The sequence below is a fragment of the Centropristis striata genome, chromosome 8 (genome assembly GCF_030273125.1).
Source record: "Centropristis striata isolate RG_2023a ecotype Rhode Island chromosome 8, C.striata_1.0, whole genome shotgun sequence".
Taxonomy (NCBI): Eukaryota; Metazoa; Chordata; class Actinopteri; order Perciformes; family Serranidae; genus Centropristis; species Centropristis striata.
Window position 1 is genome coordinate 32733384 of NC_081524.1, and position 56761 is coordinate 32790144.

Consider the following 56761-nt stretch of genomic DNA (forward strand, 5'->3'; position numbering starts at 1 on the left):
ATATAGCAGTAAACAGCAATTTTCTATGTAAAGATATAGTGGACTGACATCGTTCTGACCAGAGAATGAAGTTACGCACTGTCTGTGTGTCTAAACTGAGCTTCTCTACTCTTTGCATGTAAATGCATGTGAGAACCCAGGGAGTTAAAAAGTGGCGCCAATGGGCATCCATAAGTGTGTGTATGTGTACAGGACATTTAAGCATCTGTGATTTTTTTTAATGTTTGTAAAAATGTTTTTAACTACAGTGTGTTATACAAGAACTACGTTGTACTATGTACAGTCAAGAGAGAGCGTGTGTGTGATGATCGCTCAGTGGTGCAGTGGTTAGGTCGCCGGTCGGCCTGTAGCTCTTCTGTGTGGAGCATAGACTGTATATAAATAATGGACGTAGTCACCGTGACGTCACCCATTGGTTTCTGGACTGCCCGTTGGAAGCCTCGAGTTCATCGTTATACTCGTCGCCATCTTGTGTCACCATCTTGTTTCCGATACGCGGAGCAGACCATAATTGGACTGTGGCGGAGCGCGAGGGATCTGACGACACTGACTACACGCCTCTCTACACCGGCAACCCGACTGAGAGAAGCCGCTGCTAATTCATGTTAGCATTAATTGGAGCATTAACTGGGATGTTAGTTTTGGCTAGCAAAAAAACTAAAACAAAATGTATCTTTCTTACCTCAAAAAACTGAGCAGCGACTCCTTGGAGCGTCTGTTAGTCCAACCAAACACTGAACAAGACATTTTTACTAAACAAAACGTTCAAATAAACTGTCATTAAGTGAAAATACAGTGAATGGGTCAAAGTTATGAGACCAAATCAGTAAACGTCCTCTTTTCTATCTATATAACGTAATATATAACTTTATTGACACGTTTCCATGGATACGCATTGCTCTGCTTCTCTCCTGGTGACGGCTCGCCTTGTCAGTGACCTGTCAATCAAAGCTAGAAACGCCCCAAATCATACGATTCTTTATCTTCTATTTTCTTTTTACTGAAATGAATGGGCAGATTTCTTTTGCAGCCAAATTTAGCACCCCCTGCTGGAATTTTCGGTGAATTGCAGGCTTTATGCACTTCCTGGTGGCCTCCATGCTCAGGCACGGAGATTGCCGCCTGGTGTGGAGTTTGCATGTTCTCCCCATGTCAGTGTGGTGCTCCAGACCCAACATGACTCTAAATTGCCCGTAGATGTAAATGAGAGCGTGAATGGTTGTCTGTCTCTATGTCTCAGACCAGCGATAGCCTAATGTCAGCTGGTATCGGCTCCAGCCCCCTCAACCCCAGTTTGGATAAACACTTAAAGATAATGGATCGATGGTCCTGTGTCTTACTTGCCACCTGATAACTGAAGGGAAGGGGGTCAGTCTTTAAGTGACTGTTTCATCAATTTTTTTAAAATTATGTGAAAACAGACAACAAGTAAACACTTTCCGCGTTTTGCAGATTGTTACACAGATATAAGGCTGTATTGTGGCTTATTTTCTTGCAACATGTTGAGTATTGCAGATTAGTGTATCATCAAAAGCATTGTTGTCATGGACAGCTTACTCCACACACACACACACACACACACACACACACACACACACACACACACTGCATGAGGTTTCTCTAATGTTTACTTCAGGTTGTTTCTCGTGTCTGACAGCTCTCTGTGGGTTACATGCACCTCCTGTGAAAAATAAGTGTGCCGTTCCTGCAGTCAGTGCAGAGGTGTTGCAGCAGCTGCCCATCAGAGCGAGATGCTTTAATAGGTTACTGTATAGGGTACACAGTAGGCTCTGCAGTCTTCACTCGAAAATGTTAGATGAAGACACACTTTAGACAACAGTGGTACAGCCTGTTAACACACACAGAGCACTCTCTTTGTCTCTTTCTCTTTGCTTTTCTCTTCTCCCATCCATCTTCCTTTCCTTCTCTTTCCTCTGTTGAGCATTACAAGCAGCCATAAAGACATTAGGGTACAACCACAGGAGATAGGAGCCATAAAACCACACACACATACAGAGTCAAATGTGAGCCTAATGTCTATTAAGTAAACAAATCAGCAGGATCCATCTGATATCGAAATGGCCGGAGAGGAGAGCAGATAAGGAAGCCAACCAGTCTCAGTTTTTTACATAATAGTGTAGATGGTAGACACGAAAATCTGTGTTGGTAATTTAATATACCATAAAAGTATCACATTATCATAATTAATTGGCAAGTTAGGATTTATTGAATGCAATTGAGTGGGCACAGCAAACTTCACTTATTTACTCCAACATACAACATCTGACAGATTATATTGACTTGTTAAACAGAACAAACATTAATTTCCTATGCTCAACGATGGCAGAAAAATATGTTGATACTGCAATGAATACATTATATAATATGCAGATATTTTGAGTGTTTGTAAACCTTGGAAGACATTTTCTTCTTTTGATGATGAAAACAATGCCATCGATGGGGATAAACCATGCATCTTCTCTTCATTTTGCACCTTCACAAATCCATGCAGTGTTTCCATCCCTTTAGTTCAGATCATTGATATTTCATCCCAAAAAAGAAGCTAAATGTTGACTTGGTGGTGATAAAGATAAACACAATGAAGCTTCATGAAGCTTTTACTTTTTTTAAATTCCCAGCAGCTAAATGAACAGCACCAGTTTACATTACTGTGAAACATTATGCGCTGTGGGATAATCACAGCATCTTGAAGCCCAGCAACTTTAGTGGCATTTACAAGATGGAGGGTTTGTCTGTTTCAAATTAAGACAAAGACTCTCATAGATACCAGGGTCTTAGCTTAGTTTAGGTTCCAGTTAGGTCATTAGCCACCCCTGCCTTGCATCGCTCTTGGCCAGTAGAAAGCAACGGTTACATTGTTGTCATAATAAACAAGTTGGTAGCACTGATCACGGTGGCATATCCACTCAGATAGTTACGGAGGCCTAAAAGGGATGAATGAAATCAAAAGCCACAACACAACACCAACACAGTCAATGCTGTAGTTGTGACCGAAAGTGGAGTTACTTGAGGTTCATAAAAAAGATTTACATCACACTACATCGTGCAAGTACTCAATACAACACCAAAGAAGAAGAAGTCAACATCTGTTCAATCAACACTTTGGTTGTGTTGGCTTTTTACGTTGTGTCTTGGCTTTTGAATCAGTTTGACCCTTCTCTGCCACTGTAGATAGTATTTTGCTAGTTGTAAGCAAGCAAGCTAAGGAAAAACAGGCAAAAAATTGAAAAGCCAAGCTAAGCTAAGCTACCGACAGGAAGAAAGTCAGCTCAGGGAACAAAGATTTCTTCATGAATCGAATGCCCTGCCGATGTTGACCTTAGTTTTTCTGTGACGTTGGTTAAATTTCGGTTTAGCCAGACAAGCTGCACTACATACAACTCCTTTTTGGCAAAAGAAAGCAATTGATACACATAGAAACTTTATCATGACCTACTGGTGCCCTGATCGGTGGCTGTGGCTCAGTTGGTAGAGCGTGACATAACGATCAGTGGGCGACCGTGGCAGCCTACATGTTGAAGTATCCTTGAACAAGATGCTAAGACCCAAATTGTTCCGGATGCTGCGTCCATCATTCCTGATGGTGACAGGTGGGTGAATGAGTGCTGTCTCTCTTTGAGTGGTCGAAAGACTAGAAAGACGCTATATAGGTGCTGTCCATTTACCACGAGTCATTTGGCATGGTCACCATTATATCCTGGGATTTGGGAGATATCCATCCCTCTCTTTCTTTATTTCATGATAATCTAGCAGACAACATGTCAGGAAGTAGCTATAAAGAGTATAAGACGTCTTACACTTTGTCTTATGCTATCTTCTTCAGTGCAGCAGACTGATGTGCAGCACCTATGCTGTATTTGAATCTAGTGTTTAGTGTCCTGTTGTCGAGTCAGACTTGTTTTCATTACCTGCTATCATGGTGACATGATGCACCCTGGCAGCCCTGCCGTCACACCCGCACAGTCATAGCACAGACAATGGAGACCCATTTAGAGAGAGCTAGGGTTATTACTCAATACAGGAAGTGAAATATCTCAAGACTATTTTACTCTTAAACTCATACATAATTACTTATACATTTAGTTTCTTTAAATCCCTTAATTCATGGCTGAAAAAACGTTTTCAGCATCATTGAATTGATGGAACAACATTAAATGTTACCTGTAATGTCTGTAAAACGGTTCCCTCACTTTATACAATACCTTCTTTTTATTTTCAATCATGTAGTCCATACATAGCACTGTATGTAATCAGTGTCTCGAGTCTGGATTCTCCTCACACACACATAAATAAATAAAAGCGACATGTCCGTTTTCATGTCATGTCATCTTGTTCTACATCGCTGTGATGACGCAGGCGATACGAGCAGAGACCGCTAAATATAACCTTGCACTGGAAATGTCATCACTGTCACATTCCTAAATAAAATACCTCGCCGCAGCTTAACTAATACAGCCGTTACATGATGGTGACCAAAGGTAAACTTTTGGACCTGAATCCAACTCATCATCATCATCATCTGCATTACCACTATAATCTGTGTCTCAGTTTGTGAAATAAACTGTTTCATAAGAGTGTGTTTTTAATTAAAAGGTGCAAACCAAAATATGAAAATTTAACTCAAGGGAAGCAGAACAACAGGAAGCACAAGTGTAGGGAGGGTTTTAATGTCCAGGCACTGATTTCCTGTCCTGACACTGGGCCTTTTATTGGTTTTTGAACAATAAACCAATAAAATATTATGACAGAGTTTCCATTTAACATTCAGAATTGATCTCCTGCCAATTACTATCAGAATAAATCATATCAGCTTATGAATAGATTTGAATTACACATTTATCTGTTGTCTCATACCTTCTGTGAGACGTTTTAGAGATGGAGCCACTGAAATGTGCTCCAGTCATGTGTGATTTCAGTTTTTTACTTTATGTTTTTGACTGAGCACTCTTCGTGTTGTATAACATGGGGGTCTTTGAGATGACTTAACAAATTACATGTGTTTCTGCTCAACAGAAAGGTGCAACAGTTCAACAATTTTCAGAGTTTTTTCTGAATATTTAGCTCTATCTGAGTTATAGTCATAGTGAATTAAATCGTTTATCAGGGCTTGGTGGAGTTAGCTTCCTCTGTTGGCATCGGACGCGTTCAAAGAGCACAAACACACAAGAGCTATTTTTTCTCAATTGATTAATCATTCAAACGTGCATTTTCACCTTGTGTTACTTGAGCCAGTTTGACTGCTGGACCATGTTGGGACATTTGTGTTTATTTGCATTACTCCCATGAGAAGCGCCACTGTAGTCTCAATCTTTCTTTAAATCATCAACAGTGGCCGAAACAACCGCTAATAATGCTTTGTGCCTGTTGTGAAATTCCTAGATATGTTGGAAAACCAAACACTGTCATGTCTGGGTTCATAGCATCATCCGCAGCCACGCACAGCTTGGTAAAAAAAAGTTGAAAGTAGTCTGAATGTAGTAAAAATTGCCCATCACAACTTTCATCAAACATCCAAACATATTCACTTAAATTAGACAAATAAAAATCTTCACAACTGCAAACCTGGAGGCAATTATTTTTTCTAAATTTTGCTTGAAAAATGACTTAAAGGTTAACAGATCAAAATAGTTGTTTAGTTAAGTTTTATTCCCATAAGAGATTTTTTGTTTTACAACTAAAGCACACACACACTTAAATTATTACTGTTGACAGAATTAAGTAATGGCATAACTTAAATTAGGTCAATGAAAGATTCATTGTCATTTTCTGTAAGTTTTCACTTTTTCTGTAAGTTTTTTCCAGTGTATTGAAAATACTACTGCCCATCTTGAGTGAGGTAAATAACATCAAAAAACACGTTGAAAATCCTGGTAGTGTCTTTTTATTGACAGACATCAAATACACTGCCTACAAACAGTGGGAGAACAATTTGTCAGATCTTAAGAACTGCTAAAGTGTCCTGTCTCCAATTCAGTCCTGTGTTCTCTGCCTCTTTTTCTGAATTGGGCCGTATTTAACCCCTCTGCAAACCAGAATTTGTGACTGCCTACAGTTTAATGCATGGCGCGCGTGTATTCTGGCTGGATGCTGGCTGTTATGCACCCAGATAATCACAATGGGCCTTTAACTAAAGCAGAAGACCTTTGATTAAAACTAACATAAAATATACCACATGTAACATAAAATATACGACATCAGCCCTGCCTTTTATCAAATGGTAATGGTGATATTGCATAAAAAAGATTTTATGCTTTCTGACATCAAGGAGCCCAGAAACCAAGGCTTACAGCGAAGGTCCCCCGCTGACATGTTATAGTGACTGTTACTTACATTTCCGGCACGTAAAATAAAAAAATGCTAATTTATGTGACTTTATGAAGATGGTACAGCAGCAGGGAGATTAGAGCAGTGAATCAGTAGGTAAATGGGTTCACATTCAGGTCAGTTTATCTGAATTTAAAAAGTGGATGAAAATGATTCTATTTCTTTTCAGTCACATTTAATCATTTTCAGTTGTGCTCCTCTGTAGTGGAGGAGATAAGCTGCAACATGAAACAAATGTTCTTGTGACATCATCTGACAGCCTGGGTTGAAAAAAATGGATATCTGAATGGCAACTAAATATGTAACATCTTTTTAATTTAGAATTTCTTGTTTAGACCCAGACATGACAGTGTCACAAGAAATTCTAAATTAAAAAGACAGTTTGCAGAATCAAACCATTAAATTATAGCCATTTGGATTAAATGTTTAGGAATAATTGGTCAACAAATGTTACATATTTAGTTGCCATTCAGATATCCATTTTTTTCAACCCAGGCTGTCAGATGATGTCACAAGGAAACCAAAATGATTTTACACTGAGAAGGTTGACAGCGTCTGATGTCAGCTAATGTTTATTTTCCCGGCTGAGAGAAATGCAATTTTACTTCATTCGAGATGATTCAATTTGCTGTCTGACACATTCTAATAATCTAATGGAAATATTGTTATAAAAATGTCACAATGAAACCTTAATGAGTGGAGCAGGAGAGGCGGAAGAGCTCACAAATCTTCCATTCAGAGGCCACAGCACTGGGAGACATTAGCTCTCATTTTGTTGTTCCTTCAGGACGTGCTGATAATCACATGAAGGACATTTCAGCTGAAATAAACAACCATGAGGATGGTTATCTTGTGCTCATATTGTCTCAAACAATCACAATATTACAGTGATTACATAAAAGTGGGAGAAATGCTCTCTAAAGACGCAGCAGTATTTTAGATAATGGCTTGTTTCATACTTTAGTAAATGAAAAAGAACTCAGGATCTGTGTCATGGCTTGAAATGCCTGCAGGGGAATATATGCAGTATATTAGTATCTAGTGACCTAATATACAATAATAACTTCACAGAGCAACAGTAACCCAGCTGAAACCAGACTGATTGAAGAGCGAGATCAGATTAGAGGGAAATGCTCAGTGATGCTGCACAGCTATGCCATGGAGGCCATGGATGGAGGTTGCACTAGGGTGCCACTCTTTGCCTCACCCAAACAACTTCACACTTGACACTGCACTTCTGTGCGATGCACCTGCCATGACTTAGTTTCGTCTATGAGCAATGCGCGAGTATATGGGAGTGTCTGTGTTTTCACAGATTTAAAAAATAGCTTGGAAAAAAAGTATTATTATTATTAACAGCTTTTAAATTGTTCAATCCAATCCAATCCAATCCACTTTATTTATATAGCACAATTTATCAACCACAAGGTTTCCAAAGTGCTGCACAAACAATAGATAGATAACAATACAAAGAGATGTAGTAAACAATAGAACAGTAAGATGCAATAAGATAAGATAGATTAAAAATGGGATAAATATAAATAAAATAAAATATAAAATGTACTGCCGGCACAAAATAAAGTATGCATGTATACAAATAAAAACAAAAAATCGTAAAATCAACAAAAATTTAACACTCTACGTCGTTCTCCAACGAGAAGAGGTGGGTTTTAAGAAGAGATTTACAATGAGACAGTGAGGAGGCCTGTCTGATGTGCTGCAGCGATTCATTCCAAAGTTTTTCAGTCCTCCTTTCCAAAATGGCTGCTATTCAAGGAAGCTTGACACCTGGAGACCGTGAAGGAAAGATTTGAGTTGTTCAGATTCAGACTCAGAACTTCTGCTTCCACCAAACAAGTGGTGACAAAATTCAGTGGTGGTGCCTTTACCCTAACCCTAACATAGGGCCTAATTATGATGGGGAGGACATTTTCATAGGTCTGAGGGAGCATAGAAATGACCCCAAGTCCCAAGTATACACTCTTAAACAGACCTGGGCATTAGGCCGCCCGGGGGCCACATCTGGCCCGTTGGCTGTCCCTGTCCGGCCCGTGTGAGGTTACCCCAAAATTAGAAATCAATACAACCACAGTGCTTTTATTTTGAAGGCGATTTATGTATGTGTGTGCATGCATAAGCACCTGCACAGATTTGAGTCATCTCAGCTGGCTGTTAGTTAGCTGTCAATAGAAAGTAGTGCAAATCAATAATAGGATGTTCCATGTGTCTTCACTGTGTCAATTCATAGTTTAAATGTATATATATATATATATATATATATATATAATATATAATGTAAATGAAGGTGATTGGTAGTAGCAGCCAAGTAGCAGCCTCAAAGGGTCTTTCAGTGATGAAGCAGCAGGAGTCCCACTCAGCAGATGACTTGACTTGATGTCTGAAGGGCCCTCATCTTCCAAACACGGTTTAAGCAATTTGAAGTTGAAAGGGCTTGCAGTGAAAATAATGTTTTTGTTTGGAAACAGATCACATGGCTTAGGATTGTATTTGATTCAGTGAGAACACAAACACAATTTGAGCAATAAAAACACACTGCTTCAAAACTCCCACAATACAACTGCTGTCACCTTTAAGGCACTAATGTATTTACATACTGTTTGTGCAGGGCTGGGAGACAATACTTCATTCTGACAGAGACAATTTTATCATGATAAAAAAGTGTCTTATTGTTCAATAAATAAATAAATAAATGTATTTTATAGGTTCAAGTTTGAAATTTGATAGTTCATTATGGTTTAAACCATTCTTTATTGTCAGAATAGGACAAACAATTTCCAACAGTGGAACATTTCACAAATCTGGGGTATATTTATAGTAGAACAATTAGTAATTTACAAATACTTAGGATAAAGCACTCGAGTATCCATTTTCTGCTCCATTGTACTTTTACTACTACCAAATATTTAACTTTTTAATCGACTCCACTTACATTACATGTATTTGAACCACCAGTTGTTGGGTGAAGGGTCATGGCAGGTAATTCCAAATGTGTGTGTGTGTGTGTGTGTGTGTGTGTGTGTGTTCAGTTATTTCTTTCAGTTGGTTGTAATTTGGCAGCTACAGTTAATTGCTGGATAATCCATGGGCTGATGTGCATTAAAGATGCTTCATACCGACGTTATCCAATTAAATAATTGGTATTGCGCTGCAGGATAATAAATGGCTGCCCAAGGGGAAATCAACTTCTTGTGAAAATGTGTCCCTTTTTTTTAGCTGGAAGAATTCTGCAGGAAACTTACAGAAAGAGACACATAAAAGATGTATGTGCACACTATAACAGTATAAATATGAATGAGATGGAGGCATGAGATCTCATTATACTTATTATTATTATGTCTGGATATGCATAGTGAATGGAAGTGGGTCGTGGTTGCTTAAGGAAGCATAATTATCTCCACCAACGTAAGCCTGGAGGGGATCGTGTGTGTGTCTGTCACACACACAATCCCCTCCAGATACACCAGCCTAGTTTTCACTGTATGCTCAAGGACCTCTTGTGCTAATTTACATCTTTGAAAAACTTATTTTATTGACTGATTTATACCATAATGGACTGCTTACTCTTCACCTGTGTTTACCTGTTGGTAGGTGCAGCAAGGGATCAACAACTGCTTAAGGATGTTGTTTTCCCCGAGAGACTTTCTGTTTGAAATTGACCATTTACATCTCTGGTGTTTGGGAATTGTTCCTGTTCACGTTTGCATGCCAAGATACAGAGCTGGCCCAAGCCTCCATGGGGGCCTAAGCAGAATTCAATTTTTGGGGCCCTCTATTTCTGCCAGTAATATTGATTGTTGATCATTCACACACCTACTATAAACTCATTGCAGCTCTGGCAGTGTTGTTTACATTATCCTTTTTCCAGCCTGATATGTCTTTACACATTTATGACGGTGGCCCAGTTAATAACATAAATAATACTAATGCAATAATAATACAAATAATACCAATGAATGAATGATGTCCAGGGTGTCACATATGGTTTTTAATCTCAAAATGTAGCATATTCAACTAGATGAGCGAGCTAGGGTTGATTTACACATCGCTCCAAATGGTAAAACATTATATATATAAAAAAAACTATATGATATATATTTTAGTAAAAGTGGCATCTGGTTTATTATTTTTGGCTTCAAAAAACTTCAACAGCAATGTGCAAAAATAAATTCTAGTGCAAGAACAACAATAAAGTGCAACAACAAATAAAATCACTTAGAAATATCTATATATCTATATATGCCTTTTGGGGAATGAAAAGTTCTCCTTTATATGCAGTGGCCCTCTGATCACCTGCTCAGTCTTGTCTAAATCTGAGAGGAATAATAAATATTTTTTTGAATTGCTCTTGGGGGGCCCCTAGTGGCCACGGGGCCCTAAGCAGTCGCTTAGTTCGCTTATGCCTCGGGCCGGCTCTGCCAAGATAAGACAATTCTGGTTTGTATTCATCCAATCAAACATTACAGCAGTGGTCGTTTAAAAGTTTCAAAAATGTCAGCCGGCCTTTTTTGTCAGTTAACTCATCACTTCCTGTGGTGAAACACTGGGCAACATGACAGGGCAATGTGCTTGCAAAAAGAAAATAACATACAATGAGTGTCTTTGTAACTTTTGCACAAAATCTCACAGCAAAAAAACATTTCCTCCACTAAAAACAAGCGTTACCTAGTAAGTTGCAGGCATGGATTTATTGTAAGAACTGGATACTGGCCCCAAAGATGGCGCCTATTCAGTCCAATGAGAAGTGGCTCAGTTTTCTGGCTTCAGGGTTTACTTCTATGTTGTGAGGCTCTCTGAATATTCACAGACTTGTTTCCCTGCTGGCCCAACCTGCGAGTTCCTACTTGGTCTGTAGATTTAACATTGTGATGTTGTCACAGATTTATATTCTTTTATTGCTTCTCACAGCTTAAGGAAAGCTTTACAAGATAAAACCTTCATGGATCTAAAATTCATAATAACCTTGTTTTCAGATTGAGGTGTTTTACCAACAGTATTACAGATGCATAAAATGTCTCTTTTATAACTGTGGTCTTGGTTTTTTCATTGCAATACCCCAAATTTAGGCTGCAAAGCTGAGTATCCAGTTTGGTAATACAATCACAGTTGCAGGGCACATTTTGGCCTTTATCATGGCTCCACAACTAACATCCATAGAAAAGTTTGGTCTCTCTTTGAACTGCAGCATCTGCAGATTCATTCCTAACCTGACATGTTAAGGTAAATTAGATAACATTAATCAATCCCTGTTTTTGTTATCTCTGCCAACATCTTGACTGTCAGGGAGATGGGAGTGCAATTTAACTCTGAGTTGTCTGAGAGGGAGGAGGGAGATACTTTTTGAGTGCACTTTTCTAGTTGACACTGTAATCCAGCACAATAAAAGTACCTTAAAAGTGAATGCATGTTATGTAGAAACTGACTGATTTGAAGTATGGAATTGTCAAAATCCTGAACTATCTCTAACTTTTTGCTTTGACATCACAGAGTCAGATGCTGCATTTAGTGAGTCAGACTGAAAGTACCCAAAGTCACTGATAAACATTTAGTCAGGCTGTGCAGAGATTACCATGTCTCTGTGGTTTCTTTAGCAGCGGCAGGGAGGGAAATACTGCTTGAGGACATAAGTACTCAACATTTGTGTCAGTATATCTTCAAAATAATGACATTCTGGCTTGTATTACTGAATTTGGCTCACATAGAGTAAATATATTAAACATAACAAGTGAATAAAAATGTGTGACCTTGATGAAGTTAACATTTTAAATCCAGTTTAACAGTTTAAATTTAATGGTCCAAGCTGAAAACGATCATTCTACCATTCCTTAAACAGAATATAAATAAAAGAAAAAAATGCACAGCAAAGTTACATCTCATATAATCTATCGAATGCTGACATTGAGTTTATCCGCACTCTGTTGTGTGAGTAAACAATACATTTGCACTGAATCATAAGTATCTCTCAGAGAAACACTGTGTATCTCACAGATTTATGACTTCCGGTTGTCCAGAGAACATATGTTTCATATGTTTACACTGGACTAGAAAACCTTCTAATGACTGCACTTTAAACCCTACAGTCTAAGTGTGTGCGGGTGGTGTCTGTACACACACGTGATGTGTGTGTGTGTGGGTCAAAGAGAAAGACAGAATCAATGAGAGAATCGATCAAGTGAATCTCCAAAGGCAGAACTTGATTCATAGTTGTGATCCTCCGTTAGAGGACAGACATCAGTCAGAAGAAGAAAAAAAATTGGTGTGGAATTAATTCATCCATATATGTGAAAACTGGTCAAATTGAAAGCTTGTTCAGTGACTTTAGAGGTGGTTAATTAAGACAAAAGAACCTTGTGTACCCAGTCACGGATGGCAACTCTCTCTCTACAACCTCTAGTCATGTTTTTCATTGCTCTTGCAAACTCTTGTAAATTAGGTTATAAACAATTTATTAGCTATTCACTAGCTTCTCAAAACCGCTGGTTAGCCTGTCAGAGACCATCCAAAGCATAACTGTAGTGACATTCAAGTCAGGCTGCATTAACGCTTCAAACATGATAAAAGTGGCATTCATTTGTGAAGATTATCCTGCTGAACAAAACATGTAAGCATCACAAACGTGTCTTTGCCACAGAGCTTATTTTCTGCAATGATCCAAAATCCAATGCAAAAATCCCATTGTCGAATTCTGAATAGACCCCATGACAATGCTACTTCTGGGTTGGCCTGCAAAAATACATCATTTCATTTGCTCTCTATAGGGAAAGGCTCCTAAATGCTACATTACTTGCTCTAGCGTTTATCTTCTTTGGTAAACATGAATGTTTAGCAAGCAACAACAGTGAAATGATAAATGTTATAAAGTATCGGACAAAGTAGAATTTTACCACTAATTCTTAATTTCCATGTGTTCAACTTGACTTCACTCACCATTTTGCACATAGGAACCCCTGTAGATAGGATTTTCAATGAACTTGATATCCAAAAGATGTACGAAGATATCAAAGAGCACGTATGCAGTAGATATTCAGTCGTTACAAAATGGCATCATGTGAGTCAATTATACAAGCTGAAAAGCTCTCATTTTGTTCACTGTGTTAAAGATCATTGCTTAAAGGACACAGGCTCTGCTTCACCTCTTGAGGACTTGATCACACATCCTGTTGCTGAAGTGGACTTTTTTACGAGCTGCTGTTAATTACTCCGTGCCTAAGGGTCTCTTGAGTGATGACGGCCTTGAGACATGCACAGCAGCTAAAGTAGAAGAGCCCAGTGGAGATCCAGTCTTACTTTTTACATTTCTTGGAGCATATGTGTGTTAAGGTGCGGAGTTCTTTTCCCTTGAAGGAATGGTAAATGGACCTGCACTTATATATCACTTTTCTAGTCGCTTTGTACTCGCTTTACACTACCAACTGCGCTCATTCACCCTTTCACACACACATTCATACTGGTGGCAGAGGTTACTCTAAACGGTCCCACCTGCCACCATTGGGAATTCATTCACACACCGATGAACGCAGCATCGGAAGCAATTTGGGGTTCAGTATCTTGCTCAAGGATACTTCGACATGTAGGCTGCGACGGTCAGGGATCGAACCGCCAACCCTTCGGTTGGGGGCCAACCAACTCTACCAACTGAGCCACAGCCGGCAATTCATGTCTTCTGTAACAGTTGTTTGTTGCTATATTTTCTTTATGACAATTTTCAGTGACAATGATCTGAATGCTGCATGGTCTGAGTGCAGCTTTAATATTAGTCTGCTGCATCCTTGTTGCTCCATCTGACCACCTTCCTGCGCAGATGACAAGATTTAACAGACTGCTCAAATATTAATCTGCACACACAAACAACATTACTTGACAAGCTGACCTAGACATGCCAGGGGAAAAAGTTTCCTCTCCTCTATCATCTCATTCTTCCTGCCTTTTCTTTACTTTCCCGTCCTGACTGACTCAACTCTGCAGAATGTTTTAATTTCCCCTGTGGGACCACACACACCTGCTAGTCCTCCACTTCGCATCAAAAACCATTTCATAAGCATCCAGTGCTGCGTCTATCCATCTGTCCCCTCTCTTCACTTTCATCTCCATCTCATTCAGACAAGAGTGATGTTGCTTTACATCATCTGAGTTACCTCTCTATTATCTCTCGCTCTGTCTCTCTGCTTATGGTTGGAAATTGATTAACTAAGAAATAGGACGTAATTTCTATTCTTTGATACTTAATTTAAATGTACAGTCAGATTTTCTGTCTCCGTATGGTTCGCCACAGCAGTAAGATACACAAGCATCCTTCCTTTTGTGAACCACTTTGTAACCTTGGTTTTAAAAGGTGCTGTATGAATAAAATCTTACTTCTCACTTACAAGTTAATAACAACAAATTGTGTGCATATTTTCAATACATAACTGCAAAAGAAAGAAATATTTATTTGCACACTAAACACAAGTTTATAATTGAAGCGAGAGAGAGAGAGAGAGAGAGAGTGGTAGTGCACTTGGTGTGGTGTGTCTGATCGTCTTCACTGAGATGCCCTGTAGGAAAGACAAGATGGAGGAGAAGTCTGAGATAAAGATCTGCTGAGCTTCACTGTGAGGCCAGGAGGAGCACATATGGGTTTGCTAGACCAACACTGGGCACATTTCTTAAGCTTCCAGGGCTGCTTTGCTGTCTTTTCCAGGCTTAGAGTTGGCTGTGGTTTGTGTTTACACCAGCTGTCGGTCCAGTTCTCTGAGACACACTGCCTCCCTGTGGAGTAAAGCTGAAACTGAAATGACTCGAGCTATAAAAGTTACTTGATTCACTTTAGTCCCTTTGTTAATCATATAGGAAACAATAAAAACATTGATATATGTATGAATTGATGGGTCCAGTTGTAAATGTTGGTCTTGGACCTGTCTCTATAAATGCATGTTGTTCTTTGGACACACAGTAAAGGGTATTTGTATTACAGGAAACATTTTTACTTCAGGGAATGTTCACTTGGACTCACAGATGAACTGATTAAAATTGTTGGTCAAAGGTTGATGGTCAAGATTATTTCACTAGGCCAAATCTTTCCCATTGAAAGTTGCTCCAAAAACAGCTAAAAGTTGCCAAAGATGTCATACTCTCATTTGCATATTGGTACTTCAATATGCATCAGCTTAGTGAATGTGTTAGTTGACAGCCTGTCTGTACACAGTGTAAGGGGAGAGGATGAGACCACATGCTGTTGGCAGAGGAGCTGTGGACTGTGATTACTCTGAGCAGCATGCATACAATTAATTAATATAATATATCTCATTTTTTCCCCTCAAGGTCTGAATAAGTTGATACATTTTCTTACTAGTCGCTTTTTAGAAATAAAATCACTAATTAAGTCTGAAAAGCAGAAAAAGTCACCAAGTGCAAGGCAACAATATATATGTTTCCTGCCATAACTCATCTGCTACTTAAACAACATTTCACACATATCTAATGGGCTGAAATGATGTTTTAGACCCAAAAGGTCAAAAGTCACCTTCATTGTGACATCATGATGTTCTGCAGTTACAATCTTATTCAACTCAGGAACAGAAGGGGAGATTGTGTTCAATTCAGTCAAATACTGAATTGGTGACACTAACTTTGGGTGACCATCTTGAAACTGTGGTGATTGTGAGGTTGAAGACTTGTGTGAAGCCTCCATGTTTTAGAATTTGTAGTTTTTTTGCAGCAACATCGATATATTAAACATTGTCTACTGTCATGGCTACATAAGAGTCTGGACAGACATGGTGGTGACTGTGTGGCTGTAATTCTAGTTTCAGCTGTCAGGTATTATTAATATGTACTCACTGGTGGCATGGGAGGGCACCTGTGTACCAGTTTGAGCTTTGACATCTTCTTTGATAGATGTTTTTACTTATCTGTATCCAAAAGAAGAATGAGGCAGCAGAGGCAAAGGCGTGTCAGAGTGTAAAGTTTGATGATAGCTTGGAGGTATAAAGGAGTTGTTTGCTTAACTGAACTGCATAAGTGAACACAACTTCTAACAGGATGCCTGTGTTGTGAAGTCCAGAGGTGTGGGGAAACTTTGCGAGGTTGAATTCAATATCATTTATCACCTCGGAGTGGGATTTTATGCATTTGTCACATTGTGGCATATATCAGGAAATGCATCTTATTACTGTGATACTGTTTTCCACTACATCACCCAGCCATATTACTTGAAGTGATGTATGGGTACCTGATGGCCAATCAGAGGTGACAACTTGTTCCCAGACCTCTACAGCAAAAGGCGTATGACTAACATCCTTAGACCAGAGGTATAAAATCAGCAAAACTTTCACATCCTGTCAAAGTTAAGTTGGACTCACAGTCAATAACTGCATCATCCTATGCTGAATGAAGCAAAACAGTCAGTTTTTTTGTATTTCATTTTATTGACGCCACAGTCTGTTCTGTAGAATAGAACACTTCAGTCCCTGAACAGAAATCTTTCTTTCCCGCTTTGCTGAAAATAAACAACTTAATTCCCTGTATTTTTGTTCTATTGTTACAGTTTGTTTAAAAAAAAAGTTAGCATGACTATATGTGTTGCATACATTTACAATGTAATAATAGTTTCCCTTCATAGGTTAACACAAACTGAAGATAAATCAACATACTGTACACAAATATATGGCCCTACAGCAGGATTACTGTTTGTAATAACTTACATTCAGATGATTCAGTTGACACACAGAAAAACACACACACAAACACACACCGACTTATTTTGCATCAGTCGTAGCACTTGGTATCATTCTTAAATACTGTTAATTGTTTTTTCCCCCCAAATGTGAAACGGTTTTAAAGTAATGAGCAGCATCAATGTGCTAGACAGCTAACTGTACCCATTGTTTTAAACGGAAATGTTTCGATGACGCTACTTTACCAGCGCTAGAGAAATGTTTATTAATTAATAACATAAATTGTCCAATGAAAAAGGATTCAAAATAACAGTGCGACCATTAAAAATATAAATACAATCTGCAAAAGTTCTTCACTTTAACATGTACAGTGGACATTCGGTTATAAGCGTGCTTCTAATAATCCATGTATTTTAATAAATATATTTAATGATTATTAATCTCCCACTCAATAACATTGCTAGTTTAACCCCTTAATCATTAAGGATTTCAGCAGATCACTGCCAGCATCAGAGCCAGCCATTTTATTCATTCATTCAGTCAGACAAACAGTCAGCGGCCCAGTCCCAATGTCCAACTGCAGACTTTAACGGACACAGCATGGCGGTGCAAGGCATCAAGTGTGTAGAGTGTAGGATTTAGGGGGATCTATTGGCAGAAATTAATATAATATTCAGAATTATGTTTTCAATAGTGTAAAATCAGTTAGTTGCAATCTGCAACCGCATTGTTAGATGCCACTAAATCCTACACACTCGACCTTTAATGGGTGATATTTCAAATTTGGGTTAATAAACTTAGTGTTGCTCCCTTTTCAAAATAGCCTCGTAAGATTTAGGAAAGTGTACAGGATGTCTGGCTGTTCCCGAGGGAGGACACTGGAGCTGGGTCACTGACTCCAAAAACTTCCCTTCAGTAACAAGTTCCTTCCCTCTCTTGCTCTTTAAAACCACCATTTGGATATTTCAAGTCACTCCATTTACATTCATAAACATACACATTTTATAATGCTTAATATTGCCATTTTTATCACCCGCACGCTTGTTTGATTTTTACATAGTAAATTATGTTTTGTCAGTATGTATGTGAAACAGGTATGATCCAGGTTTACACAGGCAATATGGAAAAAAGTGAATCTGACAAAGCAAGTTTTGTGTTTTATGCATGCCTGCCTCTTGCTTTCTGTAGACAGTGTTTTTAACAGGTGTCTGTAAAGCTGGACCTGTTCTGTATCACAGTTTATGTGCTATATGTCCCTGTGGATTATTAATAAACGGAAAATTGGTGATGAAAACAATGTACCATAAACAAATACAAATGAGCATGTGTGGGGACCCTCTGCAGGTTCAATGCAAATCCATTAATCTGCACAATTATTCTCATTTACTCTCTAATAAAGTAATCAAATAATGCAAAAGCAAATCCATACTCCAATGAGATACAGTATGTTAGAAGTTTTAGGCACATAAGAAAAGTGAGTCACAGCGAGAGCATATTAAAGTCCCAATCTGGAGAGTACATACATACAGAGATGGTAAAAAAAAAAAGTAGAAAAAAAAGGGTTGTTGCTGGAAAAAAATCTCAAATGCCACATATCGGACATTATAAATGGGGATTAAATATCCCATAGTGGCCCAGAAATAGTATGACAATGTTTTGCACTTTGAATGAAACAAGGTAGGAAAATTATCATATTTGCACTTTTACAAATATCAAATATTTAATTCAAAAGCACAAAACTACAGACGTGTCATTTATGATGGTAATAAATTATTTCTGGGGTTTCAGGACCATGGCAGAAGCTTGCTAGCCAAAATTAAGGCTACAAACAACCCTTGACACAGCAGAATAGCATCTGTTGAGTGGATCCACAACTGTGTAGATAATCTGAATTAAAAACAATGTTTTCTTTGAGCCAGGACAGTATCCATCTTGTGTAAAACTCTCATATGAATTAGGCATGAAGAGTGAGATTCCTTCGGGTCAGACAATCAGAGGTAGAGTCACTCAGATAACAACAATGTGACATAATATTTAGACAAGACGGATCCTTTCTAGCTATAACTCTCATTCAGGCTGAGAAGGAAAACAAGATTGAAAAAGGTTTAAGGAAAGCTCTGCAGTACTTCCACCAGATTGGGCCTTTAACATTATACTTTATACGACATAGTATATTGCATATACAATATACAGTTACAATGGACACTGAGGAAGGCAACATATTCCATCATCATTAGTCTGATCTGACAGTATATGAGTATAACACAGTGTAACAGTGTAGCACTACTGGTTTATTCACCACCATGTCATTCAGTTTACTGATGACTGTTGAAACGAATCAGTTGAGTCTGGACTGGTTAGGAGACATGACTTACTGTTGAGGCTGTAGGTGGACTATACTGTTCATCACTGTTGCTGTTTGGTCTAAAGGGATTATCTATAACTGAAGGATGTCGATATAGTAATGGAGGATATTTGGTTTTGTAAATAAATCTTTACATGTGTCATGTTGTATAATGTACTCTAAAGTGTTGCAGTGTGTGGTTATGAGCTAATATACTGAATATCTCCCATTATGTTTCATCATCGTCATCATCACTGCTTGTTAAAAGCCACAGTCCGTCTTTTGGCCTTGTGTGTCTCTGTTTTACCGTCTGTGTTGTGATCGTCTCCAGTTCATGTAGTGTCTGTGGTATGTGTATGGCCAGAGTGTGATTCCTTTGCATTGTGTCCTTTTCCTGCTTGTGTACTGGGTGTTGTTGGGTTTGCATCGTATGTGGTATGACTATCTCTGCACTGGGGGGGCCACCTGGGTCTTTCATGGCCATACTGGCCCCTACCATGGCAGGATAGCTGCGATTCCTCCTCAGCCCTGCATTCAAACCTGGAAGCCCCCCACCCAGTGCACTGTTCGCCAGTCCAGTTGAGCCAAAGGGGGCTAAAAGAGTACTCCCAGATGAAACGGAGCCAGCATGAGGGGAGAGGGTGCGGAAACGTTTCAATTTGTCCACAAGTCGCAGGTTCAGCTTTTCTGTTTGGCTGTCATCATCGGTTTGCCCTCCTCGCTCCTTCTCCGCCTCCCCCAGCACTTCCCTCAGAATGGTACGAGCTGGTTTCGAGGCGAGGAAGGTGTCATAAAACGGTGGATCATCAGTGGAAGGGCTGAACTGAAAAACTGGGCGGGTGCTAGTAAAAGAGGCAGATTTGGACCGGGGGGAGTTGGGCGGGGTGGATGGCTGGAGGACAAGGGTGTCTGGGCGTTTCACCAATCGTCTGTGTTCAGTCTCCTCAGGTACGATGCTCCTCTGCACGTGCGCTACTCCCACGGGTGTTGAAGCTCCGCTGGCGTCCAACCCTCGGTCCCAGCTGCGGGGATCATACACTGAGGCAGAAATCCCATGCTCCAGCAGGAGACGCACCAGGCCTAGGGAAGTGCTGGTTGTCTTGGTGGAGTCCCTTAGGTTGGTGGAGGACTCGGCTAGTGAGAGGGAGAGGGAGAGGCGGCGTGGAGTGCAGCAGGGGGTGTAGGAAGGTGTAGGTGGGGAAGAGAAGGGTATCGGAGAGGAGGCGGGGGTCGGGGTGCAGACACTGCTCTGGCAAGAGGCTAGAGCTGAGCTGGAGATGGAAGAGTAATTGGAGAGAAGGAGTAAAGAGAGGGAGGAAGGAGGAAAGAGTGGAGGGACAGGAGGCAATGTGCATGGAGCATGAGAAACAGTGATGGGACAGAAACAAGTGGACATGAGTCATTAAGTCTTAATACTTGTCTTTCAGTGACAATCAATCATATCATGTGCATTAAAATCACATGGACACAACCTAAAACATAATCATGCAGGAATTAAATCTCCTTTTTGTGCAACTGAGGTGTGAAGATAAGTTTAGGCCTCATCTAAGTCGGCATAAAATCACTGAGTTATTGTCACAAACAGCCCATAAATACCAGATGATAACCACAGTCAGGAGTAGAATTTTACACACAGACTATTTACCACACAGTAAGTCAATTATTAGAGAAGCTACAAAATTAAATGAAAAGAAGCACAAATATACACTTCATCCAGCAAGTGGAGCTGACTCAGGTGCCATCACTTGATCTTTATCTGGTTCTTGGGTGTTTGAAGTGGTCCTGTACAAAGAGGATATCATAACCCCTGTCTTCATTCAAGAGTTGTGATTAAAGAAATAGCAGAATGATAATGGGTGCACCCAGACAATTTTCTAGTTCTGACACAGCACTATATAGATACAGTGTGCTATGCCAGTAGTTATCAACTGACCAAAAAACCCAGATTACAGTCAGTGATGACACCTAAGCCTGTTCCTTTTGCTGAAAGAAGTTGCTAGATCTGGTTTAAATCTCTGAAAGGTAGAAAGTGGACTTTTGATTAGGTTATTTCTATTTACTGCTACAAAAGGGCAATAATGAGCATCCATTGTGAAGTCCTCACAGAGTTTGATCAGTGACTGGAGTCATAGCATTGGGTCAGTAGCAGGGTTGTTAGTTGACAGCGGACATTAGAGACAAACTACATGTAGACCTGCAGTCATGTGACTGACTGAGAAGTTAGGACAAATTGCTGATGTTATTGTGGTTTACACACATCCACAGTCTTTAGGAATGCACTCCATGCATTGCCTCACCCATGTGCACCTCAGTGGGTGCACTCAATGGGTCTGCTCTACTCCAGCCAAGACAACCATATGATACAACTCCACTTCATCTTCCTCATCACATGACCTGCTGAGGCCAATCAGACAGCAGGGACAAAGAGAGTATGAAATCAGCCAAGTGCTGAGGCATTTAAGTAGCCCTGCCTCAAGCCCCCCTTGCTCCTTTGCTGAGAAGCTGCTATTTGAATTCATGTACGTAGTGCAGATTTTCACTCAAGTAACACTATCAGATACACTATCATTGATACAACAGGTCTTCATTCATTTTCTATGTAAGGCTCCCTGTTAACAGCAGATTTAGCAGCAGCACTCATATTAATATACCATTCAGTAAATGTTTAATGCAAAAATGGAATTCAAGTAGAAAAATGACTCTGTCTGCCATCATGTGTTCAAAATAGCACACTACACTCAATATTACACATCATGGACTGAACAATATTGCAGGCAGACATTAAAAAGGTATTGAAGATGACTACCTTGGGGACACAGAAGTCAGCTGATCAGAGGGGTGGAGAATCCTGCAGGTGGTGAAGGTGTACGTAGAGCTTGTATGGGACATACACTTCCCTGGGAAATTAACTAGAGGAGAGGAGAGCGAGGGAAGAGAATAGAAGAGAGCAGACAGCCGTTAGTACAGAGACAATGGGAACCAAGCAACACTGCCAGAACACAAAGTGAAGAAAAAAATAGGCCATGATTATAGTATAGGACCCAAGCAAAAGCACCAGCATACATTAGCTCCCTGATTTTTAAGTCAGTGAAGTGATGATGGGGTATGCATTGTGGGCACCCAGATTAAGCTCAGTTGTCAACAGCATTTTTTTAAAAATTATATCTTGTTGCTTAAAGCTACTGCTGTGATCATCCCTCCCGGCACATTATATTACAAGCACATGAGTATGGGATCTTTATATGGTCAGTGTGAACAGGAGGATTGATTACAGCAAGAGAAAAAATTGTGTGTTTTTACATACGTCTGCCCATTGTACAAACACAGACTTTCACTTTTAATGTTTAATGTTATTCTTGCTCAAGGTAAAGTCACTTAGGACTGTTGTCTAAAAATGTTGACCACATTCTTTAGAGTTTAGCCAAAGACAAAAGTTCATGTCTGAATCACTATCACTGGAGGAGAAAGCCAGATATAATAAACATTGTATGGGCTATTACACTCAGATGCATCTTGCATGATGCATCTTGCATAATGTCCAATATAATGTGTAATGTACTGAGTACATAGATTGAATGATGATTCATAAGCAAGAAATATTGAAAAAATGCAGATGCACAAAAATAAAAAAGCCCACCACAGTAAGATAAAGCAGCATAGCCATGAAACTGAAGGAAACTGTCAGTTATCTTTCACACATTTTTGACAGATTGAACTATTGCCCTTTATTTTCTTCACTAAATGTGGCATGATTATTTAATTTGTAGTGATGCAATTTTGGCTTTCAGGGTTTTATTGTTTTATTGTTGTATGTTTAGTCTTGAAACATCTTGGAATCATGTAGTAAATAAGTGTCCTAAATTTAGCATCTTATCCCTTGATTTTTAAAAAAATATATCATATCATGTGTTTAGGAAGGTGACCATACATTGTAGCTAAGTCAACTTTATGTGACTTGACAGCTGCACTAATAACACCTGATATACACGAACATGCTCACATACTGGACCCAAGCCATGATATTTCTTTGTTCATGTGTTTGTGTGGTACACTGGTGTTTTAGTACTGACTGCTAGAAGAAAAACATTAAATACTATGAGTGCCAAAATATTTTTGGATCAAATTTCTATAAATTATGCCAAAACCTGAGAAACTGTATGTTTCTGGTGTGATACCAGTATGACTATCATAACATTATTTTCACTATCTATTGTTGCTGAGAACTGCTAGCACCACAGAGAGAAAATGCCCCAAATCTCTAAATGAGATCCTAGCCTGTGGCCTGGACATTAGGATATGGTTTTGCTCGAGAGGATAGGTATGATGAAAGATTAAAAAATGTGATTGGTTGAAATAAAGCAAAGTGTGTCAGCGAAAGCAGGTGTGAACGGAGAAGGAAGACTTTGAAGATGTAAACTGAAGTGAATTAATGAACAAAAAAACATGTACTCTGTCTTGATGGTGTTCGATGGCTGCACACACACAAGGACTGCCGGTGGGATGGGTGGGTGTGCAGGTGTGTGCACGTGAGCGTGAGGGAAGGGACGTCACATGGGGGCTGTGAGATGTCCAGTGAATGCCTCCCCCAATCCCTCACCCTCCCACCCCTCTTCTTCACCCCCCTCCCCTTTATCCCCATGCTCCAGGGTTACATGGACGGGTGGATGCAGTGCAGTGACCTCAGCTAAATGCTCCCTCACCAGACAAACGGTCCACTCTGGAGGCCTGTAAGGCCTGGAACTCCTTGAGGTCCAAATGCCCGTTCATCTCAGAAGAAGCGGGGAGGGGTGAAGAAGGGGAGTTGCAAGAGAAAAGGGGCATGTTTGCAACATGTCCATCTTTCGCTTCTCTAGCCCTGCAAATTTCTCCTTGCAGTGTTTCTGATATGCCATTGTCATCTATGTCTCCATTTTTGTTGCAGCAGACAGAGGGAGAAGAGGTAGAGTGATGCAGATCCATGGGAGCAGAGATCTCTCCTGACAAGCCAGTGAATGAGTCGCATGAAGCTTCGTCCTCCTCCGGTTGGTCCAGATGCCAGCCATCTTCCTGTTCCTGTTCCTGCTCATGTTCTAAAGTGCGGAAGCCCTTTGTGACCACACCAGGCCGATGATCCAGCAGAGCACCCATGTGGGGTTGAGCCAACTGCTGCCATGCATGGAGAGTAGCAGAGCCTTGGGAAAAAAGGTCAGAGAAAAACTTGTGTTATTAAATACACTCTTACTAGCCATTAGCTTTAACTCTTTTAAACTGTTTACAGGTTAAATTAATCTAAAATGTGTCATATTGTTGTCGGTAAAAAATACGTCACCCCACCAACTCGACTGGCTTCTGCAATGTTCAACTTTTTGGGTTAAATGCCTGACTCATGGGGGCTTCACTGAACTTTAAACTGCTATCCAACACAAATCATATTAGCTTCACATGATGATGTCTCAGCTTACTGGCATAATCTTTATGTCTATATCTTTTTTATTACAGTATCACATACTGTATCCAGAGAAAAGAGCACAATACTGTAGGTAGACATATTGACATATCTGCTCAGTAAATGTCATTTCTATGTTTAAATGCATAAAAATAGACCAAATACTCTTCAGCTGTTATATAGCTGTTACTATATATAAATACATACAATGCAAGCAGACAGCAGACACATGTACACACACATATATATGTATATATATATATATATATATATATATACTCCAGTGACAGAGTGGCAGTGTCTGTGTTTATTAATCTCCCTGCACCTAGTAAATTTGTGTCATTTCAAGTCCAATGAATGGTTGTTTTCCTTTGAAAGATGTCAGTACACAACTCATAAGACTAACACAAAAAGAATGAGAGAAAAGGGAAGGTGAGAAAATTAGTGAGATTTTATTCAAGAAGTCATCAACAAAGAAAACAGACATGTTGAACAGAAAAATAAGTAAAGTGCAGAGACAAGACAAAACCAAAATGGAGAGAAGAAAAGGGGGAACAAAGGAGGAGTGAAAGGGATGAAGAGTACATACATCTCTACAGGAAAGACCCATACAGTAAGAATACTGTCAAAACTCAAAATATTACTTTGACTTTCAGTTCTTTTCTGGACTGTTGACTTTGAAGTGACCAGAATTATTATGGAAAATAAAATAAAAATTTGGGAAAGATTTTAGATTATTTATGACATCTTAACCAACCATCATTAGACTTGGAATTAAACACTTTCACATATTTGTTTTGTCCTTCACTCCTACCATGTGCCAGGTGGTGTTAATGAGTTTGAACACTAGGTGGTGCCACAAAACATGAAATACCTCTGAAGGCAGTTTTTCACAATTTTTATCCTCCTTTAGTGGACATCATTTCTTTAAAAGTGACAAATGCTTAAAAGCTACAAATTGCACATGTAGAATTCAAAGTATGTATCTTTTGTGGCCAACCCAATAATGTTGTATGTATAAATATATCTTGTATATATATCTTAACTACTCAGTCAGTATTAAGGCATCATTGTGTAGATAAATATCTGACAGAAAATATATCAACAATTCAACTCCACAACCAATACAGTATGGAAATGAATAATTCTATGATATTCCATTAGAAAACAAGGCATACGAAAACTGTTTGTTGAATAATACATGAAGTACCATTCAAAGTACCACTCACTGCAAAAAAAAAGTTAAAGTGCTTACCTCTTGTTATGTATTTGGGATAAACGTAATGTCATTTTATCCAATATAAATCTCTTTATGGCATGGCTTATATGTTTCACCTTTTTTCAAAGAAAAGCAAACCTTCAATCTGCTTTGAAAAATGATATACAGCACAATTCTCTATGTAAAATATTCAGGGTGTTGGCTTTTTGATAATATATTCTTCAAACCAGCAGCAAACGGCAGGCTGTATCTCTAGTATTCTATATTTCAAACCAGCAGCGTGGCTGTGTATGTCTGAAGTAAAAGGAGTGCTGGAGATTTAAACTGCCCTCCTGTTGTTCCAGCAGCTGCAGCAGGCCTGAGACTAAAGCCAGCGGAGCTCTGAGGTGAGGCTGTGGGCCTGACAGGCGGCTCAGCTCCGACAGACTGGCGCTCCTCTGCAGGGTCTTAAGATCCTGTGAGGCACTCAGAAAGATTCTGGACTGACTGTGGTGGTGAAAAATCACAAACTGATTCTGCTGCTGTTTCTGAAGGTCCCTGCTTTGGTTCCTTGATTGGGTCTGAGTCATCTGAGTGTAACTTTGGGGAGTGTGTAGAAATCTACTATTTGAATTTTGTTCTGGAGGGTTCTGAATGTGTTCATTGTCACTGTGACTTTGTTTATGTGGAGGATGAGATGACTTGTGTCTCTGAGAGGAATAATCACCTTCTAGTGGCTTTACAATTTGCAGCTTATCCGGAAGGTAGGACCTCGATGTGAATGAGTACCCCGACCAGACGCTTCCCAACGACGGATGCGAGCACAGCGACAACAGGCTCTCCGTCGGTGTCATCGGGCCTCCACTACTCCCCTCACCTCCCTTTTCTTCCTCTTTGGCCAGGTAAGCCAGCTTTCTTTCCCTCTCGTCCTCGAAGAAGCGTTTTTCCGAGAGGTAGTTGTCACGGCGAAGAGACAAACGTCGTAGGGCTGCCTCCAGGTCCCTGCTGCCAGGGGTCCCTGGGGTTCCAGGGGGTCTCTTGTTAGAGTCCTCTGACCTGGAGAGCAAGACATAGTTGTTTGGTTTTGGTGAAGACTTTTAAAAGTGACTTTCTCTCAGTTATGTTATTTAGTAAAGCTCAGATGGTTTCTGTTGTGTTAGTTATAAAAATGCAGGAGCCACTGAAACCGGAAACTTAGCGTAGAGTAACTTGGCAGCCAACAGGAATCCAAACAAACCATAGAAACACTACCAAACATGAGGTTACCAACAGACGCAAATTAAATTAAAACATGATAGAGTGTATGGTATCCCCTTAGTTACTATAATAACAAATTCAATGTCAAATAAATAACTGAACATCAGATACAGAGAGAACAAAACACAATCAGCCCCTACCCATCGTCTGGACTCTCCAGGATACTGCTAGTCCTGTTGTCCAGGATGATCCCACTTCCTGTCTCGCTGCCATACATGGAGCGTGGCGTGCCCACCCTGCTGGAGCGCCCTGAGGTGAGGCATGATGTCTGATTGGAGCCTGGGATGTTGAGGGGGGAGGGGGCTTGTGATAAACGCTGCTGACGCATCAGGTTCAGGTTTTTCACTGTCTGGAACACTCGCTTCGGGTGCAGTCTGGGGAAACACGATCAGAGATATACAATTGAAAGATATAACTCTTGTGCTTCATTTTGCTGTGATAACCTTGGTGGACAAAAATGTTCACTTCAAGAAACTGCCAGAAAATACATTTAAATATTTGTAATTATATTTTCTACTTTAACTAACCTTAGCCTTGATCATAACTACCAAATATATGGATACATTTCTTTCTTTTTTTGAAAGTGTGGCATATGTCAGTGAATAGCAACAACATGGAAATGGGCAAACATGAGAAAATGCCTTAATCTGGTGGGGGAAAAAATATTAACAATTTTTATCCCAGGGATCTAAATTGAAAGCCTGGTATGGTACAATGCATTATTTTACACTGTAATGGCTGTGGGATTTTTAAAAATGATGGTTTTAATAGGGTTCAATGGGACATTTTGTCCTTCAGGGTCTGAATGTCTGTAATTTGGCTCCACAGTTTATTATAGACTTCTTATGGGAGATGAGGGTGAATTAAAAAAAAGTCATTTGGTTGGAAAATTATTTTTTGACATATTAATTAACACAGGCAAAATGATTTAAAAATGAAAAAGCCAAAAATGTTCCATTTTGAGGCACAAGGGTAAATAAATCAACCCCTGACATTTCTCTGTAAGTTCATGAAGAACCCTTTGTGTTTCCATTTTAAGATGAGCCAGGTTTTTAATTGGATATACCTCTGCTCTTCTACATCTGGATCATCCATCTGAAGTTCCTTCCTCATGGTGCCCTCTATTTCTGCTGCCAGAGAGTCCTAGAGAACAAGGCAAAGAAGGTAAAATGATTTTGTAACCTCTGAAACCATGAGAGATGTGGTGATACTGACAGACATATAAATATAGTATAAGCTCACCATTGGGAACAGCCCCAGAGAATGGAAACGCCTCGGTGTGCTGAGTGGTAGAGTTTTATTTCTCAGGTTCTTTAGCTCCTCCTGGGCCTCATGGAGCATCTCCATGCACTCCGCATACTTATCCTGTAACTCTCGCAACTGGAAGAAAAAAGAAAGATGGAGAGGGACGAGACGGGAAGACATTTAGAAAAAATAAACGATGTTTACAAACTGTGCTACAATATGCATTTGTACTTCGGTTGGAAGGATTCAATTAAAAGCACTTTGTAATCTTTTTTTCGGGTGAGAGGATTATAATTCACTTTGTATATTGTAAGTGGGATACATAATGATTATATAAACAGATTAACATTACTTTTGATTCTCAGGCATGCTTTGATTTCAGGATATTGAACCATTATCAATTTTTATCTTTAACTATGTATATGTACAGAATAATTCTTGATTCCAAATCCAAATGTTTTCAGAGTGAAGTAATTCATTGAACTTGACATTTAATTGATATAAACTGAACTAAATTGATATATAATGTTTTGGTTGAGCGGCTTGTCTTGAAGACTGTGGTTCACACATTGGACCATACGACAGTACTTCAAGTTTTACATAAAGCTCTGGAATGTACTGGCAATGCTTTTTTATATCAGATATATCACATGCAGTGTTGTTAGTACCAAGCAGGCTATACGGTTACATTGATGCTGTAGGTAGTCAGCAGATGATGGATTGGCTTACTTCAGCAGTGAGTTGTCGCTGGGCATCTTTGGCTGCACCTAAATGCTGAGTCAGCTCCTCGTTCTCCACGGCATACTACAAACAGCACGGACAAAAAAAGATATGAGAAACATTAATGTATTCAAACTCTGCTTCATCGCATTGCACAACACGTTCTTCAAATCCTAGCAGCTGATATTTAACATTATCAGTATGAGAGATGTTGGGTTTTATACCATCTTGGCCTTCTTCTGCAGGTCTACTATCTGGGAGAGGAGGTGTGTGATCTCCTCCTGCTGTCTGGAGGCGTCCTCAGTCTTCCTGGCCAGCTCTTCACCCAGAGTGGAGATCTGCAGGTTGGCATCACCTGGAAACATCAACAGGTGAGAATCTGCCACAAAAATGCCTCTCTACTACTTCACAGCATTTAGAGAGTGAGAAAGTAGCTGTCAAATATAAAACTGAGCATGATATGACTCCAGTCAGTCAATACTCACGGATTTCTTTGACACAGTCATTGACAAGCTGCAGCTCTTTCTCCTCATAGCAGATAGTTTCTGTCTCCAAATGACTGGCCTGAAACAGCAGACATTACTAATCAATGCTACACAGTGTAGACATTATTAATCACACCAATAAAGAACTTTTCATAAAACATATGAAAAGAAACAGTGATGCTGCCAACAAACTAAATCAAACACTTTCAGACGAGGTAGGCCTGGAACATACAGTGTACCTCAGATCGCAATGATTTGTTTTCTTCCTCCAGATCTTTGAGTTTCTTCTGCAAGGAGTCCAGGGGAAAAGAAATTGGAGTTGACACATTGGTTTCACTGGGACGCACACTGTAAACACACGCACGTGAAGGAGAAACATGTGACTCAGCAGGTCAGTAAATAATTTATTGCATGTCATTTATCATTTATCATCATTACTTTTTGATTTATTTATCATCATTACTTTGCTATAAAATGCTGTTTCACTGAAAAGGGAGAGATGATGAAACATGTGGAGAGCCAGTGAATGAAAGGAGACTTACGGTGTGGAGGTGGTAGACTCCCCCTCACTTTCCTCGGCGGCGCTTGTATAGAACTGTAACAGCTCATCTTTCATGGACAAGTCATGACGCAACTGAGATACCTAAATGTGGGAAGAATTCAAGGACACAAATAGACAGAGGACAGTTTTAGGTAAAAGAAGAGATGTCTACAGCTCTAATGTTGCACTGCTCCAAACTCATGGAGACTATTACAATGTAATGTCCTATTAAAAATGAAAACGGGACATATGTACCTCCTCTCGTATGTGCTCTACTTGCTCCTCCAGCAGTTCGTTCCTCTCACTGAGGGCTTTGTTTTTCTTCAGAAGTGACTGTCCGATGCGAGCTGCTAACTCCAAGTCACGCTCTTTCTGCACCAAAATAAATGTTCAGTTTAGTGTTCTAACAGCAAAACGGTACAAACATTGCAGACATAAAATGAGTAGTTTGACATTTTGGTGAAATATGTGTATTTGCTTTCTTTTCATGTTTTAATAGAAAAGATTTGGAGCCAATGCTAATAGTTTCCCCCCGTTACCAGTCTTTATGCTAAGCTAACTTCCTGCTGGCTCCTGCTTCAGTCTTTTGATCTAATACAATGTATGAGAAGCACACATTGATTTAAAACATATGTAATAATCTGGCAACAAGGTGAGAGAAGAAAAAATAAACACCATAGGGTGTCAGAAACACAACATAATGTCTGCATATTGCTCAGAAAGGACTGTGGTGTCTTTCTAAAACGACACTTAATACCTCAACCTTTCATTGCCCACAACAGCATTAATCTCTTCTAAGTGGAAACCTATTGGACCACCAGGTCACTCCCACCACACACACCCAACTACTGTATAATTAAAAGCTTATTATGAGTCTGTTCACATGACTGCCTGTTTCTCACCATGTCTGGGTGCAATCAATAAAAAAATTAGTCGCCTTGTTTGTGTTTGTGCTACTGAGCAACACAAACACACCTGACAATTACACACCTATTTGAATCATGAGGTTCAGCCTAGTGTAACACAACTCTCCATAGTGAAAATGCATGTATTGGTAAGCAAAGGAAGTAAATTTGTCACAGCAGTGGAGGTCAGTACAATGATCCCTCACAGGGTGAAAGCTGTCTGTTTGTTAATGGTATGACATCTTTGAATACCATGTTTAGTCAATAGTTGGATGGTTGGCTGTCATTGAACAATGACATCATTTTAATCTCACAGCTTTTATCTATGCAGAGACAGCCAGCTGAGCTCCTCTCCAGCAGCCGATGTGGATCACTTGGATTTGAATATCAGCCGCCGGCAGATAGTTTTACCATGTGGTTACATCAAACATGTTGCTCTGTGTGTTGAGGCTTTGTTGAACAGCACTTTGGTCAATCATTGGTTGTTTTAACTGTACTTAAAAATAAACTTTGACTTGACTTTTTTCCAGGAGCCTCAAAAAGCAACCTGTAGTAAGGCAAGGTAAAGCAAGGCAAGTTTATTTGTATAGTACAATTCAACACAAGGTAATTCAAAGTGCTTTACACACATTAAAACAGCAAGTAACACTCGACAGTCTGCATATACTGTAGTGCTTTGTGTTTTTTCCACTTTAACCGATCTTACTCGATATAATCTTACCTCTTCCAGCAGTCGAGTGACAGCATCAATGTCACTGTAGGTCTTCGTCATCTGGCCCACTCTGTCAGCACACAGCACTGCACAAACACAAAGACAAAGACAATCAATACTAAGTTCCCAAAAAAAAGATTACTGAACAGTTGTGAACATATCAGTCAGTCAATGTATCACAGTGGCACAACAGCAACTTCAGCTTTCCTCTGAAATATTTAAGACTGTAAGATTGCAACCCCTTTGTGAACAGCCTGTGTTCTACACTCCAAAATATGTTGAGTTTTTGACTATAGGTGACTAAAAAGATGTTACATGAGCTTACAATGTATGGTGAAATTATATGCAATTTGTAGATGTTGAGTTGAAGTTGTACTAGTTTTTAAAAGCATGAATTGCTGTTAAAAGTTGACTTTGTATCCACATTCACAGTATAACTACGTCATGACATGTGATGTCGGATACACAACAGCAGACTGTGACATCTTTAGATCTTAAGAGAGAACAAAATGACTCTCTTTGCACATTAACCTGCCGAAAAGTATATTCATTTGCATATACACTCCAGTTTCCTAGTTCATAAGTTACACCTACCCTAAACTTTGCAGGCTAATAAAGCAGGCCTGTAATAAATCCTATCTTTATTTAGAGGAGCTATTAATGGCATTCAGATCATATTTATCATTCAAAGTCTGAGCAGGGATTGCCTCCACATTGCTCTCATTCTCTGCTCTCTAAGCTCTATGAGCACACGTTCATTATCAACTCCTTCCGTCTGCATACAAAGCTCTGACTTTAAATTAATCACTCAACAAGCCAGACTGGAAGAATGATTCACCTCAGAGGTAAAAAAATAAAAATAAAACAGTAACTGGTTGTATTGGTTCATTAGAAAATATGTTGCCTCATTGGTTTGAGTTGTTATGGTTCCTTTCCCACGTCAGTGTAGATAACATGACTGGGTGGGGATGTATCAGAGTATGAGGATGTTTATTTTTGAACTGTCTTCTTAGTTACTTTTAACACCATCAGCAGGAGAGAGGTGGTGTGTGATGCCACACTGTCTGCAGGTGTAATGTCCAACAAGGCATGGTGAGTCACACAGTACCAGGAAGCAAATACACATGATTAACACAAAGAACAATGAAACCAGCTCACTTTCCACAGAAACAATATTTTACTACAGTTTAGAGGGACAAGAGTTACATCAGAGGCCTCCCAGAATGCAAAACAGAATTGGCCAATGCAAACATCATATTTCCATACCCTCACACAGTACAGACATTGTACTGTACAGCTGCTGGACACAAGGCCTCAGTTGGCTATGCTTTAGTTAAGGATATTTCCCATTATTATCATCCATTATTAAATAAGTTGCTCCTTTCCAGCCAGTCAAGGTCAAATGACCCTGCATGACACTGAGGCATTTTGTTTGATTAAATAAAAGCACCTCAATGTGTTCCTCATTCCTTTTTACGCAAGGAGATTCCCTCTATAAATCCATCACACCTCAAACAGCAGGGCTGTAAATATCTATCAGGGTAAGAGTCCGGCCGATATTTGGATTGTGCATCGATTTCTCACCACTCTGCAAATGTACCCAGAGAGCTACTTCCTCAAACATAAAACTTTATGAAATTATATTTAACATTGTAATACACTATACAATGTATTACATTGTCAGTCAATTCTATAAATGATAACAGGGAAAATAAAGAATAAATAGGAATATAAAAAATAGTTAAATAAACTTTACACTTTAGTCTGTTTCAGTCAATTGCAGACTACTTAAAAATAAAAAATAAAATAGAAAATTAATAGCTAACACCATTTCTAAATCATGGCAAGCAACATTTTCTGCATTATATATTTAAAAAGGTTTTATAACGGCACATATTGGACAACATATACCAATAGGCTAGTGTCTAATCACCTGTTAAAATGCTAGCAAGTCTGTGATGCTGTATATTATATATATATATATATATATGTGTGTGTGTGTGTGTGTGTGTGTGTGTGTGTGACAATACTTTGAGCTAAGCATTAACTTCATCATGTTGACATGGCACCAGGTATTTGGTCTTGATATGGAAATACATGCACGCACATAAGCTTCTCTCCTGAGTGAGTTGGTAGGGCACGGAGTGTTACCGAGGGAACAAATTAGCATGGTGACAACCAGAAAACACACGTGTATGTGTGCGCAAGCACAAAAATGCATATCTTGCATCTGTGTGCTATGTGGCCTATAATGAGATTGTAGACTTGATAGCACAGGGTGCAGTCTGCTTACCTGTCATACTGGATATAATAGAAGCGTAGGTGCCAACAGAGAGCTTTGATAATGACTCGACATTTCACTTCACTTGTTGCTGTGTACAGATAGATTGCAGATTAAGACTTGCTAAACAAATATGAGTATTTCCTGCTCTTTCAGTGAGACTGGGTATCAGTATCATTATCTTACTGATTAACTTTATTAACGTACTTTGGTTATAAATGGGCCGTAAGGTGTAGACAACTTTAGAGGAGGTAGGAGGACTGTAACCTGGATTACATAAAAGTAAGCGTAACTTAATATTGGAAAGCGATCTTGGCGTTTTATACGGAGGGCAGGTAACTTAAGACAGATGCACTCGTTCTCTCTCCGTCTGTCATTCTTGTGCCAGCAGGAGAAGAAAGGAGAAAAAGGAGAAAAGTCCAATGTTTAGTCTTATTTAACAGTCTAGTACCCATCTAGATCACAACAGGTATACTCTTACAGCTACCTTAACAGACAAACTTGTTGACTCAGAGTTGAAATGTAATTAAAGCTCAGTAAGGAGCTATTAGCAGCAGGTTTTCTGTGTGTCAGCAGGGGGGCTGATGGAGCTACAACTCCAGACGTCTCCCCGACAACACACAAGTTCAAGGACAACAAACAAACACCAGGACAATGGAAAGAAAGGAGCGCTTGTTATTCTAATCAATACCCCCACCGACAACCTGTGTGGAACTACTAAAATGTCATAACATAAATTTATTCCCTTATCGGTCCTGGATTGATATTCATCTTAACTGCCATTATAAAATCATGTGCCACAGTAACCTACGTGTCGATTCACTGACCCAAATACTTCAGACAAAGCGACCAGGTGACGGTGCTTCTCTTCTATTCATGCATATTTTGTAATAAAATATCACTTACTTTAGGGTGGCTCAATTATGGTAAAAATCTGATTTTTTTTGTCAATATCGAGCTCTTGATTACTTAACGCTTTTTACTCATCAACTTTGGAAACATTCAATTTTTTAAACTCTAAAAAAGTATTTTTAACAGTGGACGTTCTTGTACTTTAAATAAAATTAAACTGAAAAACAAAAAAAAGTAAATGAAAATAATAAAAATATTAATTGATTTAAAACTTAAAATAAATCAATAAAATAAAAACATTTTTTTATGTCAGTGCAATTCCAAAATCTCCTGAAAAATATGACATAAATATTCAAAATGAATTGCTGAAGAGTCCTGCATGAGACCACATCTCTCAAAATCCGTCCTTTCGTGTCTCTTTCTTTCTAACCATGTCCGTGAACAATTCAGGATATTAACTCAACCCTGATAAAAATTAAACATAAGCTAAAGACCAGAATATCAAGTAAGAATCACATATTGTTGTTTTTAACCAAACAGCAAAAGGAAGTATGCTGGCACTGATGTGACAGCTGACATAAAGAGCCAAGCCCATATTTGAACATGTCAAATTAGCAGACAACTGAACCATGCTGTGCTGAGACCAACATTAACATTAAGGACTGCAGCTGCAGGGGAAAGCCAGGACCCACAGGAGACAAAATACACTTTAAAAGGGTTACACAGGTATCCAGTGGTCCCCTTCAGAATCCACATAGCTTCAGATCAGGTTAGGACTTGAGACTACAAAAGCCAAGCCAACCAGCACACAGACACAAACACAAGATGATGCCCTCGATTATAAAGAAGACTACCTTCACATAAAATCTTTTGCTCTTCATCCATCTCCTCCTCCTCCTCCTCCTCCTGCTCTGTGCTTCCATCACCGGGAAGACAGACATACTCCTCTTCTTCTTCCTCCAGCTCCGTGCTTTCATGACTGGTTAGACCAACATATTCCTCGTCGTCCTCTGTCAGATTGGAGTACTCCAGCTCGTCCTCAGTGCCAGCAACAGTGAGCTGTGCCATCCTCCTCTCTGGCACTGAGGCTATCCACTAAACCACAGAGCCTGCAGGTGCACCGCCATGGCTCCTGCCTGTGCTGTGTGCATTTCTGGGTGTGTTTGTGTGTGTTTTAATCTAAGAATCAATACCTAATCTAAGTTTGCCTAGATGTGAAAGTACACATCTAACAAAGTGCCTGTTTCAAAGAGGACAGTGGCTGTGTAGGCAGTATGTCTTTCTAAACACTCCATTGTACAAGACTGGCAAAGTCCGTCTGAGTGTATCTGTCAAGTACTAAATAATGTCCTCTGAGTGAGTTTCTAAAAGTGTGTGTATCATTTGTCCCCTGAGGTAACTCTGTGAGACAACCAGATAACCCGACTCCTCCCCGTCTCCTCTGTGACTGGTCAGTGTTTGGACTACACTACTTTACCACAGACAGAGGGGTGCACACAGACACCTACTGTACAGAGGAGGCCGCCCATCAGCTTTTTAAAGTCAAAACCATGTTTAAATTGATTTAATACATCAGATAAGAGCATTTAAAACAACCTCTAATACACCTTTATCTCTGTAATCCTCAACCTGCCAACCTTTTCCACTTTAATGGTTAAAGTGTTTCATGCTGGCACCTATAGGAGCAAATCAGATCTAAGAGAGACACACCTTTTACACAGGTAGGCTCCATTGAAAGCAAGTCCTTCTATAACCCCCCTCTAGTGAAACTTACTTGGTACAGTCTCACTCAGCCACTATGGAGACAATAGGGCAGAGCAAACAATAATAGACCTGCACCTGTTTCCAGGGCGTGCCAGTCACAGTGAAACCTTTATACGTGGATGATTATGCATATTTAACCTCCAACCTGCAATAGCAAGATGAAGTTGTGGAATGACATAACACATCTAACAGAATCATGTTCCTCTTTAAATACTTTTAAGACCAAGCTCAAAAAATCCCTATAGATGTTCTACACCTTTGTATTTGTTTTGTTCAAATTTTGTTTGTATTTGTTTTTTATTTTCATCTAGCTATGTAATTTAAGTAAAGTATAGTTACTTATAGGTTTAAGAGGGAGGGTCGCGTATAAGCCCTTTGGGCTTTTTGATCTTTCCTGCATTGTCTTTTACTGTTTCTTGTACTGTTATTTCCTAACGATTGTATGTTTTTTTAAGTGCAAACAACAATAAATACATTTAAAAAATCAGCTAAAGCATGTTTAATATGCACCAACTGTGAGGTCATGATGACAGACAAGCATTTATGGAATGGACAGAAAGTATTTTCCCTCTTCCTTATCACTCTTAATAAGCATAAAATATGAAGCAGAAATGAAACAATGTTTTCTTTTTCTTTGAATCATAACTTGCCATTAAAATGATAAAAATAAATATAGCACTATTCTGTATAATTGCATTTTCATAAAGTGGTACTCCTGACACACTTTAAAGAATTTAAAAAGATTCAAATCAAAACACAATAAACTTTGCTATGGTGTTTCAGTTTGTTTTCACTCTGCTCTAGTAGGAACCTTCTCTACAAACAGCAGGTGATGCTGTTACAGAGGCAGAGTTCTCTCTCTCGTCTTTATGTAACCACAGCTATACCTGTGTTCTCTGTGAACTGCACATACAGAGTGGAAGCCATGATTCAGCATTGATTCCACGTATCATTTCATTACTTAACCAATGCATTTTATTTTAAAGTTGTTGTTTTTTTCAAACAATCTAGCAGCACTACCCAGATGCAAACATGTGCATGTACAGTCCAGAGAGACGGGATGAGTTTGTAATGAAATCCCAGAGCATCAACAAAACAGAACAGAACTTCTGACACTGCTGCTTCAAAAAGAGTCAACCTTTGTGCAGGTACTGTACATTCAAATAAACTGTTGAAATGTTATGATAATTGTAAAATAGCTATATGTTTTCCAGACTCACATTCACTGAGACAAATACAGAATAACTGTAAATACTGTATGTCAATGTCCCATGTCCATCTGAGCCGAGCTCGTACAAGCTGGAAGACCCAATCCTTCAAAAACGAATATGGGTTGCATCAAAGCAGCCAAATTTTCTGCCCATTAGTCACTTCTCAAGTGTTATAATTACTGTAATTGGTGTAGCTGATGCCAGCTCAGTACCGTCCTGTATGCTTGAGTAACTCTGATCAATGGTCCTATGGATGCTGTGCTACAGGAGACAAAGGAGTCCTGGACAAACAGCGCTCAGTGCTTCAGAGCAGTCCCATTGCTTTTCTGGTCACATTCACTCGTTACACTCCACTTGTTTTTCTGTTTTCCCTTTCCTACACACTCCCGCTTCTCACCTCGTTTGTTTGTCAAGTCTCTGTTGGCGTGCTTTGTACAGCAGTTTGGAAGCAATGACTACATTGGATGAAGAATTTACACAAACAACATTTGAGATGATTACATGTACACGGTTAAAATGATAAATGATAAGATATTCACCTACTAAAACATGTAGGTATGGCTCAAGGCTCCACATCTCTTCTTGTGTCCTTCTGGCCTCTTATTTCATTTCCTATTCACTTTTTTTGGAACAGAAACATTAACAACAGAGCGCCAGCAGCCAGGGAACTACTATCGGTTCTTTTAACTGACATGGGTTGCAAAGGGTGGGAAAGTTTCCAAGGGAAGTTAAGTCAGTTAAGTTCAATAATTAAAAGAAAATCAACTTTTTATAGTTAACTTCTTTGGGGAGAAAAACACATAAGAATGTAGCACTTATGGCATGTTTTAGTTAAAAGTATGCCCATTTTTATCAAATTGTAGCCATGCTTTGCCCTCAGCAGTGCACGCTTCCACCACATGCACATCATGTAAAAAGGATCCTATTAAAAAGGAATTCAGTAAATTACAACCCTCTGCAAGAACATTACATCCTCCCATCACATGTACAGCCCACACTGCTGCCAACACACTGTCTGAGCCAAAGGATGAAATTGACTTTTAATTATATTACTGGAGTGAATACATGTTAGATTGTTTTAATATTTCAGCTAACCAGCAGATAGCCAAGGTAAAGTACAATATATAACTACTATTATTCTACTATACTACTATTCATTAATAACCTATTAACATTCATTCTTCGTTGTAAAACATTTCTGATATAAATGAATTCTAAACCCGTGATTAAAAATTCCCCATAAATCCTGGCTAATTCCCATGAAAAAAGTTTCCACTTTTAATATTGCTGGAATTTTTCATTGCTGTGGCTGACTGCGTTGCATACTAAATTTCTAAAATATAGAAGGTCATTTCCCAGTTAACAAAACTTCCAAGATCAGATAATTTCCAGTGATAAGCTTAGACTCCAAAAGCAAAAGCCAACTCATGAAATCTAGGGAAGACAAGTTACGATTTCAAAGCTGTTACCAGTATAGACTTGAAAACAAACAACTGATTTACAGGGATTATTATTTCTAAAACCAAATTAAATGCTGACACAAAAATGCATGCTTTGTCTGGCAGCTTCATTGTGGTTTCCTATAATTATCCCTCTGCCCTGTCACTTCCTCACTAGAACAATAGTTTGCCCTCTTTTCAGCCCAAGCCCCCTGTCCCAGTTGCCCTCCATCCATTCACTCATTTGTTTTGAAGGCTGCGAAGAATACTTGGCGGGCTGATATCGACAGGGGCTGCTGAGAGCGGGATGCAAATCATTGGGCTAAATATAAGCCAACCTACTTCCACCTCCCTCCCATGCACATCTCAGAATAACACCAAACCAGCTGCTTTCTATTTCTGCCTCAACACTCCATTGGAAGATTTATCAAATAAACTGTATGCTCCCCCTCCCTTGCTTGGTTTTTTGATCATTTCAGCATCAAGCCCAGTTGTAAAATCGATTGTCAGGAAACAGTTGTCTCCAAAAAGTCTGATTTCCAAACCTGCTGTACCAGCAACGGCTAGATAATATTGCAGACATTTAAGCAGCGCAGCTCACATTGGGGAGGTGCTGAGCTGTCTCAAACTGTTATGTAAGACTCTCTACAGAGCATCTCTGCCACACATACATAATATAGTAGACCTAACAAGTAATAGATCGCATTCTCTCCTTAAATGCACCAAACCTTCACATTAAATGGTCAATTCTACCAAAATATACCATCAAATTCACAGAAAGCACCTGCGCTCAGCCAAATTGACAGCTATTGTTGCAGATTATAGCGGTATTGAGTGAAATGGATGACAGAGCACATGAGGACATGGACCATAACAAAGCTGCCTTAAACAAAGAGAGAGACACAGATAATGGCATAAAGGTGTGCACAGTTATAGACTTGGAAGTGCCAACAGGCTGGTAATAAACCAAACACTGCTGTTAGTCACATGTTGCAGTACCAGGGACCATCAGTCTCCCACATGTCCTGACTGCATGTATGTGTGGATCATTATCCACACAGATTGCATACTGCAGCTACTGCAATACAATACAACTGGCTGTTGTAAGAAACTGGGGTACATTACATAAATGCACATCACTGCACCAAATTCTGCCATGAATGGGGGAATTTTACAGATTTGCAGCTTGCATTTTTTTGTTTTGTGTTATCCTCAATCTTCATAAAATGCCCTTTTAATGTTAAGGTTGCTTAAAAAATGTTGTGTGCTCCAATATGGATATTATTTCACTGCTTTCACTTTGTCTCAACAAATCAGGCTTCCTTTCAACCAGCTATTTTGGCACTTTCAAGGTCTAACCGCTGCCTACACCTTAGGTACATATCTCTTCTTAAAATAAGCAGTTTTTGCCACCTGAGTCTCCAGGTCTGCTGATATCTCCCTCTCTTTCAGCAGCCATAATAAGCAGGTAGCTGACATCAGCACAAACAACCCTCTCATAGTGATTCACATTCAACAGAAAGGAAATCACAACCATCTCCAGCCCCACTTCCAACATTTACACCCACAGCTAGTCATATAAGCTACTCTGTGGGCCTATTTTAGCAGCCACACTGACTCAGCTGCCACAGAGCACCTGTTCAACACCTAGTATCCAGCAGCCACATCCTGCTGTAGCTACAGCTTTAATGCTGCTGTGTTTGTCCTTACTGTTACATCTGCCTTGATATTCTCTGAATGCCAGTCCACAAGGTCACATTCTCTGGATTATCTTAGATGGAAACTAGCAGAAAGAAATAACTTAAAGATGACTCCACTAGGGGTTTAGCTGAAAGTATTTAATTGTTTTTTGCACTGAAGTATTTTATAATCCAGTATTATATTCAGGGGTTAAATGTCTATCTATATCTTTTCTTCAAGCTTGTTTTAATATCAACTGATCTTAATCCTCCCTTAACTTTAACCTCAGTCTGTCTTGGCAGAGGGCATGTTATAAAACCTGGCCAGTGCTTACCAAACAACATGCAAATGACATTACCAAATCATGAGTTGCATTGATGAACTTTGATTCCAAAATACCAAACTCAATCAGCAGAATGTAGAACTACTAGTAGTTTCTAGGCAGCTTGTGTCTTCTTTTGGTGCAGTCAGCTACACAAAAGCCATCTCTTATGTTTGCATTTCTATATCTCACACTCTTCTCACAATTGAGTTCAACTATCCAACAGAAAGCTTTGTAGTTTATATAAAATCAACCTCTTACAATGTCTACACAGCCAGTAACATCAGTACTGTGGGTTGAGTCAACTCTCTGCATCATCTTACCATCAGTACACTCCTCATAGTACCAGTCCAGTTCATAGTAGTCTGTCTTGACAAACCTCCGACCTCTGGTCTGGCCTTGCCTGTTCATCCTCACTGCTCTCACACACAGCTGTTTTGTTTCCAATGTCCATGCATACTTAAATGTAACATCTCTGGCAAACCCAATGTCCCAGCATGCTTTGAGACAACCAGTTTCCACTGGGTTTTTACTAGTTACTGATGGAGTCCGTTAGTGTCCAGTTCTGCTATCCCAGCATGCGTAGCAGTTACCAGCTGGCACACAGTCGTTATTGGTGACAGTCTGCCCATTCTCATCATATGTCCTTCCTGTCCCACACTCATTAACAGCAAACTGTCAGCGTATCACGCTCCAGATTTGTTGTGGCGCTGGTGCCATTTCTGCATGTCATGCCACAGAACCGTTACTTGCGTCATCAGTTGTCAGCAGAATAAAAACACTTTATTGTCGCTTTTGTCCATTTTTTTGTCATTCTTCACCGTTTCAGAAAATGTGTCGGTTGGAATTAGCTGTTTGTGCCGCTCTGCGTCCCTTGGTCTCTGTCTGTCTTCTTTCTTTTCTCTCCATTAGTTTTCCTCAGTCACTCCAAAGCTTCAGCAAACGTGCCAGATTCTATCCTCATGTCTCCATCCATTTATAGCTTCCTGTTAATTCATCATCCTCAGCTCCTGACAGTCTGTCCTCTGGCCGAGTCCCTCTGAGGTCATATTAGCACAGTGATCCTCTCTTTTGCAACATTTCTTTCTCAGTGACAGCACGAACTCTGCACATGGACCACCGCATCTCTAACAATGACTCAATAAACACAGAGATTCAGAGAGAGTGAGAGAGCGAGCAGCAGCAGCAGTCACGGGTTTTGCAGCAGAAATGATGATAATCATGACACAGTGAAGTGGGCGGAGTTACATGATGCCTACAGCCAATCAGAGGGAGCAGTATCACTAGCTGGCTCCCGCCCTCCATGTGTATGTAACATTGCCCCCTCCTCTCCTCTACTTTGTCCTTCTGTGAGGTTGCTATAGTAACAGGCTCAGACTCCAAGGCCTGACTATGATCAGCAGTGTGTAAGAGCAGTTAGCAGGAGAGCAGTGCAGTGCTGGCAGAAGTGACGTGGCTAACCCAAAATGAATGAACACAATAGGCGTTCGATGATTGGTTGCTTTAGCTGGGGAGAGACGAAGTGAGCACATGCACAGTGCATGGCCGACAGAACAATGATGTGGCAAAAACCAAATGAAAAATATGAAACATATTAATGACAATGAGCTGAATTCAATGTCAGCCAGCTTGAAAGTGCTAACAGAGAAAGCAAAGATGCACAGGATGGAAGGATTAAGTATATCTCAATACATGTTAATATTTACAAAATGAGGCACAGGAACACAGGGACAGAACCAGTAGCCACAGACTGATGCTTACTGGGAGCATGTTGGCTATAATAATGTGCCTTTATGATGTATAAAAGTGCAACTCTTGCTAATAAAGAGACTTTCAACGCGAACGTGCCAAAGACGACATGTAACAGCTGCACATTTTACTTGTGTAACAGCGAGGCTACATCACCCCCTGATTAGTTATATGAATACATATGGTCACTACTGCATTATAAAGATATACATGTATATACATTCATAAGTAAGTTTAGTAAGAAAATTGTATTTCTTTAGCAGGGTATTGCTACCAGATATAGCTAAAAGCAATTTTTAATTTCCTTGGGAATAGAAATACATGCAATATAAACTAGAAATGTATATATAATTTAATTTAAATGTAAAATAATTGAATGACCACTCTTTGGGTAGGTTTGCAGTTGCTAAACCAAAAAAAGATGAAATAATACGAAAAGACGAAACAATACTATCCATAAAAATGCAGATGTTATTTCTTATATTATTGTCAATACTGATCACCAGCTACATTATTGCAGGGATGGCTATCAGTGATGCAACTCCTCTCCTCTGTTTGGTGAGACATGTGGGTATGATGTCATCACAACATACAGCTGCGCTCTATTGGTCAGTTTCCTTCATGCCATCATCTCTATGGAGCAGGTTTAATACTTAAATAAATCAACTCTGTGGTGTAACACTGTAAATTCATAATGCTGTTAGATAGTTTAACCAATTGGAGCTCCAGGTAGAGATAGACAGGACATACATATTTATTTGACATTAAGTGGCTATATATAGAGATACAATTTCTTATTTTTGAAGTGTTGAGTATCAGGGGAGAGGCCTAGATAAGTATTTTATACTTCAGCCTACTCCCTTTTTTTTCGAACCAAAATGATATAAGGAAATGCTTAGTGAATATTAAGTTAACTGGTTCTTATTTCTATCTTATTACTTAAACGGGGCAGATGCATGTATATGTATAGGGCTATATATACTGTATGTGTGTAAATGTTTATATGTTTATGTACATCTGTTTAATGGTGTCTATGTGAGTATGTGTATGAATATGTATATGCATCGAGCCTACGCTGTTGTAGTCTATGTTGTTTTTGTTTTTTTCGGTTCGAAAAGAAGTATTATTAAAATGAAATGAAATGAAATATAGTTGTCAAAAATAAATCCATGACCTTCTGAGATGGTCATAATAGAGTATTTTATCTGAGAGATTATATCCCAAACACAGCTTCAGCTTTATGACCGGATGAAACCAACATGATCTCTCCTCCTTCATGGCCCCAGGGTGCAGATACCCGGCCATCTGTTTGAGGCAATAATGAGAAGCCACACGCCTCCAGGGTGAGGATAAGTGGGCAAAAAATATGTGGAGAATACAGTTGATAATTAAGCACAAAAACAATGGTGACTGCTTAACAAAACACAGCTTGCAGAATGTCTCTCGCTGTTTCTTATGTAACATGACCTTGTCGTTGCCTCTTAGCCTGGCCAGCTGTGATTAATGTCAAGGCCAAAGTGACCGTGTCAGCATGGGGCAACAAGGTGAAATTACAGTTCTCTGTTGGGCCTATTCATAAGACGCTTGATCTATTTATATACACTGTTTTTACCCTGAGTCACTTTCAAGCAGACGTGAATTACAGCTGAATTATTGATGGTGAACAGAAAAACACTTTACGTTCCCTCGCTTTGTCGTGTGCCGTGTGTGCACGTGTTGTATCAGAGCTTGTGTGTACATTTACTTCCAGTTGTGTGCAAGTGGGTGTGTGTGGTTTACAGCTGGCGTGGCTGTTGACCACAAGGCGGCTCTTACTTTGATAAGACGAGAGCAGACACGTGCATAACTACACAGCGGAGGGCTGAGTGCAAGAGAGAGAGAGAGAGAGAGAGAGAGAGAGAGAGAGAGAGAGAGAGAGAGAGAGAGAGAGAGAGAGAGAGAGCGAGAGAGAGAGCGAGAGAGAGAGAGAGAGAGCGAGAGAGAGAGCGAGAGAGAGAGAGAGAGAGAGAGAGAGAGAGAAAGAGAGAGAGACAGAGAGAGAGTATGTTTGTTGTGGCAACCGTGTTCAGCTGAGGCACCAACACTGATGGGCAGATGACCAGCTCTCTCTGTATAATTCCTACTTGTCCCAGGTCAAAATGAATCTTTTTGGCCTGAGACAATTTTTGGTTTGGGTCTGTATTACAAAATCAAACTCTTAAAAAATCAACATCATATCTAGAAGAAAAAGAAGTTGGACACTGTATTTCAATAGTTTGAATCCACAGTATGTGATGAACTTACAGAAGTATTTGAGGGTCTCCTCTATCTGTTCAGTAGTCAGGTCGAGGGCAGAGTCGGAGTCCACCAGCGGCGTGTGTAGCCAATCATCTTGCTCGTAGCCGAAGATGGTGTCGGCCCTCAGCTTGTAGACGGGCAGCTGTTCCTCCAATAAGCTGATAATCTCAAGCTCCGGCAAATCAGTACTGTTACACACATCTGCACAAAGAGAAGACAGACACTGTACAGTAAATGCTCTTTTTTTCACAATACATTGTTTTAAAGTCATAATAAATATGGAATAAGTAACAACAGCTGACAAAGGTAAGATTTTCTTCAGCAGAGATAAAGATTTATCATAAACGTTTTAAAAATGTCATCTCTGGGTCATAGCTTCTGTCCTTTATAATCCATCCCAAGAAGACATTTCATATCAGTCCGTTACAACTGCAAGCATAGAATGCCCTCTAGTGGTAAAAATAGGAACTAACCCACCAAATAATTTAAATATTTTAACAGCAACAAGGTGACTGATGAGATGTATACCAGACATAAATTATTATTTTTTTTAACATTTATTATAAACTTGTCTATGTGCCAGTTTTTTTTTACTGATTGCTCGTTCACTTTTTATGCTGAGGTTTTACGAGCTTAATGAGCCAAAGACAAATTCCCTTCGTTGCGGGTATTAAAGATATTTTCTAGTCCATTCTACCACTCCTTGTATTTACTGTGCAGCACTCAGACATGGAGATCAACTGAAAGTGAGGTTCATTTGTGCCAATTGGCATCCACGGTTAAATTCATTAAAAGCTTAGATTGGGGCTGTACAGTTTGAATGAAAAAAATGAAAATAGAGTTGAGTGTTGTGTCACAACCTTATCTGTTACTGGCTGCAACGATGCAAACATAGCCCACATTATTTAGACCCATTATTACCTAAAGTCAAATATTCTTAATCAGACAAACAACTTCTGCTACTTTTAGTCAATCCCAATTAGGAAAAACAGTAAAAGACTTACAATCATTTATAAATCACAAGTCCTCTTTGACAGGGCAGCTAAACCAGTCTGAACTCTGTAGCTTCTTAAAGTCAACAGCAGCCTTTTACCGAAACCACTGAGTCAACCAGAGAGCCACATTTGTCTGCTGCTGTGGAAAACTGAATAATCTTACCTAAGCTTTCAGCTATGCGCCTCTCTGTTCACACATCAATTTGCTGTTAAAGGGGGAATCCATTCCAGTCTCTATTAGAGCACACATTCTCTCTGTTCACACACTGAACTGAGGGTTTGATCCCTTTTTCTACAGAAATGTGGACTTTAAAAAATCTTGGATAGACAGAATTAGCATGGACATAGAATGAGAATTAACATACAGTAAAAAATAATGTCCTTTGTCTCTCTGTTCGCCTCTATTTCTGTCCCTGTTGCTCTACTCTCCTGTCTGTCTCTCCATCTGTCTGTCTCTCTCTCTAACAATGCTGTCTCTCACAGTTTGCTAATCCAGACTGAATGACTGACTGTGCTGAAAAAGGGGGAAACACACATACACACACACCCACCCACACACACACACACACACACACAAACAGCTGGGGAATCATTCAGCAAGCACAGCCAATGAGGTTTCACCACAGAAGTAAGTACTGCAATGCAACTCCTGCCAATGCCATTAGAAAAGGAACATTTTATGATCACAGTTTTTACTTATTCATGACATCTTACTGTGGTAGAAAAAGGCAGAAAACTATTCTTATTCTTATGTATTTTTGGTTTGAATCTTCCTTACACATGATCATTCTTTTACTCAACAAAATACACAGTAAAGCAGTAGACTGAGCCTTCTTTTGTGTTTCATCATCATGTATTTGATTTTTGTTCCTTAGTTTTATAACAATGCACGGGATGGGTGCTTTAGTTGTGTTATCCATTATGTGATAACACTACTAAAGTATTAAATCCAAAATATTAACCACTAAAACTAAATCAGTAACATTATTAAGACAATAAGCCGGATCTCTATTGCAATAACTGGTATTGTAAAACCAGGAGCCAAATTAAGTTTAATATAAAGTTTCAAAATATTTCAGCTCATTGACCATAAATGGACCCAAATTATAATCGCCCAAACCTGTTCCTGATGGAGAAGATACTGGTCAGAGTCCCAAACTTTATCCTCTGATATGAAATATGATCAATGCACCTCAGCTCCTAAAATGAGTAGCGATAGGACGTGGATGAGGATAATTATAGCACAAACCCTTCTGTGTGCTGACAAAAGGTCAATGGAGACAGCGTGCTGTGTGTGTGTGTGTGTGTGTGTGTGTGTGTGTTCTTTATTTAGTTTTAATTTAGTTGGGATGTTTTCATTGCTATCAAAGGAAACTTTGTCACTAAATAAGTTGTAAAGAGTGTAAAAAGAGTAAACCAGGACCTGTAACCTGTCAGAGACTGACTGTAGTGTAAGTGTTGTTGATCTGTGTGTTTCCCTGGAGACAATTAACTCTATCACATGATGTCTGTTACCAAACACCAATTATGTGAAACACACTACTGTACATCCAGCAGAGAGTAGCAAAGTAATACATTATCTACTTGTATTTAATTAATAAAGCAAGCTCTCTAAGAACACAGTGTTAACTTGACTAAATTCCATAATATGGAAACACTGAACAAAGCTGATATTTGACCAAAAGATGTTCAAGTCCAATATCCTAATGTAAATACAGACACAACCGGCAGGGTCATGGTTACATTAGCAGCAAAGCAAAACCACCAGAGCAAAGTTCAAGTTCAAGTGTAATAATAGGCTACCGTCACACTGAGCAATAAACACACCAACATGTGCAGAGGACACTGAGTCACAAAGACAGAAAGACTGACAGACAAAATGCTAAATCAAGTTCAGATCATTCTATAGGATACACATTAGAAATGCAATGTGGAGTTAACACTCTCATTTGATTTCAATTTTTCAAGTCAGGGAGTCATTTTTCAGATTATTCCAAAACCACATGAACGCAGCACAAATGCCCCATATTGCAGTGAAAAATAATTTGTGTACATGCAGCATCTATCAGATCTGCTCTGAAATGTAATGTGTGACACAAAAACATGAACTCCTTGGTTGAGGTAATAATAATACAGCTCCAACAGAGAAACTACAGCAAATCAATAAACCATTAGGATCAAACAGATATAACAGACTTACTGCTCTAATAACAGTTGACCCACACAAGTACCAACACTGCACATATAGCATGTAGTGGAGGTGTGTAGTGTCATGTAGTATCACTGGATAGAGGCCCAGAATTAGCTCACCAAAGAGTAGAAGGGTACTCAAGCTCACAAGCTGCAATCTGTTGCTAAAATGTTGCTAAACAGAACAGGACAAGTTTAAATGCAGCGTCCTTTATGTCCAACATGGCTGCCTCCTGCTAACGGTTACAGTACTTGTGTCTACTTTTGACCAAGTTGACCTTTCTTGAATACATTCAATGTAAACTCTTATTCTTAAACCGACAACGTAAGCTTTAAAGTTTTAGACTTGCCACCCCTTTGAGCAGACAAAGGCTGACAAAAACAAACAGTTAACTTGTAAAGGCAAAACCCTGAAGCTGTCTTAACTGTACAAGTCCGAACAGCTGATTCACAGACAGACAGGAAGACAAGCAAACAAAGGGGAGATAGAGATAGAGATAGAGATAGAGACAGCGAGAGAAGCTGTCTCACTTTGTTTATCAAGACATTAGCCAGACTCGGCATAAACTTGACTAGAGACCAGCTTGAAACTGACAGAAACCCATGCTGTGCCCAGTGTACTCACTCATGGTGCCTGAAGCCCGACAACCACCAACTCTGCTGCCCTCCAATCACATTTTCCACAGGACCAGGAGAGAGCAAGGTCGCGAGAAAAAACACGGAGAGGAGAGAGAGACAGAGAAAGAGAGAAAGAGTGTTGGGAGGGTGAGAGACAGGGAGGGAGAAGGGAGTGCTAAAAGTTTTAGAGGACGGCACTGGGTCTGAGACAGGGCGAGAAAGACAGGAAAAGAGGGAGGGAGGAGTGAAGAGGAGAAGGGACCCGAGCCAAACTGGTCGTCATGCCTGACATGCCAATGACGATATCCACATGGACCGCCCCGCAGCTTACTCTCCCCTCTCTCTCTCTCTCTCTCTCTCTCTCTCTCTTCTTCCCTGACAGCCAACAAAACCAGCTGGACTCCGAGCTGCACTAACTAAACACACACTCTCTCTTCCTGTCCTGCTTAAGTATAAACACACTGTAGGTAGCAGCAGACCTGAAGCTGTCCTGTTTTGCTCTTTGTCTTTCTAGCTGCCCCAGCAGACAGTTGCTCTCTTGCATGGTGGGACACAGACCTGATGAACGATGATAAAGTGTAAAAACTATGTTAACTGGCAGAGCAACAGGTCCTAAAAACAGATGTAGCCAGTTCCAGCAGTAATCGTGGCCTGTACAGTACGAGCAAAGCTGCAGCAGAAGAACTGCCAAAAACTCACTCAGTGTGTTTTTCATCTAATCCTACAGATCCCAGCGTGTTTGGCAGTGAATGGCACCTGATACGAGTGAATTCCTTTCTAAGCTTGCGGACTACACTAATCACTTTAGAATTACTAGTTACAAAACTTCCGGTTAATTTAAACAGGCGATTCACAAGTAGTTTACACATAAAATCGATGAGCAACAGGTTTATTTTACCTTCAGGAAGGAGGCTATTTGGTTCGATTTGTTTGTCATCAGGATTTCCAAAAAATTACTAAATTCACTTTTGTTAATGCAAGATAGGACATGGTCATCTGAGCTATACAAGTTCTAGTTTTAGAAATGTTTTTATTAGTTTTAGGAACAATAGTGACTGAAACTGTGCTTGGATTTATGCACTACCGCCACTGACTTAATATCTGGCAAAAGCAATCCGGAGACAATATGATTCTGGTGAAATGCAACTTCAATTTTGCATCACAATAACTTATTTTGTAAGACAATGTATTTTCCTAAAAACCATTGCAATATACATCATTATTGTCATTTTAAGACTGATATAATTATAATAGCATAATAATGCATGTCCACCCTTTGAAAAAGCAATTAACTTTTTCTTTCTTAACCCTATAAAGCCAAGTGTATCATATTTGATACACATGTTGTTGAGACCTCTACATCATTAGAGTGATATATTTTTTTCCTGAAAAACCTGATGTACACATGTGTTGGAGATTAAAAACAAACAAACTGAGCAACAAATTGCACAAAAATACCAGATGTAGCAAAAATTATACAGGTTCATTGCTGGGTGAAAACTTCATATCAGCAGATAAATAATTTTTTTCTTGCATATTTGAATTAAATGTTAAAAGGAAAGTCTTAATAGGATAAAAATGTTAGGTTTTATGTTTTTGTTAGTTCAAGAAAAACAAACTGTGAGCAACAAATTGTACAAAAAGACCTGATGTATCAAATATGATACAAATTAGAATTAATATATGCAAATTTATTTTATTTTTTTTGTCAGCAGGTTCAATAAATACTCAAGTTTAAAAAAAATATAATTTTCTGGCAATTATTTCATGGTTCAGGCTTTATAGGGTTAAGAATATTATTCAGATGTTATATACATAATAATAATGGTCAGAAAAACCCTGGTTTTCTGGCATCATGCTGGATAAAATGTTGCAAACATTGTTATATAATCAAACATACACGTAAACACAATATGGTATGATATTTAGACATGACCTTGTTCATTTTTGCTGACCTTGATAAGTCAATAACTTATTTATTGTGACAGGCCTAATGGTGAGATTATGTTGTTGTTGTGTTTTTGATCAATGAAAAATTTGATTTTTGGACAGTCTGAATGCAGCACAGCCTATATTTGGTAAAGAGAAGGTGCATCCTGCTTTCTAGTCACTCTATGAACCTTTTATAACAAACTCAACAGAAAGAGTGACCTGACTATAAACTATAATCCACACTTCAAACCAGTTCTCCCAGATGAAGCTATTTAACCAAATAATTCAGTCTGTTATAGTGGAGCTGCAGCACGACTCTGTCCAGAATGAGACCAGATTACAGTTGAAAAGTGCCGCTGGTCACAGTGGGTAAGCACATGGAACACAGGAGAGTATGTCAGCGTGCTCAAATATCACCGACAGCCTGCGAGATCTACGTGTGGGAAGCTGTACCAAGGTGTTCAGATGTCACTAACACTGTAAATCTCTCTCGTCTAATGTGTGTGTGTGTGTGTGTGTGTGTGTGTGTGTGTGTGTGTGTGTGTGTGTGCGCGCGTATTGTGTGTGTCATTCCTGCTGTATGAACAAAATTACCACTAATAATCCTCGGGGGTTGTGATTACAAATGTAAATTCCAACCATAATAAATCTGAATACACCACAATTTTACAAATAATTCAACTTTAAACAGGGAAAATTAACAGAATGCAAAATTCTGTATCATTATTTTTTAACACTTGGTGGCCTGGACTAGTATTGACACATGCTGCGTGCCATTACAATACAAAATACCAGACATGACACTGCTGGTTTGTCTACAACAGGTAGCAGAAGTCCTGTTCATGTGATTTCAAAGCTTTATAATTGCACAATATGATGGTCACGTGTGGACTTTGGAGTCAAGAGGGACATGGCTTTTGAGCAAAGCTGACCATTTGACCTCAAACTGATCCACATTCATTTTTTCTGGATTCAACTTTAAACTGGTGTTTGTGATTCGTTGTTGAACATTTTAAAAAGTTGTTAAACCATTTCTGGGCTGAAAATAATGGGAGTGATCATTATAAATATAAACTTACGGAATGTCAAAGAGAACTGCAGTTTTATTGGAGAACTTTAAACGTATTCCTACATATATCCAATTATTTGTACCTAACATTAAGTAAAAGCAATGAAATGTATTTTTGTATGACAATACAAGAAAAGATAAAAGGTGTAAAATCGAATATAATATGAGAACTGGCTAACAAGTTATTGTCGAACACGCTCCTGCTGTGTAAAATAAGTTGCACACAAGAGCTCAAAACAATCAAGTAAGGAGGCGCAGACAGGACAGGACATGATGTAGTGTAATAGATATGTAAACATACAGCGTCACATGCTGCTTTCAGAAGCAGAAAACAAGCAAGGATTTTCAGTTCTTTTAGGGTGAAATCAATCAGCCTGCATTTGTCACAAAAGTGGGTGTTTTCAATGCATTTCATTCAGATGCAGAAAAAGAATGTAATAATTTCATTGTTATTTTATTCACCTTTGCAGGGAGGTTTAATCAAACTAATGCAGTTGAGCCTGTTCTGTCAACTGTGGAGCCAGCCAGTCTCCTCGTTGCCACTTCTACATCAGATGATTCAGACTTTTTAAGTACAAAAACAATGTATCCATGGCAACACTGTTGGATGTGGCATACATCTGACGGACCACAAGTTCATTCAAAATCCTACAAAATGACTTCAGTAAAGCCAACAGCACTTACAGGCAGCCATACGCTCACAGATGCTAATGTTGCCATTTCACCCTCATGGTACCTGACTCTGTGTGTGCGTGTGTGTGTGTGTGTGTGTGCGTGTGTGCGTGTGTGTGTGTGTGACAATACAAACCAAGCTCTCGTCTAAACATTACAGCACAATGGATGTTCTCGCATGCCGTGATTCGATCAGAGTTAGAAAGCAGACTCAGCAATTTGAATTCTACTCCGTTTGGACACTTACGTAACTTTGCTCTCTGTCCCCTGTCTGCCTGGTTGCTCCTCATCTCTCCCTCCTCACCAAGCATCCCATAATTTCACAGTTACTCAACTCTTTACATCACTGCTGGCTGTAACCACGGAGAATTAACCTCACGCCCAGGAACTGCCCCATGGCAATGAGCTGCTCTATTCAGCTCTTTGTGTTCATTCATCCTCTAGACTTAGTGAAATTATACACACATACACACTCTCACACAAACTTTCCCTCTCAGTGAGGAAATGTTCGTAAATGAGTAAGGCAGAGAGACGTGACAAACAGAGAAGGATGAGTGAGAGACATAAAGACCACGAAAGAACTTAAAACGCAACAGATTATAATGGAAAGTTACATTTGTTGTACTAATCCAGTCATACCAGTAGATGGCAGCACTGCCCTAACCTGCTCATCTGTCCTGCCCTTGAAAGACTTTGGTGTCAAAAACGTCATCTGATTGTGTAAAACAAAGTGTTGCACTGTTGCTTATTGCACTAACATGTCACCAATCTGTTCAGAAGTTAAGTGAATGTTTTGATGATTTTTTTTGACATTACCAAATACAAATCATCAGGCATCAGAACATTTCAAAAGAGTGCAATATTAAAAACATCAACATTCACCTGAATCTAAATACACTTTCGTCCCCATAGAAGAAAAATAAAGCAATGACTTTAATGCAATGGTATTCCTCTCCCCATAATAGAAAGTATTCTTCAACACTGATAAACAGCTTACACTAAACAACTCACTAAAAACCTCATACATTGTCAACTAACTTTACAGGGCTACTGCAATTGACTATACTGAAGGCAAGAAAATAATAAAAAGGGTTTTAATTTTAACTTCCTAAAATATTCTTCAGCTTCTTGTCCACTTGAACTAATGAGCTAGTTCCATAAAAACATGTTTTTAAATACATTAAAATGTGATGTAGCTATAGCTTAGCAAAGTTAAATCATGTAAATTTCTCTGCAAACAGAAGCTAGTTATTGTTTACCACTGCTAACTATGCTAAATTACCATTTAGTGGCGTTACTTGTTTTCTCTATTATAATAATTAGCTACTGCCTTATATAATTGGAATAACAAACTCAATGTTGGAACATCAAAATGTATTATTCAATCACAGGAAACTGTACTAAAGTAAATACATTAGCCTTAAAGCTATCTTATCTATTAGCCTTGACGAGCTGGAGTGCTATCACTGCAGTTTGGTAACAAACTCATTAATCATTAAAAGCATTATGGTTTTATGCCTCTGTTTTCTAGTTCTTGCACATTTGTCAACACCATAATTACTTATTTATCTGAGAACATTTAATGTTTTTTTAAATATAATGAAACAATGTCAACAAGTCAAAGACTCTGGTCTCCATTTTGACCAAATATGTCATCACTGCATTATGGATTTGCAGAGCAGTATCCTGCACTATACAGTGTTCATTTTACTTTGCCCACCACCTGCTAACCTAAGCATCTGTGAGCAGCATGCATTGGGGAGTAGCCATTAATGGATGGATGTGGTGACCATAATAAAGCTAGCACCCTCTCCCAGCAAGGGGACTATAAAATCAACAGGTGCACATAACATTTTATAATTAATACTCCTGAAGAAGCTCATGATGCTGAAAGTTATTCTAAAACCAGCCAACAATACCCTCATTGAGGAAGTTGCTTAGTACTATTTGTTGTAAGCTAGCAGCAACCACCACAGCTGAGTGGTGAAACCAATGCATAAGTGTATTAAGAAAGATGCAGTTCTGCCTCAAAGACGTCTCTCAGAGTGTCTTGATGAGTGAGTGTCTTACATGGTCAGTAAACCATGGCAGTGTACCAGCTGCAGGAGCTGGCAACGACCAGCTCTCCTGTCGGACTGCGCAAAAGGGCAGGCTGGTTGAGTAACTGAATAGATGTTTGGATGAACATTGGAGCCAAGTTTCTGAGTGTTTTTCTGATTACGTTTCTGCGATTTTTAATGCTTTGCTTTGTGGCTGCTATGGGGTAGAGAATATAATACAAGGAACTGAGATCATGGTGGGAGGGTGTATGCTGCAGGAAACTACAAGAAGAGCCTTTTCCTGTTATTTGTGTGTGTAAGAAACTGCAATAGTCTCAATCACCGCTCAACTGACTCTTCTGTTTGCTGCTGTACAAGTACTTGGCAACTGTTATGGCCTTGTTGAAGTGGCTTTTGGCCAGGTTCTATTAAGCTCTCTTTCCCTTCCTCTGGGCCCCATTCCTTACTGTTCCTCAGGGTCCTAAGCTCCTCATCAAACAGGGGCTTAGCTCTGCTGCACTTGACAGTTTTCTTTATAAGTTTAATCACAAGAGACACAAGATGGTGTGCTGGACTCATCACTTAGTGCAATGGCCATGCATTATAGTACTCATTATAGTCTCAGCTGGTGTCTGCCGTAAAATTATGATTATAAAATATTTGTCTGCCATCAGTGTTTGCTTGCTGGATGGGAGACAGCTGCGTGATTAAAAAAAAATCAATGTCCATTAATTTTTATTATCACTTTAGTTGTTGAAAGTGTCTGGAAGATACTTGGGCCAGACAGGCTCAGGCTGTGAAAAGAAAGAAGATGGGCCACAGCACAGCTAAATTGTGGCCACTGGAGACTAAACATTAGTGTCCCTCAGCTCCCTTGGAGAGAAGGATGAGTGGAGAGAGAAAAGAGAAGTGGAGATGAGTGAAAGAGTTGACAGAGACAGTCCACTGGGAGCTCCTCTAACATGTTGGTGTATAAACAGGCCTGAGGCCCCCTGGGGCTGCTTTACTGACAGGATGTGACTTCAGAAAAGGGTCACAGAGAGGGACAGCTTCTCACAGCTCCACACATCTCACTCTCACCATCACATCTTCTTTCTCAGACTACAATGTTCCTCCCAGCTTATTCCAAAACCATGAGAGGTTGTGGGCTGTTATTACTGTTTCAAAGTCTGATGTATTACTTGTTTGATGCATAACCATGTTATTCAGTCAGACAATGCAACCAGATGGATGTTTAGAAGGAGAGCATTGCTGACAGCAGGATTATATATTTATGTATGTAGTCTGGATGCACCACTGCCAAATGGATTCCAGTCTTGTCAACCTATAGTTACAACATATGCATGCAACATTACCTGTAATGGTTTCTGCATCTCTGTAGGTGGCTGTGAACTCCTGGAGTGCAGCCGACAGACTTGCTTCGCTGACATACTCCTCCTCTTCCTCCTCTTTGCTGGCCAGTTGGAGCCCTGGGTCGTGGACCCACGCAGTGTATTGGGAAGACTGTTTAGGGGGCGGGGCAGAGGAGCAGGAACAGGTATATGGAGGCAAGGTCTTCGGGTCCAGCTTGGCGCTGAGTGGTTACCGATTTAAAACATGACCAGCCATGGAGAAAACTTGGACTTGCCAAAGCAGTAATGAGGCGAAACCAATTTATATTTCTCTCAAGTGCACTGTTGGACTGGAGCCGACAAAACCAGTCAGGGGGTCTCGAGCACAGGACAGGTGGGAGTCAGAAAACCAGAACCACAGACTTGAATGTAGAGAGGTTATTCACTGCATACCTGAAGAAAGGGGAGAGACAATTGGACAAACAGGAGA

General features: G+C 39.5%; 1 protein-coding gene across 6 annotated transcripts; it reads right to left on the minus strand.

The window, feature by feature from the left end:
* Positions 1–16745: 16745 nt before the first annotated feature.
* LOC131976086 (trafficking kinesin-binding protein 1-like) lies at positions 16746–56505 on the minus strand. 6 transcript variants are annotated; one of them, XM_059338997.1, is made up of 16 exons: positions 56296–56505; positions 45432–45626; positions 31860–31936; positions 30489–30605; positions 30235–30335; positions 29932–30040; positions 29693–29771; positions 29432–29562; positions 29217–29291; positions 28485–28622; positions 28309–28385; positions 27383–27616; positions 26713–27041; positions 24063–24533; positions 22169–22271; positions 16746–20633 (listed from the first exon to the last, which is right to left on the minus strand). In XM_059338997.1, the coding sequence occupies exons 3-16, from the start codon at positions 31908–31910 to the stop codon at positions 19592–19594; spliced, it is 3057 nt and encodes a 1018-aa protein (XP_059194980.1). In that variant the 5' UTR covers positions 31911–31936; positions 45432–45626; positions 56296–56505; the 3' UTR covers positions 16746–19591. The 6 variants fall into 6 exon arrangements, with proteins under 6 accessions (XP_059194980.1, XP_059194977.1, XP_059194978.1 ...); XM_059338994.1 differs by lacking the exon at positions 56296–56505 and adding an exon at positions 49236–49357; XM_059338995.1 differs by lacking the exons at positions 45432–45626; positions 56296–56505 and adding an exon at positions 41723–42572.
* Positions 56506–56761: the final 256 nt, after the last annotated feature.

What these genes read in the sequence shown, in the direction of transcription:
- LOC131976086 (XM_059338993.1), bottom strand. Translation starts at nt 36,051, where the DNA reads ATGGCACAGCTCACTGTTGCTGGCACTGAGGACGAGCTGGAGTACTCC. An exon ending in GCAAAAGATTTTATGTGAAG is followed by an intron (nt 31,937 to 35,837) that starts GTAGTCTTCTTT and finishes GTGTTTGTGCAG; the next exon opens with TGCTGTGTGCTGACAGAGTG. An exon ending in TGCAGAAGAAGGCCAAGATG is followed by an intron (nt 29,292 to 29,431) that starts GTATAAAACCCA and finishes TGCTGTTTGTAG; the next exon opens with TATGCCGTGGAGAACGAGGA.